The 72,089-nt window shown below is 40.8% G+C and overlaps 1 protein-coding gene across 1 annotated transcript; it reads left to right on the forward strand.

Moving 5' to 3' along the window:
* Nucleotides 1-13,586: 13,586 nt before the first annotated feature.
* Nucleotides 13,587-34,984, forward strand: phb (prohibitin). The gene is made up of 6 exons (XM_072561735.1): nucleotides 13,587-13,814; nucleotides 19,291-19,452; nucleotides 19,629-19,771; nucleotides 22,222-22,338; nucleotides 26,974-27,069; nucleotides 34,110-34,984. The coding sequence occupies exons 1-6, from the start codon at nucleotides 13,727-13,729 to the stop codon at nucleotides 34,323-34,325; spliced, it is 822 nt and encodes a 273-aa protein (XP_072417836.1). The 5' UTR covers nucleotides 13,587-13,726; the 3' UTR covers nucleotides 34,326-34,984.
* The last annotated feature ends 37,105 nt before the right edge of the window (nucleotides 34,985-72,089 follow it).

The raw sequence follows: 72,089 nt of genomic DNA on the forward strand, positions 1-72,089 counted from the left end.
TCAAAATGTGAATAACAAATGCAGATTCATGACTGATATATCACAACCTGTATTTTCCAAAGTAAAGAGTGATCCAGCTGACCCCACTTTCAATTTCTCTTGGTCTGTCAGAGTGAACAACCATTCTAGCTTTGTAAGTTTATCCTCGAATATGACTTTCATTCCTGAGTCCCAGATTTTTCTAGGAAGTAAAAACGAAGAAGACTCAAGTTCTCTGCTTTGCACTATTTTATGGATCAGATCCAAACCCCCTGAAATCATATTAATGAAATGGCCTAGACACTTTCTTTTCTTATTTTCGAGGCAAGTGCCAGGCATTGCATTCCAGATGCAATTTGATTGGTCAAACTACCAGATCTGAAGCAAAACATACTTTATTCATATACCATAGTTAAAATACAACAAAAGAAAGAAGAAATTGGAATAATTAACTCTACTGGAAAACTTAACCAAATTATAGATTATTTAACTACGAAACAGTAACTGTTATAAATATGGTAACATCCCATAAACACACCCTTGGCAAAAGGCAAAAATCAGTAAAACAGATTATCTCTGAGGCAATTCTGCAGCCCAGGAGGAAAAACATCTGACAGGGAGCGAGAGTAGCAGGGAGAGATGTACTGCAATTTCCAACCCAGCTTCAAGACCCCAGCAACTGCTACTGAGACACTAAAACTAAAAGTCCTGATTCTGTGGGAGCTTGACCCCACCCATTCAGGCTGCTTCTAATACAGTCATAGAGATATACAGCACAGAAACAGACCCTTCAGTCCAACTCGTCCATGCCGACCAGATATTGTAATCTAATGTTCCAACCTTAGAGAAAAAAATCCCAAGGTCTCACAAGCTATTTACTTTGAAGAAGATGACCCAGCACCTCTGATCTCAATTTTTTTCCGATAAATAAACCAATATTCCTCTTAAAGCCATAGTATTGTCACACTGCCTAAACATCTTTGACACCTGCACATGTGCAATTAGCCTGAAGGGACTGACAGCAGCAATCAGCCCTCCCATCCCTGAGAGCCCAGCCTGTCTGGTTATGGAGAATCCCGAGATGTTTGAGGAAGTGAGGTTAGGCAGGCAGGGGCAAACAGGTCTGAACTAGCCAATTCCCTGGCCGCCAGTGACTCCTTGCCCACAGCCATCTCTAACCCACTCCTCCGGTGAAGTGTCCCTCATTTATTTCCCTCCAAGATGGTCACACCATGGTCTGTAGCCTTGCAAGTTATAGTGCTTCAAGTGGGGAAATCCAAAACTAGAGGGCAAAGGTTTAGGGTGAGAGGGGAAAAATTTGAAAAGGACCGAAGGGACAAAGTTTTCAATTACAGGGTGGTCGTGTATGGAATGAGGTGCCAGAAGAAGTGGTGGAGGCTGGTGCAACTCCAACATTTAAAAGGCATCTGGATGTGTATATGAACAGGGAGGGTTTGGAGGGATATAGGCTGGGTGCTGGCAAGTGGGACTAGATTAGGTTGGGATATCTGGTCGGCATGGTTCTGTTTCCGTGCTGTACATCTCTATGACTTTCTGACTCTACATTGTTACAACTGAGATGGGTGGAATGCATTGTACCTCTCCTTAGCCTTACTACTCCCGTAACCACAACATGAGAAAGCAGCAGCAGCAGCTACATTTGTGGCACCACAGTTGGCTCGAGCACACATTAGAGGAGGCGGAGGGTGGGGGAAGGCTGGGAGAGCTTTCATGATGGGGGACTCAATTGTGAGGGGGAACTGACAAGGGGTTCTGTGGCAGCAGAAGAGACGCTGTACCAGGGTCAGGGATGTCTCAGAATGGCTGCAGAGCACTCTGAAAGAGGAGGGTGAAGGCCAGCAGTTGTGGTACATGTTGGTACCAACAACATGGATTCAAAAAGAAATGGGGTCCTGCGGCAGAAATTGCAAGTAGATTAAACAGGAGGACTGCCAAGGTCGTAAACTCCAGATTACTTCAGCACACTACTGAGTATAGGAATAAGAAGATAAGTCAGATGAATACATAGCTAAATGGATAGTGTAGGAGGGAGGGCTTTAGATTTTTGGATCATTGGGGTAGTTTCTGGGGTAGCTGGTATCTGTACAAGCTGGACAAATTGCACCTGAACCAGAATGGGTCCAATATTCTTGTTGGAAGGTTTGCCCAGGTGTGATTTGGCAAGGGATGGGGCACAGAGTAAACATAAAGTTAAGGACAAGGCCCAATCAGATGTAGAAGGATTGCCAGTAGAGTCCTGTAGGTGAAGAAAACATGAATGGGAAAAGGCCCATGGGAAGTCTGGAAAGCTAAATTCTATCTGTTTTAATGCAGGGAGCTTGACTGGTAAGGCGAATGAACTTACAGCATTGATCAGCACATGGGAACATTATATTGCTGCAATCTCTGAGACATGGGTGAAGGAAGAACAGGACTGGCCGCTCAACATTGCAGGGTATAGATGTTTCAGGAACAAAACAGAAGTTGCTGGAAAAGCTCAGCAGATCTGGGAGCATCTGTGAAGAGAAATCAGAGTTAGTGTTTTGTGTCTAGTGAGCTTCCTCAATTCTAAGGAACAGTCACCAGACCCGAAACGTTAACTCTGATTTTTCTTCACAGGCGCTCCCAGATCTGCTGAGCTTTTCCAGCAATTTCTGTTTCTGTTTCTGATTTACAGCATCCGCAGTTCTTTTTGTTTTTATATTAAAGTTTCAAGGGTGCTAGGCGGTAAGTAAGCGTGCTGGGGGTGGGGGGGAGGGTGACATTGCTTTCTTAATAAAGGAAACCAATCCTGCAATAATGCAGGAGGATGTCTTAAAAAGGTCTGCAAATGAGACCATCTGGTAGAGCTTAGAAATAAAAAAAGGGTGATTAGCTTTCTGGCATTATACTACATGCTCAACAGTCAGCAGAAGATAGAGGTACATATACATAACCAAATCACAGTAAGGTGTGAGAGAAACAAGGTTATATTTCCAAGGATTTCAATTTTCCTAACATTAACTGGGATCAACTTAAATGTGCAAAAATCAGATGCGGTTTTCGTGCAGTATATAGATAACCTTACTAGAGATAGGGCAGCGCTAGACCTAATCCTAGGGAATGAAGCTGGTCAAATGGTTGAAATTTCAATTGGTGAGTATTTTGGGGAAAGGGACCATAACTCGGTAAATTTCAAAGTCGTTACGGAAAGGGATAAGGATACTGCTGAAGTTAAATGTCTAAACTGAGGGAAGGCCAATTTCGAAATCATTACAGAAGATCTGGCAAACATAAAATGAGAGCAGTTACTTGCAGGTAAGTCTACACTTAAAAAGTGGCAATCTTTTAAAAATAGTACAGTGGGAATTCGGAGCCAGTGTAAGAGGGAAGAGCAAGGGCAGCAGGTTCGGGGAACCCTGGATGTCAAGGGATTTTGACAGTTTGATAAAGAAAAAGAAGGAGACATATTTTAGGTACACTGCAGTTAAAAACAGGAGAATCTCTTCAAATGTATACAGAGCGTAGGGGATTGCTTAAAAAAGGAAATTAGGAGGGCAAGAAGGGGCAGATGGGATCAAGAAAAACCCCAAGGCTTTTTATAACCATATTAACAGTAAGAGGACAACCTGGGAAAGGGTGCAACCTATTAGAGACCAAAGGAGCATTTAGAGCGTGGAACCGGTGGACGTGGGTGAGGTTTTAAATGAATATTTCTCTTTCGTATTCACAAAGGACAAAGATATTGTTGCCAGGGATATCAGTTGTGCTAGTGAGGTTCTACAGCAGGTTAAAAATAATAAGGAGGTACTAGACAGTTTAAAAGACGTACAGGTGCATAAATCCCCTGGGCCTGATGAGATGTATCCTAGGCTGCTATGGGAGGCATGGAAGGACATTGCTCTCAGAAATATTTCAAACTTCACTGGCCACAGATGAAGTACCAGATGACTGGAGAATAGTTAATGTGGTTCCTTTGTCCAAGAAGTGTAGCACAGACAAGCCAGATAATTACAGACCAATTAGTATCATGTCAGTAGTGGAGAAAGTATTGGAAAAAATTCTGAGAGACAGGATTAATCAATATTTGGAATGGCAGAGAATGATTAGTGATAGACAGCACAGATTTGTTAGAGGAAGCTCCTGTTTGAATAATTTGAGTTTTTTGAAAAGGTGACTAAATATATTGATGAGCGTAGTGTGGTTAATATGGCTTACAGGGACTTTAGTAAGGCCTTTGACAAGGTCCCACATGGAAGGTTGGTCCAGTAGATAAGAGCCCATCAGATTCAAGGCAAGTTGACAAACTGGATCCAAACTGGCTTACAATTAGGAGGCAAACAGTAATGGTGAAGTGTTTTTGTGATTGGAAGCCTGTGACCAGTAGTGTACCACATGATGCAGTGCTGGGACTGTTGCCATTTAATGTTATTTACATTAACAACTTGAATTTTAATGTATATAGCATAATTCATAAATTTACAGAAAACCCAAAAATTGGTTGTGTTGTTGATACTGAGGAGAATAGTCTCAGGCCACAATCTGATATTGTTCAACTGGTAAATTGGGCACAGCGATGGCAGATAGAATTTAATCCTGATAAATACAAGGTGATGCATTTTGGGAGGTCTAATAAGGGAAGGACACACACAATGTACAGTAGGCTCTAGGGAGCACTGAGGACCTGTAGTGTCCAGGTCCATAGGTCCATGAAAATGCCAGCACAGGTAGGCAGGATAGTGAAGAAAGCAAACAGGATGATTGTCTTCATAAGGGCTTAGAATATAGGAGCAAGGAAGTCTTGGTACAATTTTATTAAACATTGATTAGGCCACAGATGAAATATTGTACGCAGTTCTCATCACCACATTATCTGAAGGATGTGATTACACTTGAGAGGATGCAGAAGAAATGCACCATAATGGTGCCTGGAATGAAAAGTCTCAGTTATGAGAGGACACTTGATAGGCTTTGTTTGTTTTCCTTGGAGCAGAGGCGGCTGAGGGAGCAGTCTGATTGAGCTACACAAAATTATGAGAGGCATGGACAGAATAAAGTTAAAAATCACACAACACCAGGTTATGGTCCAACAAATGTATTTGGAAGCACTAGCCTTTTGAACTATAACCTGGTGTTGTGTGATTTTTAACTTTGTACACACCAGTCCAACACCGGCGTCTCCAAAGCATGGACAGAATAGATTGTGAGACTCTCTCCCCCATTGCAGATGTGTCTAAGTTCAGAATGCTAAGTTAAGGTGAGGAGCAAGTGGTTTAGAGGAGACCTGAGGAAAAATTATTTTATCCAGACGATGGCAGAAATATGAAATGTGCTGCCTCTGAGGGTGGTGGAGGTTGGTACTATCCAACATTTAAGAAGCATTTCGAGGAGTACTTAAAATACCAGGATGTAGTAGGCTATGAGCAAAGTGCAGGTAAATGGGATTGGTGCAGTTTGGTGTTTATTGGTCAGCATAGACATGATGGGCCAAAGGTTCTGTTTCTATGCTACATGACTATAAAGGTAAATGTTTTACCTACTTCAAAAAAACAAAAGCTATGTCTTTAGATATTAAAGACGTCAAGGGGTATGAGGAGAAAGTGGGATTATGGCATTAAGATAGAGGATTAGCCATGATCATTTTGAATGATGGAGCAGGCTTCAGGGATTGCCCCTCGTTTCTATGTTTCTATCAATTCCTTGATCTCTTTTCTGCAACACTTTTCATTATTGGACATTGCTCTGGGACAATCAGTTATTGACTACAATGACTATTGATTACGAGTAAGTAGATTCTGACCACAGATAAACAATTATGAACCACTGACACGTAACTCTAATAGTATAAACTCCCCTGTAAACACGCACAGGCAGACAGACAGGGGAAAACCGTGGTGTGTTATGGGTAAAAGGAAAGACTGAGAAGGTAGTTCAGTCATCACTTCACAGGGTTAGTGGAGACAATTATTGCGCCAATCAGAATGCTGCTTCTTGATCTTCTTTCTCCAGATATTTTCACTAGTTTGCAAGAGGCACAGAGTGGTTGTTTCATACGAATCAAGGTCCTTGACTTATCAAATAAAAGTTCAGCTTACAGCAACTGGAAAGGGAAAATGAACTGACTATTTTCAGGGTTGAGATGGTTTTTCTGCAGAGCAAAAGCAGCTCATTCTCCTCCAGAGATATCTGTCCTACTGTAAAGGCGATTGTAGACTACTCTTCCTAGTGTCTTCTTCCCCTTATTATTTCTTGTCTCCACTCATGGATTCTACATCTTCCTATCCAAGATCATTTCTTGGTGTTGTACTTAATCCATTCCATCCTAACAAAGCTAACTCTCCACCTTTTTTTCATGGCTGTCCTTTCAAAAATTCATATACTCCCTTCAAAGCACTGATTTCCTTGTGACTCTGTCTCTGTAGTGACCACAAGATCAAACCCGTTATCTTCTCCTTATGCCATTAATCCATTTTGTTTGTTCAGAAAACTACATGAATAAATGTAACTAGCCACTAATTTTGACCTTTTACTATATTCCCTACCTTTGACCCTATTTACTGCTGTTTTTCTGATTGTAGACTCCAGCCCTTCCTGTCTCACTCTCGGTATCATCCAAATAGATCCCTTGTAATTCTGATATACCCTTTGGATTTGTAAACCTACATTTTCCCCTCACCCAAAACCTCACACCTCTAATTAAACTTAAAACCATCTCTACAGCGCTAATTATTTACTTTACCAGGATATTGGTCCCAATGCAGTTCCAGTGAAGCATGTTCCACTGAAGCAGCTACATTCTATCCTAGCCATTGTACCAGTGTCCCATGAACTGAAACACACTCCACCAACACCAGTCTTTGAGCCACATATTCAACTTCTTGAGTTTATTTACCCTATGCCAGTTTGTCTGTGGCTCAGGCAGTATTTCAGGGATTATTACTTTGGTGATTCAGCTTTTTAATTGATCACCTAATTGTTTTCATTTTCAGCAGAACCACCTTTCCAGTCCCATCAATGTCATTGGTAGTGACATGGTTGACAACGATTAGATCCTTCCTCTCCCACTCCAATTTCTGGGGTGGTTCACTGGCTAGCACTGCTGCCTCACAGCGTCAGCGACCCTGATTCGATTCCAGCCTCAGGTGACTTTGTACATTCTCCCTGACACTACATGGGTTTGCTCTGGTTTCCTCCCACAATCCAAAGATGTGCATGTTAGGTGAAATGGCCAAGCTAAATTGCCCATAGTGTTCAGGAATGTGTAGGTTAGGTGCATTAGTCATGTAGGATAATGTAGGATAATATGGGAATGGGTCTGGGTGAGATACTCTTTGGAGGATTGGTGTGGACTTGCTGGGCTGAAGGGCCTGTTTCCACACTGTAGGGATTCTATGACTTCTTTTTCAATCCCAAGGACATTTCCTTTTACCTGGCACTGGACAGCAACACAGCCCTAAGGAATCTCACTCATGGCTGCAAAGAACTGTATCTATGTCCCTAATTATACCCCTCGCTACCACTAAGTTATTGTTATTTTCTCTCCCACTTGAATGGCTTCCTATACCACGGTGCCATTGTTGGTTCGCTCATCCTCCTTGAAATTCCCAACCTCATGCACTCAGCTTGCAAGAACCTCGTAACTTAGACAATTGTAGGGCAAAAGACAAGAAATAATCCGACTCACCAATCAGCTACTGTCTTATCATGTAATGGTGAGCCACAGTCCTGCTAGTCTCACTGCATGTCGCCGCTCGATCCATGCCTTTTGTCCTTTTCCAGTACATCTCTTGTTCTGGATCATTTATTGCAGTAAATATTAGTAAAAGCATCTCTCTCCCACCATTGCATTGAACACCCACTTGATCTAAATTTCCAGTTCACTCATTTGGCTTTGTTGCACTCAGCTAAGTCTAATAGTCACGGAGCCATGGTGATTTCTTTTAAAACACAGTATAAGAAAAAGACATAATACTGGATTAGTGGTGCTGGAAGAGCACAGCAGTTCAGGCAGCATCCAACGAGCAGCGAAATCGACGTTTCGGGCAAAAGCCCTTCATCAGGAATAAAGGCAGTGAGCCTGAAGCGTGGAGAGATAAGCTAGAGGAGGGTGGGGGTGGGGAGAGAGTAGCATAGAGTACAATGGGTGAGTGGGGGAGGGGATGAAGGTGATAGGTCAAGGAGGAGAGGGTGGAGTGGATAGGTGGAAAAGAAGATAGGCAGGTCGGACAAGTCAAGGAGACAGTAACTGAGCTGGAAGTTTGAAACTAGGATGAGGTGGGGGAAGGGGAAATGAGGAAGCTGTTGAAGTCCACATTGATGCCCTGGAGTTGAAGTGTTCCGAGGCGGAAGATGAGGCGTTCTTCCTCCAAGCGTCTGGTGGTGAGGGAGCGGCGGTGAAGGAGGCCCAGGACCTCCATGTCCTCGGCAGAGTGGGAGGGGGAGTTGAAATGTTGGGCCACGAGGCGGTTTGGTTGATTGGTGCGGGTGTCTCGGAGATGTTCCCTAAAGCGCTCTGCTAGGAGGCGCCCAGTCTCCCCAATGTAGAGGAGGCCACATCGGGAGCAACGGATACAATAAATGATATTGGTGGATGTGCAGGTGAAACTTTGATGGATGTGGAAGGCTCCTTTAGGGCCTTGGATAGAGGTGAGGGAGGAGGTGTGGGCACAGGTTTTATAGTTCCTGCGGTGGCAGGGGAAAGTGCCAGAATGGGAGGGTGCGTCGTAGGGGGGTGTGGACCTGACCAGGTAGTCACGGAGGGAACGGTCTTTGCGGAAGGCGGAAAGGGGTGGGGAGGGAAATATATCCCTGGTGGTGGGGTCTTTTTGGAGGTGGCGGAAATGTCACCTCGTGCTCCCGCGAGGAGGTTGAGCAATTCATCAACTTCACCAACACATTCCACCCTGACCTTAAATTTACCTGGACTATCTCTGACACCTCGCTCCCCTTCCTGGACCTCTCCATCTCCATTAGTGACGACCGACTTGACACTGACATTTTTTACAAACCCACTGACTCCCATAGCTACCTGGATTACAACTCTTCCCACCCTATCTCTTGCAAAAATGCCATCCCGTATTCCCAATTTCTCCGCCTCCGCCGTATCTGCTCCCAGGAGGACCAGTTCCACCATAGGACACACCAGATGGCCTCCTTCTTTAGAGACCGCAATTTCCCTTCCCACGTGGTTAAAGATGCCCTCCAACGCATCTCGTCCACATCCCGCACCTCCGCCCTCAGACCCCACCCCTCCAACCGTAACAAGGACAGAACGCCCCTGGTGCTCACCTTCCACCCTACAAACCTTCGCATCAACCAAATCATCCACCGACATTTCCACCACCTCCAAAAAGACCCCACCACCAGGGATATATTTCCCTCCCCACCCCTTTCCGCCTTCCGCAAAGACCGTTCCCTCCGTGACTACCTGGTCAGGTCCACACCCCCCTACGACCCACCCTCCCATTCTGGCACTTTCCCCTGCCACCGCAGGAACTATAAAACCTGTGCCCACACCTCCTCCCTCACCTCTATCCAAGGCCCTAAAGGAGCCTTCCACATCCATCAAAGTTTCACCTGCACATCCACCAATATCATTTATTGTATCCGTTGCTCCCGATGTGGCCTCCTCTACATTGGGGAGACTGGGCGCCTCCTAGCAGAGCGCTTTAGGGAACATCTCCGAGACACCCGCACCAATCAACCAAACCGCCTCGTGGCCCAACATTTCAACTCCCCCTCCAACTCTGCCGAGGACATGGAGATCCTGGGCCTCCTTCACCGCCGCTCCCTCACCACCAGACGCCTGGAGGAAGAACGCCTCATCTTCCGCCTCGGAACACTTCAACCCCAGGGCCTCAATGTGGACTTCAACAGCTTCCTCATTTCCCCTTCCCCCACCTCATCCTAGTTTCAAACTTCCAGCTCAGTTACTGTCTCCTTGACTTGTCCGACCTGCCTATCTTCTTTTCCACCTATCCACTCCACCCTCTCCTCCTTGACCTATCACCTTCATCTCCTCCCCCACTCACCCATTGTACTCTATGCTACTCTCTCCCCATCCCCACCCTCCTCTAGCTTATCTCTCCACGCTTCAGGCTCACTGCCTTTATTCCTGATGAAGGGCTTTTGCCGAAACGTCGATTTCGCTGCTCGTTGGATGCTGCCTGAACTGCTGTGCTCTTCCAGCACCACTAATCCAGTATTTGGTTTTCAGCATCTGCAGTCATTGTTTTTACTTATAAGAAAAAGACATCCTGGAAGGTAACTTTATTTTTTATTCACATTAGAAGAGTTTAGGAGCAAGCATAATAAACAGTCAAGTGCATTAAGAGAAGGTCCTGGAATTTTATTTTGGGGAGGGGAGCTTAAAGGAAGAACTCATAGCTTGAAACAAATGGTTTTTAGTTAAGTTTCAGTTTAGACAGCTCAGCTGGGTTCTTAGCTGAAGCAGGCACATAAACTAGTTGCTGCTGTGAAAGAGAAAGGAGAGTTAGAATTGTTAATATGTTACCTCAGTGTAAGGGGTCTGATTTAAAATCTCCAGACCAGAAACATTTGGTTAAAACTCTGACGGACTTATCTGCAGCTGAGAAAGTTTAAGTTTTGTAAGATGACAGCAAATGAGTTTTCTCCTGGTAAAACGGGATGGGTCATTGGACCGAGGAGTGGCAGATGGAGTTTAATATAGACAACTGTGATGTATTGCATTTTGGTAAGTCAAATTAGGGCAGGACTTATACAGTAATGGTTGGGCCCGAGTGGAGTGAGTTGCCAAACAAAGAGAACATCAAGGGCAGATGCACTGTGGAGTCGCAAGTAGATAGGGCAGTGAAGGCAGTGTTTGGAATGCTTTCCTTTATTGGTCAGGACGTTGAGTATAGGATTAGTGGTGCTGGAAGAGCACAGCAGTTCAGGCAGCATCCAACGAGCAGCGAAATCGACATTTCGGGCAAAAGCCCTTCATCAGGAATAAAGGTAGTGAGCCTGAAGCGTGGAGAGTTAAGCTAGAGGAGGGTGGGGGTGGGGAGTGAGTAGCATAGAATACAATGGGTGAGTGGGGGAGGAGATGAAGGTGATAGGTCAAGGAGGAGAGGGTGGAGTCGATAGGTGGAAAAGAAGATAGGCAGGTCGAACAAGTCCGGACAAGTCAAGGAGACAGTTACTGAGCTGGAAGTTAACATTGAGTATAGGAGTTGGTACATCATGTTGTGCTATAGAGGGCACTGGTGAGGTCATTTTTGGAACACTGCGTTCACTTCTGGACTCCCTACTATAGGAAAAATTGTTCAACTTGAAAAGGTTCTGAAAGGATTTACAAGGATATTGCCAGGATTTTTCCCCTGAGGCATTGAAAGCTGAGGGGAGACCTTACAGAAATTTATAAAATTATGAGAGGCATGGATAAGTTGAATAGCCAAGATTTGTTGTTTGCAGGGTAGAGGAGTCCAGAACTAGAGGACATAGGCTTAGGCTGGGAGGGGCAAGATTTAAAAAGGACCTCAGGGGCAATCTTTTCATCAGAGACTGGTGTGTTTGCAGAACGAGCTGCCAGAGATGGTGGAGGTGGGTAAAATTACAATATTTAAAAGGTCTCTGGATAGATACATGAGTAGGAAGTGTTTACAGGGATATGGGCGAAATGCTGCCTTTTGGGACTAGATCAGTTTAGAATATCTGGTGGACGTGGAAGAATTGGACTGTAGAGTCTGTATCTGTGCTGTCTAACTCTAAGACTTGGCCAATTAGATATCTTATCTATATTAGGTTTAAAATATGAAGATCAATCAACCAGGTTTCTTTAATAAACAACAAAATTATTGATCTATTGTGAAACAAGACTTATTTGGCAAAGATGTAAAGATAACTATTCCACACTGTTATCCCACATTACCTTCATTACCACATTACCCTGTTCTAAATAACCTGAAGCTCACACTTGCACTCACAGCAGGAAAAGAGATATTTTCCCTGCAGTGACCACTTTCAAGGAAAAACATTTTGGACCAGTAATAGTCTTGAAAACAAAAAAAGATAAAATGGGGCATCTTCAGATAGCTGTCAGTCTTGCATTCTGCCATGTGTTACCAAGCATAGGCAGTTGCCTCCAGGATACTTGCAACCCACAGCTTGTTCCGAAACACAGTATCCATAAGTCTTCCCATCATTCCTGAAAAGTACAATCCCATTCACAATGAATGCACAACAAGTTTATTTCTGGAACAGGAAAACTAATCTGGGAACTCCTTCCCTTCAGACTGGTCAGCAACTGCTCCAAACAAAATCCAAAGCACAAACTGCAACCTGACCTTTGAAAATCCAGCCGCAACTCTTCAGTAAAGCATCACAATACATGTGACAATGAAGAACTATTTGTTTTAAAATAAGTTCCAATTCCTTTCATTGACCTCATAACAAAGTACAATCCAGTTATCATCGATATTTCAAGTCACAAAAAAAGTATTAAATATAAACCCTTTATAACAACATCTACAAGTACTTAGAAATATGATGAGCAATTCTAGCTCCACCACCCTGAAACATTCCTGTTCATTTTAAGCATAATTCTAAGATTCTGGTCTGACATAATCCTGTCCCAAACTCTGACCTTATTGAATGTTCCAATGAAGGTCAAAGTTCAAAACAGCATCTCTATAACGGTCTTCATTATCAAATTCGAGTCCATAATTTCAGACAACAGCTGAATTTCTTTCAATTTCTTCAGTCAGGTATTTCACTAGCTATGTTGCTATTTATATATCTTTTCTGTGTTTTTTTTTGTTTCTTCACTTTTTCTATTCCCATCTCTCTCTCCTGAATGCACTATCCATGACGTGGAGGAGCTGATGTTGGACTGGAGTGGACAAAGGTAAAAAAAAATCACACAACAGCAGGTTATAGTCCAAAAAAACCTGTTGAACTACAACCTGGTGCTGAACGATTTTTAACTTTGTGTCAGCAGTATCATGCTTTACATTCTATTGAACTATTGTATTTTTCTCTCCTCACCCATCCTTTGCTTAATAACTATGGAGTTCTGACAAAAGGTCAATCTTTATGGTTTTATAATCCACCTGCAATTCTGTCTCCATACATGATTTGGAGATGCCGGTGGTGGACTGGGGTGTATAAAGTTAAAAATCACACAGCACCAGGTTATAGTCCAACAGGTTTAATTGGAAACACACTAGCTTTCGGAGCGACACAATCACCTGATGAAGCAGCGTCGCTCCTGGTGTTGTGTGATTTTTAACTCCGTCTCTATACTTATTACCAAACTTGCACTTTCTGTTTTTACACCAATGTGAAATGTGTGTGTCCCTTTCTACCAGGACTGCTCCCAGTTTCCATCATTTTTCAACAATGCGTACAAGCTACAATTAATGAAAATATTTCATTACAATAAAAGGTCAATGTAACCATTTAAATGATACATTTCGAAACTCAACTCCATTGCATTGAGGATGAGGTCCACGTGGATCAGCCGGAGCGCGAGGCACACTGGGAGTTGTAGTGTCCCGCTCCATTTCAGACCAACCGCTTCCGGGATAGAGGACTACATCACCCATAATGCATCATCACGCATTCACCAGCCAATGGAGTGCGGTTTTACTGTGGGAGTGAACGGGGCACTGAACATGCGTAGCTGCCCCGTGGAGGTGACCGTGCGGCCTGGCTGACGGGCGTTTGGTTGATTCTGTCCTTCAGGCCCGGCGATCGGTGCACCCCCTCCGCGGCCCTCGGCCCTTCACCTTTCCCCACGTCGGAAATGGCCACGAAAGTGTTGGAAACCATTGGCAAGTTTGGCCTCGGCCTGGCCGTTGTTGGAGGAGTCGTCAACTCGGCGCTTTATAACGGTGAGCCTCCCCTCCCCCACTCCCCTCTCCACATCCCCCCGCCCCCACCCCCCATAACACCCCACACCACACCCACACACCCCATACCCCACCCCCCGACACACACCCCATAACCCCCCCCATACACCCCACCCCACACACCCCATACTTCTGCCTGATGGACCAGTTGTAGGAGAGCATGACCAGTTTTGGAGGGATCTTTGATGATGGTGATGGCAGCCTTTCTGTGGCAATGAGAATGTAAATGGAGTCCATGGATGGAAGGTTGGCTGTGCTCACATTCTACTTTAGTTTCTTACAGCCCTAGTCAAAATAGTTGCCATACCAGGCCATCATACACCTGGAGTACATGCTTTCTGTAATGCATCTGTAGAAGTTGGTGAGGGACTTTATGGACATGCTGAATTTCCTAAGCTGCCTGAGGAAGAGGAGGTGTTGTTATGTCTCCTTGGCCTTTGGGCTTCTGATAGGATGAAAGGAAAGAGCAGTTTAGAACTTGCCATCTTTGCATTGAAAACATCTGGGCCTGATGATAAACCTTTTGGCTGGGACTGGAAGTTGTATTACAAACCAGACAAACACTCAAGCAATTATAAAAGATAAATTGTGGAAGAAGTAAAGGTAAAACCTTTTTGATAGTTATACCATCACAACGGCCTGTTACATACAGTAACTAAACCAAATGTGCTCTTTTCCAGGCCAAATTGACTGAATGTGAATAATGCAGTTTATCACCACTGTTTATGATGGCATCAAAGTCTAGTGGCACACTTTTTCCCTCTCTGCAATGCTACCTCACCAACTGAGTAGTTCCAACATATTACATTTCTATTTCGAATTTCCAGCATCTGTGGTATCTTTGCTACTTTACTGTGATGCACAATCTGATGCTGCAAGAACCACCTAGAGAAAAGGAGTAAAGAAAAAAGAATATGTGTAGAGAACAGAAGGCATTTCTCACTGCATTTTTGTGGGATGTATTCTTTCTCTATCTCTGTCCTAAAACTGAGATTTAATATCCTCCCATTTCATTTTAAATGAACTGCTTTCAAGTGCATCTATGATCTGACCTACACCTCTTTTCTTATCAATTTTCTCAAAATGCAACCCAAAACTAAAATCTCTCATTCTTCATAGAGGGAGTCGGTTAGCTCGGTTGGCTGTTCAGATGGCGAGTGATGTAAAGACCAAAAGTTCCAATCCTGTACCAGCTAAGGTCACCATGAGGTTCCTACCTTCTCAACCTTATTCCTCACCTTAGGTGTGGTGACTGTCAGGTTAAACATGCCACTAGTCGCTTGTCTCTATTGAATGAGCAGTCCCAAGGGTCTCTGGGACAATGGCTACTTGACCTATAACATTCATCATCCTTCTAAAAATTTAAAATGCAGCTGCACTTCTGACAGCAATGGAAAATGCTTTTTCAACCCATTTTCAGAAGTGAATAAACAATGAATCATTGAAATACCCATCTCCAGATATTAAGATGAGATTGTCTATCTGAAGGTCTCCATGAACAATGTTGTACTTCAATCTTTTTCCATGAGAATGATAAATAAAGTTTTTAATTGGGTTTACAAATCTGCTACCTCCTGTCAAGGACCTTAAAACTGTACTCTCTGGTTATTGGTCCTCCTGAAACCAGACTAATTTCTTTTTTTAATCGAAAAATGTTCTTGTTTTCGAGTGGCTCCATTAAATATACACTGAACTTCCTCTGCTTTCAGGAGGACAGCCCCAGCTTTTCTTAGTTTTCTACTAAACTGAAGTTCTACATTCCTGGTAGTTACAATGTGAAACTATAGCAGGACATATGCTGAGATGCAATTTGTTTTAATGTATTTGTAGTACAGAATTAAGTAAAGGCATGCTTTAGTGCATTATTATATCAAGTAAGATCAAGGTTCAAATCCTGAATAGTCACCACCATAGCACCAAACCTCAGCAAGAATCTAACCTTCCAATGAGTAAAAAGGAAATTTAACAAATAATGTTAAATGTAGACTTGTAATACATTTGTACTGCTGCGTGTGCGCACGCACTCCCTTTTAAGCATGGTTTCACGCTGTAAGATCTTTGATTGCTGGTCAACTCCAGCTTACTTTGGAAAATATGAGAAGATTGTTATGTCCATTGAACAGCTGTTTTTCTTTCCCCTTTAAGCATACAAGCTTCAGATTAACTCTTGCTGGACCATCTCTAGTGAATTGCATATGTGTGGATAAATTTAAGGTTATTTGTATTATTGTGGCTTTAATTCCCAGGAAAGGCTATAAAATACATGGCACCTACCTGCTTGAATTTCACTTCCAGTCTTTCAGGCAGATTTAGCAAGAATGACTAAAGCTGTGTCTCAGAATTGTCTTGCATTAATTTACTCTTTGGTCTTCTGTATTGTGTTCTCATTGCTAAAGTTGCTGCATGGTAGTCCCCTTTTTCAGCCTTTGTTGCATAATCTGCTATTGATTCAGACATTAAAGCTGAAAAGGTCATTTCTTTCCTAATGTAAACTTAAAGTTTAGTTAATGACAAACTCTTAAACTGTAGCTAAACTAGCTGATTGTATAATTATTTTTTAAAGTACCAGTCCCATTTATAGGGTTATTGGTGTGCATTGGGGGGGTAGATATAGGACTGATGTTAGGGGTAGGTTCTTCACTCAGCGAGTCGTAAGTTCATGGAATGCCCTGCCAGTAGCAGTGGTGGACTCTCCCTCTTTATGGGTATTTAAGCGGGCATTGGATAGGTATATGGAGGATAGTGAGTTAGTGTAGGTTAGGTGGGCTTTGATCGGCGCAACATCGAGGGCCGAAGGGCCTGTACTGCGCTGTATTCTTCTATGTTCTATGTTCTATGTTCTAATTTGTTTCCCTTCACCCTACCATGAGGTCTTACTCCTTAATGCAGTTGTAATGAGGTAACTGAGGCCAAGTGACACCCTCATATGGTGCTTGTGGCATAGTGGTCTTGTTAGAGCGTTAGATCCAGGCGATTGAGAAGTTCGAAGGTTCTGTTTGCTTTTCAGTATAACTATTATTTTAATCCTATTAAGTTTTTTTTAGAACACTGCCTTTAACCCCCCTCCTGCAAGCAGCTCTAAGGTTTCTGCAAACAGTTTGCTGCTGCTGTTCTCCTGGTGTGGGTATGTATTGAACCATAGGATCTGAAAGGAAGGGAATCCCACCAGCTTTGTTTTCTACCTGGTAGGCTGCATAATGGAGGCAAGCCCTCAGTTCAGTATGTGCTCCATTGGCTAATGCTCTGTGCTGGGAGAAAACGTTAAACAGGCTGGCCTCCTTTAAAATTGGGCCCCGTCCCACTAAAATCCTTTCTCATACAGTAATGCCTTTACTGTAGTGTTATATGGAGTGTCACTCCATACTGCCCTGATGATAGGGAGAGGAGTATTTGTCTGGTACTTTCACAAGGTGAACCCCAATCTGATGAAGCGGTCACATAGGTTCAATTAAATCTGCATGTCGTTTGCAGGCTTTTATAATGAATAACTGACATGATGGTGAGCATTTTAATTTGCATTCATATTAACTGTACATAAATACAGTGGTTACGAGAGCAGGTCAGAGGTTGAGTATTCTAACTCTTCAAAATCTCTGCACCATTTGTAAGGCCTGTATTGCGTATATAATGGGAAGCTATCCACTTGCTTGGATGAGTGCAACTGCCAAAAGCATTTGAGCTCAAGACCATCTAGGCCAAGCAGCCCACTTGCTTAGCATCGTAAGTACTTGTTCCCACCACCACTAACTTTATGATGTATTTGTAAGGTACGTTACAGAAATTTTTGAAGGTTGCTTTGAGAGCACTTTTCCAAGCTTGCAACCCCTGCTACCTCGAAGGATTAGGGTGCAGTCTCATTTTGCACACCACGTCCTCCAATATCATATCCAATTTTCTTTGCGTCCTGTCTTGGAATCATAATGGCTGTTCCTTCAATGTTATCGGGTTTAAATTCTTGAATACATAAGTAAGTGTAGATACACCACACAGCAGTTCAAAGTTGTTCATCTTTCTTAAAGGTATTGGGGGATGGTGTTGAGATAGTGTTCAAATAACGAATGAAATTGGTGAGAGGCAAAAATAGCCTTTATTCCGCAAGAAGCACAAGTTCAAGGTGGCAATAGAATCCCGAAATACAGTTTTTACAATAGCCTACTTATACACGGTTCTTACATATATTAAAATTCCATTACTCTGATGTTACATTGTTTTATCTATAGTACACAAAGGTTTGAGGGGCTTCTTGCCTGGGCGACAGGAGGTGTGTCAAAACATGTGCTAAGTACTGGCTGCTATTCCTGATAGGATTAAGAGTCTGTCCGGTCTGCTTACATAATTTAAGAGCTGTTAGTCCTTTTGTCTTTTAAGTTATGATTTGAGGGTGCCAGTATTGGACTGGGGTGCACAAAGTTAAAAATCACACAACACCAGGTTATAGTGCAACAGGTTTATTTGGAAGCACTAGCTTTCTTCCAAGAAGTTAAGTTCTTTTAAGTTAGTAAATGTTAGTAAAAAATGCTAGGCCTAGAAGCTGTAAATAAGTAGAAATTGTACCTGCACTTAATAAAAGAATAAAGGATGTTAAACTGATTACTGCAGCTGGGTTGTGAGATTTGTTTGTTATTTGCGGGTGTGAGTTTCTTTCTTTAATGCATTTTCACTTAAGTGCTGTTTTGACAGATTCTTAAAGGGATAACGGCCCAGTTAAAAGGTATTTAACAAGTACATACTAACTGGGGAACTGTTTGGTGTTCTGTGATCAGCATAAATGTGTGTCTAATCAGAAACAAACCCTGAGACAGGGGGAGGGAGCAAGGCAGGCAGAGCGAGGAAAAAGGAAATTTCAGAAAACTCAGAGCCCCAGAGGAGAGGCATTGAATCAATTATCCGAACAAAATACGGCCCATCCATCTCATTCGGATTATCGAGATCCTACTGTAATGGGTTTGAAAGGGTTGTTTTAAATTTGATCCATCTTAGGATAGTAAAATACACTACAGAACTACTGAAACCATGTTACAGTAAATAACAGGTTAGTAAAGGGTTATGAATGAGGAAACAGGAACCCAGTATTAATGAATATAATGAGCTAGTGAGTGAGTTAATAAGGATGACCTATAAACACAATATCGCACAGATGGCTATTAGATGCAGACATTACACGAAATGCTCCTGGCCCATGAATACAGTGAGGCAAACATTGGCCTCTTTATAGGAGCAGTAGAAAAATGGGGCAATTAGTGGAAAGTGATGAGGTACAGAATTGTCTTTGGCTGATATTATAAATTTCCTTTCAAGGTAATTGCTGGTGGTCACTTGTTTTCCATTGGTTTGTGAATAAACCTGCCTTTTAATAAGCATTTAATTGCCTAATGATTAACTGCTGCTAAATGACTCCACAGATTAATCATCAATATATATAATGCTGGTACAGTAACACCCAATTTTATTTCGCTAGTTGATGCTGGACACAGAGCAGTGATATTTGATCGATTTCGTGGTGTTCAAGATGTTGTTACTGGAGAAGGCACGCACTTTCTAATTCCATGGGTACAGAGACCAATTATCTTTGATTGCCGATCACGACCACGAAACGTTCCCGTCATCACAGGTAGCAAAGGTGAGTTCATAAAGAGAAGTGGTTTGGTGTCCATGTAATAAAGGTAAACCTGCGACACTCCACGAATAAACTTGAAATGCTGTGTGCTAAGGAAAGTTTTCTACTTTTACGTATTTTAAGAAGTATCCACGGAAACTTTGCATAAAAATCAGACGCTGAACTTCATTGTTTTACAGATTTACAGAATGTAAACATCACACTGCGTATCCTATTCAGGCCAGTGACAGACCAACTACCGAGGATTTACACCAGCATCGGTGAAGATTACGATGAGAGAGTACTGCCATCCATCACAACAGAAATTCTGAAGTCTGTCGTTGTAAGTGTCTCACAGTTATGTAGGAGCGGATTCTGGATGAATACTAGAAGTAAAAATACTTTTACTCTTAGTACATTGACCAGCACTTGTCTGGACTCATCTACATGTGCATATTTTCCAGCACCAGTCAATGCATATTGCCTGCCTTGCAACCATTTTTCTGCTATTTACTCCACTATTTACTTGCAATTTAGTGAGGATTAAATTTGGAAGAAAGTTTTGTAGAGAAGAATGTGGCCAGTTGTTAATATTTGTGTGTAACATTCTAAATCACTACGATTTTTGTGAAGATTTGTAGCTCAAGTTGTGGTTTAGGTTGTAATTTTGCTCGCTGAGCTGGAAGATTTGTTTTCAGACGTTTCGTCACCATGCTAGTAACATCATCAGTGAGCCTCCATTGAAACGCTGGTGTTCTGTCTGCTTGCTACTTGTGTCGTGGACTATGTGGCATGTGATCACACTTCTGGTTCTTTTTCTGAGATTTTAGTAAATGGGGTCCAAATTGAAGCGTTTGTTGACAGAGTTCCAGTTTGAATGCCAGGCCTCTAGGAATTTCTGTGCGTGCCTTTGTTCTAGCCTGTCCCAAGATAGATGTATTGTCCGAGTCGAACTGGTGTCCCTCGTTGCCTGTGAGTAAGAATACTAGGGAGAGTTGGTCATGCCTTTTGGTGGCTAGCTGGTGATTATGTATCCTGGTGGCTAGATTCCTGCCTGCCTGTCCGATGTAGTGTTTGTTGCAGTCTTTATATATTGTATATTGTATTTTGGTATATGAAGTTCGTTCCGCTGGTTGGCTCAGGGTCCTGTAGATTCAAGAGCTGTTTCAGTGTGTTGGTAGGTTTGTGGGCTACCATGATGCCAAGGGGCCAGAGTATCTGGTCATCATCTCTGGGGTGTCTTTAATGTATGGTAATGTGGCTAGAGTCTGTAGGCGGGTTGTGTCCTCTTGTTTAGGTTTGTTGTCGAATCGGCAGACTGTGCTTATCAGGTATGCATTGTTCTTGAAAATGTTGTAAAGGACCCGACCAACAACCAGCAGAATGAATGTCATGTACAAAATACCCTGCAAGTACTGTAACAAACACTACGTCGGACAGACAGGTAGGAAACTAACCACCAGGGTACATGATCACCAACTAGCCACCAAAAGACGTGACCAATTATCACTAGCATCCGTGCAGACAACGAGGGACACCAGTTCAACTGGGACAATACATCTATCCTGGGACAAGCTAAACAAAGACACGCACGGGAATTCCTAGAGATTTGGCATTCAGACCGGAACTCCATCAACAAACACGTCGATTTGGACCCCATTGACCAATCTCTGAGAAAAGGGACCGTAAATTAGATCACTCCCCACAACAGACCACGACACACAAAGAGGAAGCGGGACAGAATGCCAGCGCTTCACCGGAGGGTGACTGATATTGTTACCGAGCATGGTGATGATACGTTGGAGAGCAAATCTTCCAGCTCAGCAAGCAAACTTACAACCTGAGTTCTAATCTACTTTACAGGCAGGTTTATGCCCAAAATAGAATTGTCATTAAAAAAATTGCTTATATGTAATGCATTTGTACTTTTATGACTTGGGTTCTGTTTCTTCAAGTAGATAAGGAGGGTTGTGAATTTTCTGTCTCATTGATTTGAATATTAACAAATCAGAATAAATCAGGCATGGATTCATAGCCAATAACTGTGCAAGTGTGGATTATTATTTTCTTTGGTAATGCTGTCACCTCGAATGTTAACATTTAGCCTGGGTTTCCTTAATTTAAATTTTTAAAATTAAGCTTTTTAAATAGCAAGGGACAGAGATCCTCTCAATGCAGTAAATAGTTCACACAAAGGAATGTCACCGCCACCTGCAAGTTTCCCTTCCAAGCCACACTCCATGCTGACTTGGAAATATCTTTGTTCTGTCAGTGTTGCTGGGTCATAACCGTGAAATTTCCTGATAGCATTGTGGGTGCACCTACACCAAATTGGCTGCAGTTAAAGGAAACAACTCACCATTACTTTGTCAACAGTAACGGGGGATAGGCAATAATTGCAGTCCGAGCAAGCAAAGGCCATATTCACTGAATTAAAAGAAATCTCTGAGCCTGATGTTTTGCAGACAAGTTATATAATATTGCAGTGGAGTAGATATTTGTATACAGACAGCTTAAAGTGTCGGAGTAATCCTTCACCATTTAAACAAAGTTTGTGTCTGTGTCTTGAATGTGACTACGCCCATTCACTTTAAATTGTCATATTTCAAAATGGAATTATAATATAATTTTTTGCCACATTTCTGCCCGGATTTGACTTAAACTTGCATCCAATGAAATCATTTCACACTGTTATAAACACTTGTGTTAATTTGAAGTGTAAATTATGCTGATTTCGTCTGATTCTTTTCGTGAAGGAGTTGACTTGTTAATTAAGAATTGGATGTTTTCTAGGCCCGATTTGATGCTGGTGAACTCATCACACAGAGAGAACTTGTGTCCAGACAGGTTAGCGAGGATCTGACTGAGAGAGCTTCCACTTTTGGACTCATCCTGGATGATGTGTCTCTGGTATTGATATTCAAATTTCTACCTTCTTTCTTTGCTGCCTTTTGTTTGTAGTAAACTGCTTTATTCTTGTAATTCAACATTAAAAAAAAGTATGTTTTCTTTAGGGGGAAGTTTTGTGTAACTCTTGACAATATAAAACAAAAATTCCCTTTTTAAATGACCCCATAATTATTGTTGAAGACAAATACTGCAGTACATTATATACAGCAAACACCAATCAACAGCCAATTAATTAAGTGACTGGATGATCAGGTTTTGTTGACATTAGCTGACTTGAAAAATGTTGGAAGAACTCCTTGTTTGATGCCAATAGACCTTTAACTTCTAACTGAACAGACAAACAGCAGCTTTCATTTAATGTCTGATCTGAAAGATGTCGGAATCCAAAGCTGCTGCAGTAAAGTGTCTACGATAGAAGTCTGCAGTGCTGAAGGGGGTCATTCATCCTATTATGGCTTGTTGCTATGTTAAAGCAGTCCCAAGCATGCCCAGCTCACATTTCTGTCTTCATCTATTCATAATATTTATCCAGATTTCCTTAAGATCATTAAAAATGTTTGTCTTTTCCCTCATAGCAAATCTCTAATGGGATGTATTCCATACTCCCACAGCCTTTACAAAAGACATTTTTGGTGGTCTCTTTCTGAGAATTTACAATAGTTAATAACAGAGTAATCTCATTGTTCCTGAATCCCGATCAGCAGAACAGATTGTCCTGCTCACTTCCAATCCTATTGTCCTTGTCTGGATTCTAGTGGCCATAGAGTCGCAGACATGAATCACGTAGAAACAGACCCTTCGGTCCAACTTGTCCATGCCGACCAGATATCCCAGTACAGACCATGTCCCTCTAAACCTTTTCCTATTCATACACCCATCCAAATGCTTTTTAAATGTTGCACTTGTATCAGCCTCCAACACTTCCTCTGGCAGCTCATTCCATACACGTACCACTGTCTACGTGAAAATGTTGCCCCTTGGGTCTTTTTTTTATATCTTTCCCCTCTTACCCTAAACCTATGCTCCCTAGTTCTGGATTCCCCCACGCCAGGGAAGAGACTCTGTCTATTTATCCATGCCCCTCGTGATTTTCTAAACCGCTATAAGGTCACCCGTCAGCCTCTGACGCGCCAGAGAAAACAGCCCCAGCCTATTCAACCTCTCCCAATAGCTCAAATCCTCCAACCCTGGCAACATCCTTGTAAATCATTCTGAAACCTTTCAAGTTTCACAACATCTTTCCGATAGGAAGGAGACCAGAATTGCATGCGATATTCCAACAGTGGCCTAACCAATGTCCTGTACATCTGCAACATGACCTCCTAACTCCTCTACTCGATACTCTGACCAATAAAGGAAAGCATACCAAATGCCTCCTTCTATCCTATCTACCTGTGACTCCACTTTCAAGGGTATGAACCTGCACTCCAAGGTCTCTTTGTTCAGCAACACTCCCTAGGACCTTACTATTAAGTGTATAAGTCCTGCTAAGATTGCTTACCCAAAATGCAGCACCTCTCATTTATCTAAATTGAACTCCACCTGCCACTTCTCAGCCCATTGGCCCATCTGATCAAGATCCTGTTGTAATCTGAGGTAACCTTCTTCGCTGTCCGCTACATCTCCAATTTTGGTGTCATCACAAACTTACTAACTATAGCTCTTATGCTCACATCCAAATCATTTATAAAAGTGGTGAAAAGTAGAAGACCCAGCACTAATCCTTGTGGCACTCCAGGATTACTGGTTACAGGCCTCCAGCCTGAAAAACAACTCTCCACCACTACCCTCTGTCTTCTACCTTTGAGCCAGTTCTGTATCCAAATGCCAGTTCCCCTTGTATTCCATGAGATCTAACCTTGCTAACCAGTCTCCGTTGGGGAACCTTGTCAAACGCCTTACTGAAGTCCATATAGATTACATCCATCACTCTGCCCTCATCAATCCTCTTTGTTACTTCTTCAAAAACGCTCAATCAAGTTTGTGAGACATGATTTCCCACATGCAAAGCCATGTTGACTATCCCTAATCAGTCCTTGTCTTTCCAAATACATGTACATCCTGTCCCTCAGGATTCCCTCCAACAACTTGCCCACCACCAACATCAGGCTCACTGGTCTATAGTTCCCTGGCTTGTCCTTACTACCCTTCTTAACGAGTGGCACCACTTTAGCCAACCTCCAGTCTTCCGGCACCTCACCTGTGACTATCGGTGATACAAATGTCTCAGCAAGGGAGCCAGCAATCACTTCTCTAGCTTCCACAGAGGTCTAGGGTACATCTGATCAGGTCCTGGGGATTTATCCACTTTTATGTGTTTCGAGGCATCCGGCACCACCTCTTCTGTAATATGGACATTTTTCAAGATGTCACCATCTATTTCCCTACATTCTACATCTTCCATGTCCTTTTCCACAGTAAATACTGATGCAAATACTTGTTTAGTATCTTCCCCATCTCCTGCGGCTTCACACAAAGGCCGCCTTGCTAATATTTGAGGGGCCTTACTCTCTCCCTAGTTACTCTTTTATCTTTAATATATTTGTAAAAACCCTTTAGATTCTCCTTAACTCTATTTGCCAAAGCTACCTCATGTCCCATTTTTGCCCTCCTGATTTTCCTCTTAAGTATTGCCTACTGCCTTTATGTTCTTCTTGGGATTCACTCGATCTATCCTGTCTATACCTGACATATGCTTCCTTCTTTTTCTTAACCATAACCTCAATTTCTTTAGTCATCCAGCATTCCCTTTACCTCCCAGTCTTTCCTTTCATCCTAACAGGAACATACTGTCTCTGGACTCTTGCTCCTCATTTCTGAAGGCTGCCCATTTTCCAGCCGTCCCTGTGAGCATTTGCGTCTAATCAGCTTTTGAAAGTTCTTGCCTAATACCATCAAAATTGTCTTTTCTCACTATTTTAAAACTAATAGAATTATGGCCGCTAGCCCCAAAGTGCTCCCTCACTGATACCTCAGTCACCTGCCCTGCCTTGCTTCCCAAAAATAGTTTAGGTTTTTCACCTTCTCTAGTAGGTACATCCACATACTGAATCAAAAAAATTTCTTGTACACACTTAACAAATTCCTCTCCATCTAAACCCTTAACATTGTGGCAGTCCCAGACTATGTTTAGAAAGTTAAAATCTCAATGAACAATAGAGGTATCGTTTTTAGAATGTTAGAGTTTTCTGTCTTGATTTCAAGTTTATTTTATTTTAATTGTTATTTCAGTTGTCATGTGGAATTTAACCATTCAAAATAGAGATTGTACTGTTTCTAACTTTTATAGGTATAACGTTTTAATTTTTAAATAAGAATTGTGCTGAAAGAGGCCCAATGGAACCTGACTCCAGGTTTGAATTTGATTTCTATGGGAGTCAATAATTAGTTCTGATTTTTCAGAGCCTCTGATGTTTACATTAGATTCCTTAGATTCCCTACAGTGTGGAAACAGGCCCTTCGACCCAACCAGTTCACACCGCCCCTCTGAAGAGTAACCCACCTAGACCCATTTCCCTCTGACTAATGCACCTAACTTTATGGGCAATTTAGCATGGCCAATTCACCTGACCTGCACATCTTTGGATTGTGGGAGGAGACCCACGCAGACACAGGGAGAATGTGCAAACTCTATACAGACAGTTGCCCTCTGCTGGAATTGAACCTGGGACCCTGGTGTTGTGAGGCAGCAGTGCTAACCACTGAGCCACCGTGCCGCCCCAAAGTGGTTACGTTGTTTCTCAGTAAACTGAAATACACAGAATAACACTTTTATCTGGTCCCTGCTAATACAGGCTCAGTCTCATCAAGCACAGAACAATCAATCAGCCAGTGGGATTGTAAGAGGTTTTCACTGTGGTCCTTTCCCATATCATCATGATTGGCAACTCCAATTTAAAAACACTCAGCAATAATTTAATTTTGAAAAATTAACAGCATTTGAAAAGAATGTTGGGCAGCTTGTGCACACTCAATGTTGGAATATGGATGGTGGTACACGTTGATTACTCATGGACAGTAATTCTCCTAAAATTAGTGGGATATAGTGTAAATAATACAACAGACTTGTGTCTGGAAGAACTGGTGCGAGTTACATCTGGAAGTTTGAATTGCTGTGTATATTTTGATTTAACTGTCGTAGTGTATGTCTTATTAAGGGAGAGATTTGTCAGGGGCATTCTTGGACAGCATGTACTATGTGCATTTACTACCTTGAGAATCTGATTATCAATAAGTTGGAAAATAATTTAGTGTTTTCCATGTTTCTCTCAAGCTTTTTAATTACAGATTCCATTGTCAAAGGGGATAAATCTGAAAGCAGGTTAGGTTCTGTCAGTGTCTTTATGCCACCCAAAACTCTTTGCTGCAGTGAATTTAACAAAACAAGCATCTTGTTACCATTTGAGACCGTGAACTTGCAAGATCTGCAAGAATTTATCGACTTCAAACTGCAGTATGGGAAATGCAGAAAACAAATCCTGCTTCCCTGTTCATTGATCAGTGACTTAAATTACAGCAGTCATGTATTTTAAACTGTAATGCCCCAGTCCTCGGTGTGTATTATTTGAGTAGCCGGATGTATTTTTGATTATTCACTTAGTATCACTCATCTTGAAATGTATCTTTTTGTTACAGACACATTTGACCTTTGGCAAAGAGTTCACGGAAGCTGTAGAGCTTAAGCAAGTTGCACAACAGGAAGCTGAGCGAGCTAGATTTGTTGTTGAAAAGGTTAGTGTAATTGCAATAGGTTATATACTTGAGTGGTTGGCACAAAAGATGACAATTTGTGACCTGTTTTTTTTTTAAATCTAGCATTTATATTGTTTAGTATTTAAGTAGGGTGCAGAGAATCACCAATGTCACTGAATTGTTACAGTGCAGAAGGTTGGCCATTTGGACTATCGTGTCTGCACTGGTGTTCTGAGCATTTTAACTTAGTGCCAATCTTCTGTCTCTTTCTGACATGTTGTTTCTAAGTAAATAACCGTTCTCTGTCCTCTTGAATGCTTTGATTGAACCTGCTACCACCATCATACTTCCAGACAGTGCATTCTGGACTGTCACCAATTTTTTCTCACCTCATATTTGCAAAATATTTAAAACTGTCCCTCTAGTTCTTGATCCTTTAATGTGTGGAATAGGTTCTCCCTATCTACTCTCTCCGGGCTCCTCACAATGATGTAACCTATCAAATCTCCTAGCTTTCTGTCCAAAGAAAATAGTCCGAGCTTTCTTCATGAAATCCCTGGAACTCATAAACATCTTCACCCCATTGCATGCACATTCTTCCTATAATGTGGTGCCTAGAACTGAATACCGAGCTGAAGTCTAATCTGTATCTGAGACAAATTCTTCACACCTCCCTGCTCTTGTATTTTCTTGTTAATGAAAACTAGAATATTGTATGCTTTATTTGTATTGCTACACCTTTATTGACTTCTGTATATCTTTACTTGAATATCTCTGTTTCTGCACATACTTTGGAATAGTGCCTTTTGTTTTTACAGTCTCTCCATGTTCTTTATTCCAAGTGGTAGCACCTCACACTTCTCAATTTCATCTGCAATCTGTCTACCCATTCCATCAGTTGTCAAGAGCCTTTCTAAGTTGTAGACTACCTTCCTTGTTGTTTACAATTTTCTCGGGTTGTGTAGTCTGCACATTTTGAAATTGTCTCATGCACACTAATACCTAATTGTTTATATGTATATGTCAGGAAAATGCCCCAATGCCAGTCCCTGGGGAACTCCACAATACACCAGTTTAGCAATCACGTTCCTACTTAGTGTCATTTTCACTCACATCACCTATGGCTTTCCTTATTAATCTGTGGCACTGTATTGAATAATTGTTCTACAGGTTCCACCCCCTTGGCCAAAAACGATTGTAATGTTTGCCATTCTCTAGTGCTGTGGTGCCGCAGTCATGTCCTCCAATTTGTTGGTGGATTTGTTCTACAATTAATTGATTGTGTGGACAATCACCTGACTTTATTGCCTTGCATAGAAATGAGGTGAACACCTTTAACAGGTGGTTAAGGAATGAAACTTTGCACAAAAGCTCAAGTAGCTGTCCAGTCCCTTTAGGATGAAGCAGTTGAATGTTTTCTAAGCAGCCACCTGTGCAAATGCCAGGAACATTGCTTTGAGACGTTGAGTCTCTTCCAAAAGGCATGAGTGAAAAATCTGACTTGAATATGCCGTTGTTCGTTGTGGACCCTTGGAAATGTCACATGTTAAGTCGCCTTTTATGGAAGCAACACCAGTACATGAGGTTGAAGGATAGATGAAGGAAATCCTGACAATGCACAGGAGCAGAGAGCAGTTAGGAATTGTTTAAGACTCCTCAGAGAGGAGAACGAGACAGGCACATTCCAGACTACAGCGCTCTGATTGTTGATGATACAGGTGCCTGTAGTAGAGGAAATACCATGCAATGAAGTAATGAATGCACAAGCTAGAATGAAAAATACCACAAAGATTTGTGAATGAAGATGATTTTTAACACCATGAGGATGGTGTTTGGGAATTATTTGAGTAGTTAGCCTAAGGCATTAGTTTACAACACGGGAAAAGAGGAAAGCTACATGAATTATAATAGGCAGTTTATAGAGCTTTGAAGCTAAACTGGAGTAGAGTGTGTGGTGCTGGAAAAGCACGGCAGGTCCAGCAGCATCCAAGGAGCAGGAGAATCAACGTTTCGGGCATAAGCCCTTCATCAAGATGCTGCCTGACCTGCTGTGCTTTTCCAACACTATACTCTCAACTCTGAGCGCTAGCATCTGCAGTCCCCACTTTCTCCAAGCTAATCTGGAGGTCAGATACAACACTGAGGTTGAACGTTTTTCTAGTTTGTGACAAACCAAGTGAATTGAAGACTGCTTTAAAATGTTTTTGAGGGAACTGAACAGAAATGGTTTTCATATTGTCATTGCAAAATGGAAGCATGTAATTAATCGAGCTTTTGTCCATGAATGAACCCATATTAGGTTTAAAGGATCTGGCCCTGATATGAATGCTACACAATAACCTAGATACTATTCCACAGTGTGGCACACCTTTTATAGCAAATGGTTGTTCGACAGTATGTACTCTCACTGACACTGAATGGTTAGAATTCCTGTGAGCTCAGACCGGTTTTAGGTGGTCAGTTCATCAGCAGACCTCCCAGTGAATCTTTGGAGCAACTAACCAAACTGGTGCTTGTTGTAGCCATGGTTTGTTTGGGAGGTCTTTCTTTATACCTTGTCATTATATGACAGTGTGGCAAATAATAGCTGTTAATGCTTGCCCATTTAATTGCTTTTTAATGTCGTCCCTTCTCTGTTCAAAGACATTGCTGATATATTTTTCAGGCTGTTTATTTGAAAAAGGCCGAGGCAGTTGTCTGGACTGTTTTGCCTAATACTGTTATCGATTTCCAGTGCTACAGTGCAGGAGGAGGTATTTTATAATCTCAAACAATAGGGCCACCATTCTCTCAGCTCTAGCACTATTTAAAAAATTTGTTTGCAGACTTTAGAAAATATATCTTGACCAAATGTCCCACCCTGTCTGAAAACAACAAATGCTGGAGATCACAGTGGGTCATACAGCATCCATGGAGAGTGAGCAAGCTAAAATTTTGAATCTAAGTGACTCTTCATCAGAGCTCTGATGCTGAGTTCATCTAGACTCAGCGTTAGCTTGCTCTCTCTCCATGAATGCTGTCTGATCTGCTGTGATCTCCAGCTTTGATTGTTTTCAGTACAGATTTCAGCATTTGCAGTCATTTTCACCTTCTCATCTTACCTCCTTGTCCTCATACCCACAGTGCAGTTCTTCAGTCAGGGTCTTTCTCTATCAATTCCGCCTCCTGAGGCAAACTTACCACAGAGCGTTCTTCCATGGCCTGTTCATTGTCATTATCTAAAACAAAAGAGCAATTGTATAATTCAAAGTGGTTAATATAATGCAGGAGAGGGGAAGGCAGCGGCATAACAGTAACGCCACGAGACTAATAAGTCAGAACCTCATGCAGTGGAAGTACTCTAGATTTCATCGAATTGCAGTAGCAATTTAAATGTTCACCTCATTTTTGTCCAATACTGAACAGTCACCTGATTATCCGCACAATCAATCAATTGTGGTGCCAGTGGACTGGTGTATTGAAACCTTCATAGTTTTTTATTTTGAACAGTGTGAGAAAAATAAGCCCAGAACTTACAGATCAGTCAGTTTAACGTTGGGGAAACTTGTAGAAACAATTATTCACTACAGTGCCACACAGATGTATGAGAAAAGTCTTAGGGCCAGTAGCAATGTGGTTAGCATTATAACAACTTCAATTCCATTCACTTCTCACATGCAACTTCCACCTGCAGTGTTTTGGATTTGGAATTGTTTTGAAAATTAGGTTTCTTTTACACAGGTACAAATGCCAGTGTGCACTGAAATTCTTTACAACCCAAAAGTACAATAGCAATTCAGAATTTTAAATATTTTCCCATTGTTTTCTCAACTGTATTCCACTTGGAGTGGGAGGGCAAAGATCCAGTGGACGTGGTCCACATAGGTACCAGCGCAATCGATAAAACTAGGGCAGAGGTTCAGCTAAAGGAGTTGAACAGCTCGAGGCTAAATTAAAAAGAACCAACAAGGTGGTAATCTCTGGATTACTCCCTGATCCACGAGCTAATTGGCACAGGGTCAATAAAATTAGGAAGGTAAATGGGTGGCTCAAAAGATTGGTGTGGGACAAACGGGTTTGAATTCATGGGACATTGGCGCCAGTACTGGGGAAGAAGGGACCTGTTCCGATGGGACAGTCTTCATCTGAACCGTGCTGGACCTAGAGTCCAAGTGAATCGTCTAATTAGGACTGTAGACGGGTGGAGGGGGCTCAGTTATAGGGAAATTAGAAAACCCAAATTAGAGGAGGCAGAACTCAGGAGAGGTTATTAAAATCTCTAACACAGACACAAATAGAATAGAGTGTATAACAATCAAACTTCAAGCACGCTGGACAAACAAATGACAATGAGAAGAGAGACAGTTAATATAGGACTGAAGGTGTTATATCTGAATGAACGTAGAATAAGGTAAATGAGCTTGTGGCGCAGATTGAAATTGGCAGGTGTGACACAGTGGGCATCACGGAGATGTGGCTGCAAGGGGATCAGACCTTGGTGCTGATATACATCCTAATGAAAAGATAGAGGGAGCGTATTAGTAAATGAAATTAAGTCAGTTGTAAGAAATGAAGTAGGGTCAGATGGTGTAGAATCTATGTGCAATTCAGGAACTGCAAAGGTTTAAAAAACAATCATAGTTGGAGTCAAATACAGAGGAACCTCGATTATCCGAATGAGATGAGCGAGCAGTATTTCATTCAGATAATTGATTATTCGGTTAATTGATTGAATGCCTTTCCTCTGGGGCTTGGAGTTCCTGAAATTTCCTTTTTCCTCGCTCTGCCTGCCTTGCTCCCCCTCTCTGTCTCAGGGCTTATTTCTGAGCGGGCACACTTGTGTGTAAGGGACCTGCAGCTTTGTGGAGCGCCCCACCCTGACACCCCCCCCCCCCCCCTAATTTCAGATCAATGGGATTGACACAGTGAGCACTTAGTTCGCTGCCCATTCAGAAGACTAGGCAGCAGCACACCACACACGAGCCCCCGCACAGAGAGTGGACATTGGGAGCTGGGCAATGACGCTGGTGAGATAGTAGTGGGAAACAAGGAAATGACTGAGGAGCTGAATAATGTCTTTGAAGACATGAGTAATATCCCAAAGATTCGAGAGAGTGAGGGGGCATAGCTGAGTATGGTGGCCAACTCCAAGGAGAAGGTGCCAGAAAATTGAATGATCTGAAAGTAGTTAAATTATCTGGACCAGATGGACTACACCTCAGAGTTCTAAGGGAGATAGCTGAAGGGATAGTGGAGGCGTTAGTGGTGATCTTTCAGGAATTACGAGAGTCAGAGAACGTCCCAGAAGACTGCAAAATCACTGCTTGATATCCCCGTTTAAGAAGGGAGTAAGACAATACGGAAAATTACAAAACGATTAGACTAACCACTGTGAAGAATGAGATTTCTGAATACTTGGAAGTGTATAGTAAAAAAGGGCAAAGTCAGCAAGGTTTCATCATGGAGAGTTCGTGCCTAACAAATCTGCTGGAATTTTTTGAGGAAGAAATGTGCAGGTTAGACCAAGGAGAGCCAATGGATGTTATCTACCTGGACTTCAAGAAAGCTTTTGACAAGGTGCCACACGGGAGGCTGCTGTGTAAGATAAGGGCCCATGGTGTTAGAGGTAATGTGCTAGCATGGATAGAAGCTTGGCTGTCTGGCAGAAAGTAGAGAGTGGGGATAAAAGGGTCCTTCTCAGGATGGCAGCCGTGACAAGTGGTGTTCTGCAAGGTTCCGCGTTGGGACCACAACTTTTCACTTTGTGCATTAATGACCTAGATGTAGGAACTGAGGGCATTCGAGCTAAGTTTGTAGACGATACAAAGATGGGTAGAGCAACAGGTGGCATTGTGGAGGCAGGGAGCCTGCAGAAGGATTTGGACATGTTAGGAGAGTGGACAGATGGGGTACAACATGGGAAAGTGTGAGGTCATGCACTTTGGTAGGAAGAATAGAGGTATGGACTATTTTCTAAATGGGGAGAAAATTCAGAAATTTGAAGTACAAAGACTTAGGATTCTCTCAAGGTAAACTTGCATGTTGAGTCAGTAGTTAGGAAGCCAAATGCAATGAGCGCATTTTATTTTGAGAGGACTTGAATATAAAAGCAAGGATGTACATCTGAGGCAGTATAAGGCTCTGATCAGGCCACATTTGGAGTATTGTGCGCAATTTTGGGCCCCATATCTCAGGAAGGATGTTACTGGCCCTGGAGCGGCTTCAGAGGAGGTTCATGAGAATGGTCCCAGGAATGAAAAGCTTCACATACGAGGAACATTTGAGGACTCTAGGTTTATACTTGCTGGGGTTTAGAAGGATGAGGGGCAATCTAATTGAAACGAACACAATATTGATTGGCCTGGACAGAGTAGATGTTGGGAAGATGTTTCCATTGGTAGGAGAGACTAGGACCTGAGGGCACAGCCTTAGAGTAAAGAGAAGACCCTTTAGAATGGAAATATGGAGAAACTTTCTTCAGCCAGAGAATGGTGAATTTATGGAATTCATTGCCCCAGAAGGCTGTGAAGGCCAGGTCATTGAGTATATTTAAGACTGAGATCAATAGGTTCTTGAGTATTAAGGGATCAAGGGTTACAGGGAGAAAGCAGGAGAATGGGGTTGAGAAACTTATCAGCCATGATTGAATGATGGAGCAGACTCTATAGGCTGAATGGTCTAATTTCTATTCCTCTTTCTTATGGTCTTTGTTGAAAACAGTAAGTTGTGTTGCAGACTGGTTCTGGGTGGGCTCTGCTGGCTTAATGAAAAGCAGGGAAGTGAGTTCATTCTACTTGTATTCTCTCAGTATTCACAGTTCAGAATGATTACAGGCATGCCTTCTAAAACTAAAATATTCATACATTTCATTTTAAATATACTTTATTTACCAAAACTGATGAAGAGCAATGTCTTAAATAATATCCTGAAAATTGCTGTTGCCCAACTATTGCAACTTTTTTCCAATCTGTTTGAAATTTTAAAGGCATAGTGAGACTGGCACTTAACAATTAACGATTCACTGTTTAACATCCCCAAATATGCCTGCTCATACTGTAAAATCTATTTAATTAACACAACACTTGCATCTGGTTTGCTAGGCTGAGCAACAGAAAAAGGCAGCCGTGATTTCTGCCGAAGGAGACTCCAAAGCTGCAGAGCTGATAGCTAACTCTCTCTCAAAAGTTGGCGATGGCTTGATTGAACTAAGGCGGCTTGAAGCAGCAGAAGACATTGCCTTCCAACTCTCAAGATCCCGTAATGTAACCTATTTACCGTCTGGGCAGTCAACACTACTCCAGCTACCCCCACATTAACAGAGAACTTTGTCATATTGTATTGTGTGTCCAAGATGGCTAACTTCTTTTCTATATACTTAATGTCCATTCTCTCAATATAACCTTTCATACAGAAAATTGCATTGACAGATGAGGATTAGAAAGAATGATGTTAAGAAATATCAATCAATAATTGGTTCTACATTTGATTTTCTTTCTATTGTCTTTACTGAGTGCTGCACTTGGCTTTTTGCCAGTTGTGGCTGATGTCATTTATACTGTTGTCTGTAGTAATCCTCCTGGATAACAATAGAATTTGCTAGCTAATAAGAGGCCACAAACAGCAGGAGATGACAAAATTCATTTTTAAATTACTGAAAACTTCTGCATTTCATCAGAATGTGGAGCAGATTATTACTCAAATTCTGCAATTTACAGTGTGCAGTAAAAAAGACATGCATTTTGCGACAAAAGCATAATGTAGTGCTGGAAATTTGGGATTAAAATCAGTGGAAGTGTGACTACTGTCGTGACTGCTGTTTCAATACAAAACTGAAGAATGCTTCAGAGCCTTATTATGTTTCTGTATCCATTCTGTACTTTGCATAGCCAGTGTGTAAAGGTATATTTAATGATTTGTAATGGATACACAAATTTAATTTCTTTTTAAATCAAAATAAATGCACTGATGCCACTGATTTTTTTTTTTGTGTTGTAGTCATTCATTTTGAACTGCAACTGATGTGTTTTGTTACATATGCTGACTTGCCTAGATGGCATGATGCTGTTGTACAACATGGAATGACACTGGTGAAATACGTTTAGTTCTATATTCGTTACTCCCAATGTTTCTTTTATGTTGGGTGGGTCAGTGTTCATTCTTCATGAAGAACATGAAGGAACCAGAAAACACCCACAAGGTTCTCTTGTGGAGGCCCTAGCTGTTGGTTTGAGATAGTTTCTTTAAAGACCTGAAAGACTCATCTATGCTCGCAGTTCACTGACCAAGGGGCTGGGTGGTATGGGGCTCACAAACGTTTGACCAACAGGAGCGGTTTCTCCCACTTAACAGTTTTGAACACTTTTATATAAAATTTATTTCTGCAAGAAGGCTCTTCTAACTGTTGTTTATCTCTGAACAATGTTAAAAATCACACAACACCAGGTTAGAGTCCCAACAGGTTTATTTGGAAGCACCAGCTTTCACGGCGCTGCCTCTTCATCAGGTGGTTGGGGAACAGGACTATAAGAGACAGAGTTTATTGCAAAAGGGTTACAGTATTATGGAGCTATAATGGTATATTAAACAAACTTAGATTGAGTCTTTCATCTTTTAGAATGGGATATGCTAGTTTTGGTTCTTTAATATGTAAATCCCAGAACTCATTTTGTTACATTCTCAAGATAGCTTCAGCTCCATGACACTGTAACCCTTTTACGAGAAATTGTCTTTTAGATCTATTCCACAACTGCCTGATGAAGAGGCAGTGCCTCAAAAGCCTGTGCTTCCAAATAAACCTGTCAGATTATAACCTGGTGGTGTGATTTTTAATTTTGTCCACCCCAATCCAACATTGGCACCTCCAAATCTTTATCTCTGGAGTCATTCTTATTCATCTTTTCTGCATGTTGTTTATTGCCTTCACATTCTTCCTAAAATTGGGGACAATTCTCCAGTTAAGGTAGAACCATTACTTTTCAAATAAGCAGTTAGTAAAGTATGTGGAATCCTATGCTATATAAATAGGCAATATACTGTGCCTATTTATATAGCATAAGATTCAGTGTACTTTACTAGCTGCTTATAAGTCTAATTGTTTTATGAAAACATACTCTGGTGTAAAGGCAATAAATATTTCATGTAATGTGATGGTGTTTACATTTGAGTAGTGAAAAATATTTTGCCTCCCCAATACTCTAATTGAGGGGACTGACAAAACGAGGATATGCAATATTGCAATGCTGGAAATATTCAAACTGTGATTTTAAAGGTATTTTGCATTTAAATGGAAAAAGATTGCAGAAAACTAAAGCAGAGTGGAATTGGAAGTCATTGTCAGAATCGTAAAGGTGTACTGCACGGAAACACTCTTCAGTCCAACTCATCCATATCAACTCGATTTGAACCTAGTCCCATTTGCTAGCACTTGGCGCATATCCTAAGCCCTTCCTATTCATGTACTCATCTAGATGTCTTTTAAAAGTTGTGATTGTACCAGTCTCCGCCACTACCTGTGGCAGCTCTTTGCATACACGTACCACAAAAAACACCTGCCCCTTCGGTCCCTTTTAAACCTGCCATCTCACGTTAAACCTATGCCCTCTAGTTTTGGATTCCCCCCACCCTGTGGAGCAGACCTTGTCAATTTACCCTATCCATGCCCCTCATAATTTTAAAAACCTCCAAGGTCACCCCTCAGCCTCTGACACTCCAGGGAAAATGGCCCCAGCCTAGTCAGCCTCTCCCTATAGTTAAACCCTAGCAACATTCTTGTAAATCTTTTCTGAATCATTTTAAGATTCACAAAATCCTTTCTTTTGCAGGGAAACCAGAATTGCACGCCGTATTCCAAAAGTAGCCTCGAGCCATAACATGAATACTCAACTGCTATACTCAGTGCTCTGCCCAATAAAGGAGAGTATGCCAAACACTGCCCTCACTATCCTATCTACATGCAACTCTACTTTCAAGGAACTATAAACCTGCACTCCAAGATCTTACCATGAAGTGTAGAGTCCTGGCCTGACTTGTCTTTCTAAGCTGCAGTACATCACATTTATTTAAACTGAATTCCATCTGCCACACCTCGGCCTATTGGCCCATCTGATCAAGGTCCCATTGTACTCTGTTTGCTGTCCAGTACACCTCCAATTTTGGTGTCATCTGCAAGCTTACTAACCATTCCTCCTATATTCACATTCAAATCTTTTATATAAATGACAAAAAGCAGTGGACCCAGCAGCGATCCTTGAGGCACACCGCTAGTCTCAAGCCTCCAGTCTGAAAAATAACTCTCCACCACCACCCTCTCTCTTCTATCTTTGAACATAGATCACAACAACCTAACATACAGGTTCAGGTGATGAGGAAGCCAAATGGAATGTTGACCTTTTTTTCAAAGATAGTGGAGTATGAAAAGAGGGCAGTCTAACTAAAACCATTCAGGGCACCAGCTGGAATACTGTGAACAGTTTTGTGCCCCTTTAACTAAGGAAAGATATTACTGACATTAGAGGTGGTCCAGAGAATGTTTTGATGGTTAATCGTAGGAATTGGGGAGCTATCTGAGGTCAGGTGGAATACGTTGGATTTGTACCTCATTGGAGTCTAGAAGGAGAGGCAACCTTACTGACCTTTAAGAAACTTTGGTACTCAACAGGGTAAATATGGAGGTGTACCTTGTGGGAAAGTCTAGGCCAAGAGGGCACACCTCAGTAAAAGATTTCATGTTTAAGGTGAGGAATTTCTTGAGGGTGGGGAATCTAGAATTGTTTACCACAATATTGTGGAGGTGAGGGAACTATTAAGTGTATTCAAGGCTGAGACAGGCAGATTTTTATTCATTAAGGGAATAAAGGATAATGGGAAAAGGATAAAGTGGAGTAGTGTTATCAGATCCAACCTGTCCATCCTATCTGCCCCACCCTCCACTCCAACCTACCACCATCACCCTCCACCTGCATCTCCTTATTGCTTTCTCAGCTACCTACCCCCAACCCCACGCACCCCTGCCTGACCCCCCCCCCCCCCAGCTTCCCACCCTTTACATTCCTAATGAAAGGCTTCTGCCCAAAAAGTTGATTCACCTGTTTGGACACTGTCTCATATACTGTGCTTTTCCAACACTGCACTTTTTGACTCTGATCTCCAGCATCTGTAGTCCTTACTTTCTCCTGATTATCAGATCAGCCATGATCTCTGCTACTCAATAGGATTTGATGGGCTGAATGACCTACTTCTACTCCTAGGTTTTATGGTCTCAGTGTAGATTTGCTCACTTCAGATTTGCAAAATCGAAGAGCAATCTTGCTCATTCGCACCCATTAAGTTCCAAAGTCTAAAGTTAGAAATAGGCAAAGGCATAAAAGTCAGTTCTTCCAAAGAAGAGTCTTTGGACAATGTTAACTTTTCCTTTCTCCCCATAGATGCTGCCAGACCTGTGGAGTTTCTCCAATATTTTGTTTTTTTTACAAACAACACACTGAATGTTTTGTTTCAAAACATATTTATGTAGTCAATGACAAAGGAGCAGCGCTCCGAAAGCTTGCACTTCCAAATAAATCTGTTGGACTATAACCTGGTGTGTGATTTTTAACTTCAAATGGTAAAGTATATTATCCCAACATGAAATGTGCAATATATTGGCTAGAATTGCTTGAAGAACATTCATAATTTATTCAGAAAGCATTGTAGAGTAGAAGTTACAAATTCTGGGAGTCGTCTGAATTATTTAAAACTATTTTGCGCAGTACTTGCATCTTGCCACATAGTGGCGCTGAAGCATCTTAGCTGAAAAATATGCATTGTCATTTTAAAAGAATGTTTTAATTGAATGTTTGCTGTTTCAATAATGCTTTTAAAAGAAAAAAACGTTTGCAAGAGCTAATCCCTTGTATATACCATTTAAATTTCAGACATTTAGGTCAAGGGTATGCCAGAAATAAGTGAAGGAGAGGAAGTTATATCAGGATCTCAAGTCCTGCCTATGTGGACTCTGGTCCTGAGTACTGTTAGTGCCTAGTCTTTTAAGACAATGGCTAACTGGACAGAGCTACATCAATGCACAGTGCTGAAGGGAATAGTTGCAACAGCTTATGAACCTGCGTTGATTTATGCTTATACAACATTTATACATTCCTGCCTCAGGCGACTGACTGTGTGGAGTTTGCACGTTCTCCCCGTGTCTGCGTGGGTTTCCTCCGGGTGCTCCGGTTTCCTCCCACAGTCCAAAGATGTGCAGGTCAGGTGAATTGGCCATGCTAAATTGCCCGTAGTGTTAGGTAAGGGGTAGATGTAGATGTAGATGTAGGGGTAAGGGTGGCTTACGCTTCGGCGGGGCGGTGTGGACTTGTTGGGCCGAAGGGCCTGTTTCCACACTGTAAGTAATCTAATCTAATCTAATCTAATATTCTTCAGTTGTCTGTTATGTGACCAAACATGAATACAAAAAGCAAAGGTTTTCTCTCTTGTGATTTAAAGCTTGCTTCAGTCTGACTACTGCAGCCATTGTAAGGTACTTTGGATCCTTGGCCAGTCGCTGTACTTGTCATCCAGTGTCTGGAGCTAGTCTCAAAACAAGGGGCGCAAATGGCTGACTCCTCCGGTGGAAGGTAAATCCTGACCATTCAAATGATGAAGCAGGATCCAATTAGATACAGAGACAGCAGGGACTATCCCAAATGGGAAGACTCATAGGTTAGACAGAAATAGAGAGTGGAGAATATTTGCAAATTTGTAAATCTGATACAATTAAGCTTCACTTTGTTTCGACTCTCTGAATCTGAAAAGTCTTGTTCCACCTTTGATCTCTGGCCTAGCATTAGGACCGATCCAGAGACCAGTGTGTTCTTGGTCTTGACTTGTTAAGCCCTCTGGTTCATTCCTCTCAATGTTAATTTATTCTATATTCATATCTATATTCACCTGACAAGTTTGAGGCCCACAATATAAACACCAGACTGTTTCAGTGTAGTTTGTGGGAACTTGCTGCATGCATATCATTTCACCTGCTTTTGCCAAGAATACTGCAGTGCAGTACTTCACTGCTTATGAAATACTTTGAGATGTTCTGAGGACTGAACGGTGCTATATAAATTTGCTTGATTTGTCTATAAAATTTCACAATCAAATAATCACATCAGTTAGACAAACCATCTGGCATAGCACTGTCTGAGGTTTCTTCAAATTCCACTAGGACTGGCTCTCAAATTTATGATAACATTGAACAACTAACTACTAAGTTTACAACTACCAGATGAAAAATAAATGTCCTCTCATAACCCATTTCATCTCATGCTAGATTATGTTCTGCATGATGTTGTGGGTAAACCACCACAAGCTCCCTTTAAGTCAGCTACTTATTAATAAATCACAGACAATCAAGCACTGAAACAATTAGGTACACTTTTTTGTACATCGTAACCAATATAAGACTCCTTAAATAGGCAAGTTTAGCTTCACAATTCAACTCAGCTATATCTGATTGGAATTTAGCTACAATTCCAACCATCAGGATCTGTGTCTGGTGTCCAGAGTTTGATCATTGTACAGTATTGTTCTTTGAGGTTCTGCTGAAGAAGAATTATGTATTGGATTCTTATACAGATACTTAATCCTTCAGGTCTATGGTGTGACATTATTGATGATCTTTTAGATTCTTTCCTCCAAATTATTGACTACTCTGGAACCATTGAGTCTGCAGCTTGCCTTCTTATCAGAAGTAGCTTCCCTGTTCCTTGTTACATTTGGCATTTACTGTTGTTTGAAAACACAGTTTTTCTGTGATTGACTCCCTGAATTCCTCTGCTGAGTAATCATTTGTCTTTGTGGCATAAAGCAGCCAGTTATCAAGTAGGTGTCATAACAATTTTGTTCTTGTAGTTTCGACTTCTTTTCCCAGACATGGCTAATTGCTTTCAATTCCTGTCAAGTTTGGCCTTGTCTTTTAACAGCTTATTCTAGACAGAGTTATTGTTGCTTCTTCCAATCTGCGAACAGTTATTAAAGTTCTGAAGTTTATACCACCACAATGCATTCTACATTGTTTTGGACAATTGAAGGAAATAAAATTGATTCATTTTTAGATAAAATGTCATATATCTGTTGTTGCTCTCATTGAATTCTTTTTAATTTTGAGTATTTTTCTTATATCACTGCGATTCTGTTGCTATATGGTATGCCTTTTTATAACTGGAGTTCTACTCTGCACCACCAGCACAACTAATCGATTTGAAATTTAACCAATAGTGCAGCATTCTGACCCACTGCAATTATCATATATACTCATGTAGAAGTCGATCTCATATAAAAGTTGACTCCATATTTTTGGCCAAAATATATTTTCCATATATCTCATGTAAAACCCGATCTCACTATATCACATTATAAACCTCTTACAAAAGAAACTACATGTTCCCATTAACCCACTGAAATAAAATCGCATTCATTCATTCATACCAGTAACTCCACTCATAGCTTTTTGTTTACTATATTGCGTCTCCACTCACTCATTCATACCTCTACTTAGCCCACCTGGTTTACTACAGCACGTTTTGATTCGTTCATTCATTCAGACCGGGACTAAGTCTATCCGTACTTATCACACGTTGTTCGCTACACATTCAAAATCAATATCGTTAAAAAGTTAATCATTTTAATTGTACCATTATATCTGAATAAAAGTGAGACATATTAACTCCATATATCTTTAATTCTTTAACAAATTTGTTAATATTGCTGAGGTTCATAACATACGAGAGTAAATGGGAGGGAAACGGAAGAATTTGGCAGGAAAGTTCAAGACACGTACACATTCAGAATTTAATAAATGTTTTATTTTAAGTGTGCCATTATACCAGGCCATGACGATGTTGAACAGTGTGATTTTACAGGATTTCAATGAATTTTTAACATGTTAAATTTTCGTACCAGTATGTATAAATAATATGTCCTACCAGTAATCCATTCTTGCTTCTCTTGCTTTTCCCAGTAATTACCTTTCCTGTAATTCATTGTGCTTTTCTTCTTTACCCGGGATTAGTTGTACAATCAAATCGACTTCTGCTGATAATACAGTATTTCGAACTGCAGCATGAATTTCAGCCCCTCAAAACTAGTGCCCATTTATTAGTCGACCCCATAAATTGAACATTTAAAAATAGTCTAAAATATTTGACTTTTACACGAATATATATGCTATTTCCCTATATTTCCCTATTAGACCCAACCCAGTAATTATTTGTAGATGAAGTTCTGGTGCAAGAAAACAAATTATATTAAAATAATGCCATAACAGAGAATTCTACACTTTCATTCTGATTAACTGGCATGAAAAAACATTAGCAGCTAATAGAACCTGACAATTTGCTATTTCTTCACAGATCTTCAAAGGTCAGGCAGCCTGCCACAAGCTGATCAACTGAATGTATTGAAATTCATTTTGGTGGCTACCCAAAGTGAAAACTAACAGCTTTCACCAAATACTTGGCACTCATGAGATACCACATTTTGGCATCTGATTGCTACCCATCATACATGAGTCTGAGTGTAATGTAGGAGTCAAACATTTGATTCCGCATTACACTCATACACAGAAAACAAAAAAGGCAGCAATCCAGCCAATGAAAATCTGCATTTGGCCTAAATCCTTCACAAATTGTTAAATCAAAGTTGGACAAATATATCCATTTTTTACTTACCTTTGCTTCCCCCATCAAAAAGTTTGCCCATTCCTGTCATCAGCTTTACTGAATTAGATAGCCAGAAAAGGAAACCACATTGGTAATAAGTAACGTTAAAAAGCTTTGTTGGATATTAAACCACATAGAAGTTCTCTTTGTGTATATCAAATCTATCAAATTGTTACACCTGCCTAAGTCACAAACAGTGATAATATTTTTACATGTTTCCTCAGGTGTGCTGCATTTTAAGACACTTGAGATAATGACGGGCCTATTAAATATACTTTAAATATATTTATGAGGCCTACATTTGTTTTTAAATTCAAGTTCTTTCTTTCAACTGTCTCCCATATATCAAGAGACGGATTTACAATACATTCTAAGCTTTCACTTACTGAAGTAGTAATACTAGAGATCAAAGAAGCAGTAAAAATATATTTTACCAACACTAAAGATGGGTAGTTGAGTCCAGTCAGAACAAAACAAGATCACCTAACATAATTAAATTATGAAGTAAAGTTAGAGAAACATGGACTCTTTTAGCCTTGAAAGGGGCACCTAACAGGAAAGCTTTGTGTCAGAAAGTAAATGGAATAGAAAAGCTAAACTTTGACATTTATTTCAAAGTGTGCAATTTAACTAGGCCAAAGGGTTCCAACAGGATATACTTCACTAATATATTCAGCATGCAAGGGGATTAAATCCCTTTCCATTCATTCATACATATTTACAATCAATTTGTTATGATACAGGTAGAGGTAGGGACACTACCATGTGTCACAAGACTCTAGACTGGGATTGATGCTCATGGAATAATGCTCATTAATGCTTTTGCAGTGAGATTAGTACTCAAAATGGCCTTCCAAGTAATTAGTGGAAGCAAGATTTGTTAAACTGAGCTAAATTACATTTGTGTGTCGTGGCAGGTTTGTGGGATACAGTGGATTCATAGTATTTTAATATATAAATATCTTGTAAATATTTTGTAGAGCATCCTAATCATAAGTGAGTTCTGCAAATGAGACAAAATCTGTTTTCTTAGTTTACCTTCAAAATAGACTCCATTAGTTCACAGCAATGAATCAACTGGTAGATACAAAATCCTTGTATTTGTTTTTCTCCAAATGCTCAAGTCTCAAAGGCTTGAGATTTGAAGATATGAGGTGAACTGAAAATAACTTTGTTTTTTGCAAACCATTTCATTTCATAGATGAAGCATCCCTATGAAAAATCGAAATCAATAGATAAAGTTTGAAAGCCCAATATCGATTTTGAAAAACATTTTGCAATAATTCCTTTCCTGAAAAATGTCCTTCTATTTTTCCCTTTCTAGTCATAACCCTCAATCTAAGCCCCAAAGTTACTGGTTTATCATTCAGTGAAACAATCACTGACGTGTCTTGACAGCTTTTTTTCATATTTTGATGTTTTCATTAGATCCACTGCAGGTGAAGGAAAAACGAGTGAAGTGTTTTCTCATAACCATTATCTCTCATCCTCAGCATATTTTATGAACCTTCATTGAGCCTGGTCTTGTTATTGATAACATTTCTGCGATGGACTATCCAGGACAGTGTAGAATGTTCCTTCAAAAATGTCTCAATGCAGTGGTACTGTCCCTAAGTCTAGGCCCAAAGGTTCAGGTTCAACTGCTACCTGCCTCAAAGGTGTGTCATTACTGGTTCACACAGGTTGCTTAAAAATAACTTGTTAAATTCCATCTCTGAGTGTAACTTGGGCCTTGCAGTCATTACACATCACTTTGTTGTCTTTATGTTCAATGTGACTTGCAGAAAACCCAAAATCTCTTTGTGCTTATGAGATATTTTCTCTCTCTCCACTCACAACTTTGAAGATCCATTTTCATGTAACGCTCCCTGTTCAATAGTTCTGGTAATTTTAGTTTCCTTTCATTTCCATATTAAACTTTTTATAGTTCTCCGTCCTGACTTTCCTCTGTTATTTCTCTGGTATAATTTGTTTGCTGTCCGGTAATTTCCTGTAATCTGCATTTCAGTTGCTCATGTACACTACTTTGACATCAGCAACAAACACCAATGTCATTCCTCTTATGTCTATGCATGAAATAATTTGACTTGGTTACAAACATGTCTATGTAAGTACAGCCTACAAATTATGATCATTATGGGCCTGATCTAATGGTTAAAATTATTTTTGTCACATGGAAATTATGCCATAATTGTATTTTTTCAAGAATTATAATTTATTGAGAGGATGGATGGTGCAATGTTGCACACTGTTCTTTTATCCACGTCACTGACATGAACACCATCCAAACTGTCACAGCACAAGTCTCTGACTCTAACAGTCCTAAGTGATATAAGTTTGGACAGTCTCAATATAGTTTCTAGTGGCCTGAGTTTGCAGATGTAAATGGAACTCAGTCAGAGGGTTCATAGATATAGTTGGAACAACATTGAATAGTTCTCTGAAGTTGGTAATTAAAGTGCAGTATTACGGTGCAGAAATGCTCCGGAGGCAACTTTCCCCTGGAATACAACACTCAATTCAGTTCCTGATTAAATGGAAACTTTGGATCAGTAACTTGGATAAAATAATTCTCTGGGTGCGGCTAACTTAATAAGTAGTACAAGATGAGAGAATTATGTAAGTCACAGCACAAATTAGTTCATGCCAGCAACCTACCAATCTGCAAATGCTAAGGAATAAAGAATTTGCATTTCTGTAGCTCCTTTTACATTCTGAGGACATCTTGAAGTTTTACATTTGAATTGGAGTTTCTATTGTTCTGTAGGAAACATAGCAGTCAGCAAACAATAAGCTAATGACCAGTTGAAAGTATTCATATACCAAGTACAATATACATTACTGAATGTGTTTATTTGTCTTATCACCATCTCAGAGTGATATGTGGCATGTTTCTGCCTGCTCTATACCCTGCCAAATTTCACTTTCCCAGTTTGATGATGAAAACTTAGCTGGTCTTATTTTGTTGTTACATATCGTCTATGATATTTTAAGGCTTAATTGATTTATTGATCTGAAATTCACTGTGGTAGGTCTGTGTAGAAACACAGGACAGTTACAACATATTAAGATTACGGCAAGTGTCACTTAGGGCATAGTTTCCTGCACCATAATAACATTGATGCACCAATACTGTGGTGCTTATTTTTAACGAATTTGAACCACATCAGCTCACATTTTGAGATTGCAATGCTGGCAGAACACTCCGCATTTGTTGTACTAAACTTTGAAACAAAGCAAACTCTGGCGCCTGTGCATGTGCAATCAAACATAGAAATCTGGATAATACATAGAACATAGAATATAGAAAAGTACAGCACAGAACAGGCCCTTTGGCCCATGATATTGTGCCACGATTTAATCCTAATGTAAAATATAGTAACAACCTACACATCCCTCAACTCACTGCTATCCATGTGCATGTCCAGAAGTCGCTTAAATGTCCCCAGTGACTCTGCTTCCACCACCGCTGGTAACGCATTCCATGCATTCACAACTCTCTGTGTAAAAAACCTACCTCTGACGTCTCCTTTAAACCTTCCTCCTAATATCTTCAAACCATGACTTCTCGTACTAGTCAATCCTGCTGTGGGGAAAAGTCTCTGGCTATTGACTCTATCTATTCCTCTCATTATTTTGTACACCTCTATCAGGTCTCCTCTCTTCCTCCTTCTCTCCAGAGAGAAAAGTCAGAGCCTATTCAACCTTTCTTCATAAGGCAAGCCCTCCAGTCCAGGCAGCATCCTGGTCAACCTTCTTTGCACCCTCTCCAAAGCCTCTGTATCTTTCCTATAGTAGGGCGACCAGAACTGGACACAATACCGTCAGTGATTCCATTGTAACTCCACAGGTTGTGTTAAATCCCTACAGTTGATACCCTTTAGAAATCACTGAACTAATGAGAACTTCCTCTTGTCTATTGCATCTTGCTGTTAAAATTCCTTCAGAAGCCTCAACTTATTAATTGGCTGTAGCTTGGTTTGTAGCACTGTGCAAAATCAGAAAAATTGTTTGGCAACCTGTCTAACCCAAGATAAATAATTTTATATTTGACTATCATGTTTTCTTGAATTTTGATTAAAAATCTATATTTACAGTGTAAGACTTTTTTAAATGTTGTTTCTTGTATTTCAGCTTCTATGCTTACCACAAGAACGAGTATCAATTTTGAATTTCTGAAAAGTGGTGATGCTGGAACTAAAGTATCAGTTAAGCCGCAGCTAGAATATTGTGCGCAATTCTGGAATCCACATTATAGGAGGGATGTGATTGCACTGGAGAGGGTGCATAGGAGATTTGCTAGGCTGTTGCCTGGGCTGGAGAGTTTCCATCAGAAAGAGAGGCTGTCTTCCCTGGGGCAAAGGAGACTGAAGGGGGAAGATGTATAAACTTATGAGAGATACAGCTGAGGTAGACAGGAAGGAGCCTCAATCCTTGGTGGAGGAGGTCCATGACCAGGGGACATAGAGTCAGAGAGATGTACAGCACAGAAACATACCTTTTGATCTGACTCGTCCATGTTGACCAGATATCCCAACCCAATCTAGTCCCACCTGCCAGAACCCGGCCCATATCCCTCCAAAGATTTAAATTAAGGAACAAGAGGGAATGCAAAGAAAGCTTTTTTTCTCCAGAAGGTGCTGGGAATCTGGAATTCACTGCCCATAAGAATGGTAGAGACAGAAATCGACATCACATTTAAGAAATATTTAGGTGTACAGTTACAAAGCGTAGCTATGGGCCAAGTGCTGGAAAAATTGGATTTGGACATTTAGGTAATTATTTTTGACTGGCACAGACTCAATGGGCTGAAGGGCCTATTTCTGTGCTGCAATCCGCTATGACTGAATTATAATGGGCATTTTACTCCCTGATTTGTTGTCTATGGAAGTCTTCAATGTGATTGGTTGCTCACCCAGCTAGATAACAAGCATATCACTAGGAGTGGGATCGCCTCAAGTTGACATTAGATTTAAATAATGGTGGGAAAGGTGAAACCCACATCACAGAGAATGCTAGATCTTTGTCAGCATTTTTCTTCAAGGTCTGCGGCAAATACCATCACTTTATTTCAGTCCACAAAATACACAGCATCATATCTGACATCACGAAAAATTGTACTTCGGTGAGTGTGCAACTCAGACACATCTACTTGTAAAGGGACAAGAAAATGGTGCAACATGTTCAAGGATGGGATGTTGGGCAGACATTTACAAATCTTCCACTGATCCTTTAAGTCACTGGGGCTTTGTTTGAGATTGATTCCAAGCTATCTGAGGAATTCTCACCAATCTCAATGACATTTACACTAGCTGAGAGCTGGAGCCCCAACTGAAAACCCCAACATGAAAAGGCAGAATGATGTCTCTTCAAGTTCACCTTTCAATCTGGAAGACCGAAGGGAAATATTAGACAGAATGATGATGAGCCAACTCAATGATTTTTTTTTTCATTGTTTCATTATCAGCATTACGGGCTAGGTCAGTATTTATTGCCCCTCCCTAACTGTGCAAAGAGAGCAGCTAAGACAACTACATTGTCGAAAGATGAGTAGGTTAGGTGAATTGGCCATGCTAAGTTGCCAATAGTGTTCAGGGGTGTGACAGTTCTGTGCATTATTCAGGGGAAATGTAGAGTAATAGGGGTGGGGAACAGGTCTGGGAGGGTTACTCTTCGGAGGGTCAGTATGTAGGAATTCTATGAAGTGGGTTTGGAGTCACATTTAGGCTTGACCAGATAAGGATGGCAGATTTGCTTCCCTGAATTACATTAGTGGACTGGAAGGGTTTTTAGAACAATCACAATTGTTATGTGGGTGACCAATAGACTAGCTTTAATTCCAGATTTTTATTGAGTTCAAATTTAGCCATCTGCTATGTTGGAATTCAAACCCATGATCCCTGATCATCATCCTATGGTTCTGAAATACTACTCCTTTGACATTATCACCATAGCACTGCTTTGTTGAGGAATTGAGTGGAATGCCCTTTCAAGGATCAGTGGCTCAACCCCCTGTAAGGCTGACTTTGTCACAATGATTTATGATAATGTCAAGGACTATGCAACTTTATTGACCATTTGCCATTGAGTTTTAGTCCCAATGTGCTTTGAAATCATCTTAATAATAATATTGATTTTAGAGTTGAATTTATTTCATTATCTCCACTCCTTCCTCAGCAGTATAAACACTGGCTTATAACTAATGCCAATCAGCATAATGTAGGCTTGCGTGCCAGAGGATTTTTTTTTAGATCAACCTGCTCAGAGGTTGGATTAGATTACTTACAGTGTGGAAACAGGCCCTTCGGCCCAACAAGTCCACGCTGACCCGCCGAAGCGTAACCCACCCAGACCCATTCCCCTACATTTACCCCTTCATCTAACACTACGGGCAATTTAGCATGGCCAATTCACCTAACCTGCACATTTTTGGACTGTGGGAGGAAACTGGAGCACCCCCACGCAGACACGGGGAGAATGTGCAAACTCCACACAGAGAGGCGGGAATTGAACCCGGGGCTCTGGCACTGTGAGGCAGCAGTGCTAACCACTGTGTCACCGTGCCGCCCACACGGTGTTACTACACACATCTGGAGCAAATGGAACTTGAAGCTAGGCCTTCAGGATGAGAGGTGGGAACACTATCACTGCATAAGAGCCATTATAAGTCGAGATATTTTCCTAATCAATCTGTTCACATATGTTATTACACAGGTAGGGTTTGACCCCAGCCTCTTGGCCCAGGGGTAGGGACACTACCACCAGAGTCCTCAAATGCCAGGAGACAACTCAACTGTGAACACTCTACAGCTGACCACAAATGTTGTAATTACACAGTATCAATACACAAACACATAAGAACCCATAGCACACATGCTTCTATTCCTGCAGAGATCATTGCATGGCAATCAAGACTAGTTTTGTTTTACTAGCCCAGTGGTATTGAGATTAAAAATACCCTCACACAGAGCCAGAATCAGTAACCCAGTAAGGACTGTGGATCTTTGTAATCTGTATGACTGAGCGTGATTCACTTTTCCAGTAAATCATCATTTCATTATTTATTTAATCAGATATTCAAAAGCAGTTTCAGATGTTGCTTATGAAGGAGAGACTAGTCGATCTACACTGCACATCTGTATTGCACAGTTTATATACTATTACTTGTGTGCTATCATTGTTCACTAATAAGCTCTCTATTCCATTGCTCCCATTAAGGACTGTCTGTCCCATAGTCACAGTAAAATGCAGCAGGTCTGCGAACGATGGAGTGATTGTCTAATGCTTTTATTTGCTTTATGATCTACGATATGGTTTGTACTTGGGTATCACTTTGCTTTTCCACTCAAATGCTGCGGTTTCTAAGTGTTGAAACCAATAAAAAGCTCTTATCGTAACTCAAGCCTCGTAGCTATGCAGAATTTTCCAGTTCTGTGTAGCCACTTCCTGCACAAGCAAACGCTGAAAGCTGGTGAAAGGAAGTTTTAACTTTTTTCATCAAGGTAGAGAGGGCAGCACTTTGCCACAAGACAGGTTAGTGTAGTGCAGGTTTCACCAAACTTGGGGACTTATCTTTCAAATTTAGAAATCACTTCAATAACATGATACCAAAGGCTGATTGTCCTTTTAAAATGATTATTTTTGATCCAGTGGTATAATATCTAATTTAATTCTATTTTATCTTATTTATTATCTAATTCTCAACAGATTGACATTTTGAAACATTAACCAAAACATTCTGTATAATCCCAAACTCCCTTTATTGCTAACAGAGAGAAGCTGCTCAATATTCTGTCTCCAGCTGGATGCTTGAAAACCCATTTTTCTCTAGGACCTCAAAACCATGCGAGTTCCTTCAATCTCTCCAATCTTCTGTTTCTTCAAACCTTGTCAGGTTTTTAAACCTACTAGCTTTGTATCATCTTGGTCCACTGCATTCTCTCTCCTCGAAAATTGGCTGTGATCTGTACTTCCAGGTCTTTATCTGGGCTTTCGCAGTATTTCTATTGGGAGATTTCAAGAGGAAAATATGTACAGTTGTTTTATAATGAGAATTTGACCGAGATTGAATACAATATACAACTTAACACCATTTGTGGAGAAGACATGTGCAAACCACTAGTGAGTCATGGTTTTGTGGAACAGAAAGAGATATCAGCAGTATTTTATTGTTGATGCTCCAGAACCTCCAATAATTTAATTTGACACAGAACAAAAGTACAATATACTCATAAAGTTCGTCACAGCGTTGGTGGATTGGCCAAGTGCTTCCTGCAATCTATGATTCTGATTTTCAGCAATATATGCCTGTTTTACTTCTCATTCAACATGCATTTGATTCAGGCTCACACAATCTCAACTGTTTAAGACATTCAATAGATCCAATGTTTAATTACTCACAAAAAGGTGATAACAGTACATTAATGCCAGGATGCACAGTGGGGTCAGCTTGAATGGAGCCAGTTTCACAAAAGGTGTTGGGGCATACCCAAGGAAGACAGCAAAAGATGACTATACAGCTGGCAAAGGCTCAAAAAAATAGAACTTAGTAAAGACCCTCATCACAAGTCTAAGGCAATAGACATGTAAAGAAGTTGCTTACACAGACTTTGCACCTTAAACTGTAGGGGAACAGCACCAGGGTCCCAGGTTCAATTCTAGCCCTGGGTGACTGTCTCTGTGGAGTTTGCACATTCTCCCCGTGTCTGCGTGGGTTTCTTCCCACAGTCCAAAGATGTGCAGGTAAGGTGAATTGGCCATGCTAAATTGCCCATTGCATTAGGTGCATTAGTCAGAGGGAAATGGGTCTGGGTGGGTTACTCTTCGGAGAGTCGGTGTGGACTGGTTGGGCCGAAGGGCCTGTTTCCACACTGTAGGGAATCGTCATCTGTGAGTGTGCCTCAAATTCTTTTACTGGTAGCAGAAGTAGCAAGAAACATAAGTACACAAAGGTCTGACAGGGTAGTAGACAATCTTTATTCTCTAGTGAACCCTCGATCATAAGACTAGACAAATGTGATTTGTGACATTGTATTTGATGCAACTTATACGTACTTTGAATTCTACAAGGAAGGTCAGCACCATATTCATGTTATGAAGGCTTCATGTTTCTTATTTTCCTGAGGACGTTATTTTGAAGGATTGCAAAAAAATAGATTCATGTTAGGTTCTGTGCAGGTGTCTGGATTAGTGTTCCTTAAAGAGCAATCAAAAAACGCATCAGAACTTTAACAAAGTATTTCTTGGAAACATCACGTTAATTACTGGAATTGTTTATTGAGAGTTACCTGACTTTTTTTTTAAACTGTCTGTTTTAAAATGGTTTTAAGGCTGTTCTGTTTGAACTGTGTTTTGTGGGCAGTTGGAGGTTTTGGTTTGCAGTTGGGGGAAGCTTGCTAAAGAATAGGCTGCTCAAATGATCTCACCTGCTCCTGAATCCAATGTGAAACGTGACTGCTGTCTGGAAGAGAGAAAGATGATCTGCCAAGACCCCAGAGACAGCTGCCATGTTTTGGGACTTCTTTACATGAGCCAGAACATCAGGTCAACAGCCATCTGAACATTCCACACCTTATTTTTTTCTTTTCTTCAACACTTACAGTCATGAGGGGAAACGGGTTCAAGGTAAGGGGCAGGGAGTATGGGGGGTGTGAGGAAGAACATTTTTACCCAGAGGGTGGTGACGGTGTGAGGGTGCTGGAAGCGAGTTACCTCACACTCTTTAAAAAGTACCTGGATGAGCACTTCGCACATCATAACATTCAAAGCTATGGGCCAAGTGCTGGGAAATGGGATTAGTTTGAAGGTCAGGTGTTTTTCACTTATCGATGCAGGACTCAATGAGCTAAAGGGCCTTTTCTGTGCTCAAGATTCTATGATTCAATGACTAACATTTATTGATCAAAAATCTGTTCTTTCATCCCTTTACCAAGTGTGAGAATGCTTTGGGATATATGAAGGGGTAAACATTTTATATTACCATGGAGGAAGTTTTATTTTACAATCAATCAAGAATTTTGTGCTTATTAAAGAAACCTGGTTGATGGATCTCTTTACTTGATGTCTAATTTAGAGAATGATTTGGAGATGCCGGTGTTGGACTGGGGTGTACAAAGTGAAAAATCACACAACACCGGCTTATAGCCCAACAGGTTTAATTGGAAGCACTAGCTTTCGGAGTGTTGCTCCTTCATCAGGTCATCAACCATCTGATGAAGGAGTGGCGCTGCAAAAGCTAGTGCTTCCAATGAAACCTGTTGGACTATAACCTGGTGTTGTGTGATTTTTAATTTAGAGAAAGCAAACAATTAACCATTTCAGGAATTGGGTAAAACAATTACATTTGTATTGCCACCAATGAATTAATGAAACTAGAAAAAGACAGGGAACATCTCAGTCATAGCAGTTTGTTTTATTGGATAATGATTATTTTATCTGCCAATTGTCGATTAACTATTTTCTTTTATGTTTTAAATCATTCTTCCAATAGTAGCAATAATCTCATGCAGAAATTAAAATATTGAATTGATTTGCCTTTTAAAAACAAAAATGCAACAGCAAGGAAAACTTTGATCTCCCTTCTTGTTAAATCTATGTCCTGGGCTTTGGCACCAAAAATGTACCTTCTTACAAAGGCATGTATCTCCTATAATCATTCAATAATTTGTGGTATCTTTCTACTCAAGAGAATACAACAACGTATTCTCTCCGAAGATGAATGGCCCATTCTTGTTCATTTAACCACATTTCTGTTTCACAAATGGTATGATTTTAAATCAAATATCAAGCAAAAGGAAGATTGTTTTGGTTGTCAAAACAAATCATCTTAACCCTGGATTATCACTATAGGATCTCCTCAGGGTAGACACAACCAGTTTCTGCTGGCCCATCAATGGCCTTCCCTCCATCATTAGGTTAGAAGCGGAAACATCCTTTAGCGATCGCTTAGCGTTCAGTACCATTCACAACGCCTCACATACTGAAGTAGTGAAGCAGTCTGTGCCTGCATTCAGCAAAATCTGGACATAATCAGTTTGGACTGATAAGTATCAAAACGTGTGGCGCTGGAAAAGCACAGCAGGTCAGGTAGCATCTGAGGAGCAGGAGAATCAATGTTTTGCACATAAGTCCTTCATCAGGAATCAATCACACTTTTCAGCTCTGATCTCCAGCATCTGCAGTCCTCACTTTCTCCTTGGACTGATTAGTTTCAAGTAAAATGTGTACAAAGTTAAAAACCACATAAGATCAGGTTATAGTCCAACAGGTTTATTTGGAAGCACTGGCTTTCACAGCACTGCTCCCTCATCAGGTGGTTGTGAAGTATAAGATCGTAAGACACAGAATTTATAGTAAATATTTACAGTGTGATACAACAAAAATTATATATTGAAAAAGATCTGGATTGTTTGCAAAGTCTCTCATCATTTAGAATGACCATGTTGGTTTCAGTTCTTTCATATGTAAATCCCAGAACATTTTTTAAAAGTTACTCTCTCAAGTGAACTTTAACCATAGGTGCCATGTCGTCTCAGATAATGCATTGAAGGTGTGAGGCTGTCTGTGCCCCAATGTTCCGACTGATTCTATTTCTAAGAAGGGGATTTACAGAATCTTAATTTACAGAATGAATCCATGCCGTTTTTGAGCAAACTAAAATATAATTCTGCAAGTACAATTTCCTTCCCAGTTGGAGAACACTTCGACAGTCTGGGATATTCAACCTCGGACCTTCGGGCGACCATCCTCCAAGGCAGACTTTGGAACAGGCAACAACGCAAAGTGACCGAGCAGAGGCAGATAGTCAAGTTCGGTACCCATGGGGATGGCCTCAACCAGGACCCTGAGTTCATGTCACACTACAGGTGACCCCACTGCACTACACACACACAGACACAGACACAGACACAGACACACACACAGACACACACGCACACACACACTCATGCAGACCCTCTCTCATATACAAGTTCACTCTCATAGGCTGCCACATGCGCACACAGACCCTCTCACAGATTTATACCCCTTTACACTCACACACATACACATACACAAACTCTCTCACAGACACTCAAAGTCCCCCCCCCACCACATACACATTCACATCACAACACACATATATATATAAGTTTGTGGGGTGAATTTATACTTGCAGAATTATATTTTAGTTTGCTCAAAATCTGCATGAATCCATATAAGATTCTGTAAATCACTTTTGGAGCACAGCTAGTTCTGGAGCACAAGTCGTCAATGGTGTTACTGAGTTGTTATCTAAGCCCATGACCTTTACAGTAACCAGTATCTTCAGCCATTTCTGGATCTCGTGTAGAGTGAATCTAATTGGCTATAGGTTATCAACTGTAATGCTAAGAACCTCAGGAGGAGGCAGAAATAGATCATCTGCCCAAAAATTGTTGCACCAGAGGTTGTGAATTCCTTGACCTTTGCATGGATGTTCTGGTCTCTCCCATCATTGGAGATGGAGATATTTGTGAAACTTCTCCTCTGGTTGGTTACTTAAGGTTCCATCACTTTCATAAGTAGGTGACACAGGACTGCAGAGCTTTGATCTGATCCATTTCTAATGGAATCACTTAACTCCCTGTCCATTCTATCCTGCTCCTGCAGTTTAGCACGCATTACATTCTGTTAAGTAGCTACATCAGTTTGCAACCTTATTTTTAAATATGCCTAATTATACTTCTGCCACATTTTCCTGCTGTCTTTGCTGAACCAGAGTCGATCTCCTGACTTGACAGTAATGGTAAGAGAGGCTTGGATCATGACTTTGATTTACTGTTGTCACATGTACCTAAGTACAGTGAAAAGTTTTGTTTTGCATGCAGTACAAGCAGGTCATGCATTAAAAAGTGCATAAGGGAAGTAGAACAGAGCAAAGAGTATAACGTTATGGCCACAGAGAAGGTGAATAAAGAGTGAGATCAACATTTGCATTTAAAAAGTAAGAGTTCCACTCAGAAGTCCAATAACAGTGGGGAAGAAGCTGTGTTTGAATCTGTCGGTAAATGTGTTTAAGCTTTTGTTTCTTCTGCCTGACGGAAGACGTTGGAAGAGATGTGATTGAATACAATGCTGCTGGTTTGAAGGTTACAGAGGATCTATGGTCATGGATTCGCACCCAATTTGGAGCTTCTAGATCTGTTCTCAATGTTTTAGTACCAACTTCTCTCTTTACTCACCTCTTCCATCCACTCTCCTCCCCAATTCATTCCCTATCCATGTAATCAATCTTGACTTCCACCTTTCCAAATTGCAGTTGGTGGATTAATTCCCCATATACATGCACAGCATCAATTCTAGTAGATTCATTCCCCATTTACATACACAGTGTCACTTCTAGCTCACACTCCCCTCTCCCTTCAACATTGCTGCTACTCAGGGCCTGCTGCTTCTTAAGTGATTCTGGCTGTCACATACTGCAGTTAAGAGTTCTCATGAAAACTGGAGTTTCCACCTACAGTAGACAGCAGCAGGAATAGTTTCAAATAGCAGCGCTTAGTTAGATAAGATACTGAGATGATAGGAGGTCAGTCTAGCTGATTATTGCCCTTGAAAGTGGATACCTGTGCTAGGTGTCAAACCTTGTTGTGTACTATCATCCTTGCTTCCATCAGCAAAGACAATCCAAACAAAACATTCTTATAGGAGCGTGTGTTTACTAGTCAAATACACATGTAAATTTAAAAACAAGTTTGGAAATTCTCACCGACTAGATCATAAATCTGTGTAAGGAGTAGAGGACATGCCTGGAGGGGGTTGTGATTGAAACATAGTGATTAAAGGAATTAAAGGTATAGTTAGAAACACTAAATGTCTGGGCTGTATTGTCAAAAGAAGCCAGGTTTTTGTATCTAGCATGTAACTGGTGAACAACAATTCTTTCTGTATATTGTGAAATGGAGCTCCAGTGTAACCAAGGTGTGCTTATTCCCAGTATTATTGGTTTCTTAAAAGTTCTGTCCCTCTGCTGTGTGTTGTTTAAACAAAGAAGATGTTCTGTGAAATGGTGTGAAAACTCTACTTAAATGGACATTCCTGGAGTTAAGCTGAAAGGGGACTACTAACTCCAAAGAACAGACAGATTGGAGGTTGGTGATGATCTAAACTAAGCTCATTTAAATTTTGAAAGTTGAAAGCTGTGCTCCATTGTGATGACCATTCTTCCTGAAAACAGACCCTTGGAGTTGTTGCCCTGTCAATCCAATAGAGTTGAAGTTGGGTCTCCTCCATCATGGTTCAGTGGTTAACACTGCTGCCTCACAGTGCCAGGGACCCAGGTTTAATTCCAGCCTTGGGTGGAGTTTGCACATTCTCCCCATGTCTGTGTGGGTGTGCTCCGGTTTCATCCCATAGTCCAAAGATGTGCAGGTCAGGTGAATTGGCCATACTAAGTTGCCCATAGTGTTAGGTGCATTAGTTTGAGGGAAATGGATTTGGGTAGGTTACTCTTTGGAGGGTCCATCATGCTGTTAGAGAGTAATATCCAGCATTTTGCTCAGCAGCAGTGAAGGAGCAGTGATATGGCATTGGATATATATCACCATTCCTTCAGTGTCACGGGGTCAAAATCCTGGAATTCTTTCCCTCACGCCATTATAGGTCTCCCTACAGCATCTGGACTGTAACGGTTCAAGAAGGCAGCTCACCACCACCTTCTCAAGGGCAACTGGGGATGAGCAATAAATGTTCGCCAGCCAGTGACACTCACATCCCACGAGTGAATAAATGAAATTGAAAAATCAACAAACTATCTTGGTTCACCCACTGAACATCAGTGCTTGCCTTATATATGGATTCGTGACATGTGGCAGTTCACCCACAAAAGGAATGAGGTTCTCAGATGAATTGTTCTCTCCTATTTTCAGTGACACTTGCTGGACAGAAAGAGAAAGGACACAGTCCCACAGTCATCACACTCAGTCTCCTCAAAGAGCAGCCTTCAGTGAAATGCAGTCAGCATATGTGTGTCAGAGCTATTTGTAATTCTCTCACTAGCAGTTCATTTCCTGTCTCTTGATTTTTGTATAAGAGAGAAATAGATGTGCTACTTATCTCCTAAGCCTCCTCCTCTGCAGTATTGAGCTGGACTACTTGTGGCAGCCTCCTCCAGTCCCTTTCCTCTCCTTCGTGATTTGCACTCTCTATTTCTAGAAAAAACAAAAGAGAAACTGATTGATGAAGGATGAAGGTCACTCAACTGATGCATATATTCACTAAGGGTGTCTCATTGCCTAAGTATTGGGGTGATTGAAAATGGCAGGTAGATAAATAGAAAAGAGGATGAAGTGTTTAATGTGTGAAGGCTGGTAACTACTGATAGCCGAGTGGGTGTCTGGAGTGATGTGATGGAGCCCGATTCGCAAGTCAGAGTTAAAGGACGGGGGTGGCACCAGAAACCACAGGATGTAGTTGATTCAGCAAATGAACTCATTTTTCCTGACGTGGTTAGGCTATTCAACTAGGAGAAAGTGAGGACTGCAGATGCTGGAGACCAGAGTTGGAAAATGTGGTGCTGGAAAAACACAGCAGGCCAGGCAGCATCCGAGGAGCAGGAGAATTGACGTTTCAGGCATAAGCCCTTCTTCAGGAATGAGGCTGGTGTGCCAAGTGGGCTAGTGAATTGCAGCCCTTTGGCTGGTTAGGCTATTAAATCACTTCCTGCTCTGTATCAAGATTATTGCAGCTCACTACCTTTTCAGCTACTTCAATCAAAATATCTTGGAAAACACAATAAGTTCCTTTATATATTTGTTGGGGAACCCTCAACCCCTCCTCATCCTGGCTGCATCCAGTAGTCTTTCCAGAGAACCAGCATGAAATCTGGGTGCTGTCCTTGCTGCATATGACACATCCAACATGAAAATCTCCTGCTATTTCTATTCATCCATTCTCCATTTGAATACAGTCAAGATCCCAGCACCCAGCTGTAATTATGCCGATCATATAGCGTGAAGTGGTGATAGATGGAAGCCAAAGGGCTGCAATTCACTTGCGATCGCAAATTCTGACCCACTGACTTAACTTCTGTGTTTCATAATTCCATCTCCTGCTCACATGCACAGAAGCAGTTAAGACAGGGACCAATGGGTTGGTGAGTCACAAACAGAAGCAGCTGTCACTGAGTGTTATGACAAGATGAGGAGAGTGAATCGGAGAGTGAATCGGCTCCCCTCTTTACAATCTTGCCAGTTGGGTGCAACAAAGGTTTAGAATCTCTTGCACCAGGAGGTTATGCATTTTTCCAATTATAATTGTTCACTCCTTTTTAATGTAGCAGTAAGGAGCCAATCACAGGGTTTCTAAGTTAACAGAAAGAAAAAGAACCTGTTAAACCTGAGAAAAATTGATAAAGGCACAATATTAAGTATGCATTAACTGGGTAACCACCTCGGCCATCACACAATCGAACGTAGAGATAAGGTAAAACCCAAATAGAATATAATATAAAGAAGTGTAAAATAATATTTTTTAAAAACCCAATGATAGTTATTTATTTACATGTTTAAACCTGAGACCAGGATTGATTAGTTGGATTCTTGGCAAAAATGAATTTTGCAGTTATCTTTTAAGTTCTTGGTTTCCTGATGTTTCTTTCAGTTTTGGCACCAAATTCTCCTTATTACGGGACAGAAGGAAGTAGTGAGCTTTCTTCAGCCTATACAAGGTCATCAGTCAAAAATACATCTCCTATGTTTCTGCTGCACAGAGAACTTCTTGAAATAGCAGCTTGTTTGCATATTTCACCTGCTGAGTCCATTATGTGCCAATTTGATCATTGTAATTGATGTTTCATCTCCAACATATGAAGATTCTCATGATGGTGCATGATGGAAGATTATCACCTTTATCATACTCCCTGGATGGTAAATTATGGGAGTAGTTTTGTGGTGGTGTTGGTTAACTGGTTTCCTTTCCTGAAGGAAAAATGTTAATTCTTGTATTATCCATGTTTATGGAATTTGGAAAACCTGTGCTGTCAAGTGATGCCTGTGGCCATTTTACGTCAGTGTTTTTGATTCATTTATAAAACTACTTCAATCCATTAAAATGCCCCAGGTATTAACTTTGATAATGAAATTGAAAAAACAATAGTCTATATTTTACATTAACATGACAAGCATCAATCCCCATTCTGTACCTGGTCTCAGCCGGAACAGTAGTTGAGCTATTGCAATGGTTGCCAGTACTAATCACAATCTTGTAGGACGTGAATGTGCTTAGGTATCAAATAAAGACAGGATTGGTCTTAGCTGCAAACAGCACTTGATTAGCACCTTACCTGGGCTCAGTACAAACCTCAGGATATGGCATGAGGAACAAAGATACATGGGAAATACAGGAGGAGGGCCTAACTAAATCATAGATTGGAGACGAATAAAGGAAGAAAACTAGAAGATTCAGCAAATGGAACATATCTGTATATTGACTCGGCTTTCCCTGTTTGCTATTTGCAAAGGAAGGAGAACAACAGCAGTCGTGGTTAGTTGGGCGACTGAGGTGCCATCAGACAACATGACACTAACGGAGTTAAAGTCTCCATTGTAGGATAACACTTCAGAATTCTAACTCAGATTTCCAGCATCTGCAGTATTTTGCTTTTATTTCAGCTTTGTTGCAGAAAGATTGAGATCAGAGTGTTTGTTACAGCTGATCCTCAATCAAATAACCTGGCTCCCTGCAGCTGATCTAATTGTCTTTTGAGGAAGAGAGATCCAAAGTCTTGTGACCTTCTGTGAAATAAATTCTTCTCATCTCTGGTTTAAATTAATGATCCTTTAAAATAGAGACTTGTTTTCAAAAAGTCGCCACTCCTTGTGTCGCTTCAGCACAGGCCAGGCTTTTGATTGAGGATTAGCTGCAAGAAACACTTTGATCTCAATCTTTCTGCAACAAATCTGGAATTAAAACAAAATACTGCAGATGCAGGAAATCTGAATTAGAATTCTGAAGAGTCATCATGCAACAGAAACATTAACTCTGTTTCTGTCTCCACAGATGCTGCTGTACCCACCTAGTTTCTCCAGCATTCTCTGTGTTTGTTTCTGACAAAGCTGGCTTGGGAATTCTGTACATTACCTTGGAGGAGTTCACTTGTTAACCATGTAAAAAAGGACCATCTGAAAAAGTCTGAGAAATTATGTTGTACAAAGCTGAGATTGCCACAACATTATTTTCATAAATAATTGGGATGAATTAGGGCTGTGTCTGTCATATTAGTTTTGCTAATTCTGAAAATGTCCCATTTCTGTTCAGTGTAGTTAAAGCTGTTGACCTGTTCTCAATCTCTCTCTGTTCCTATGTATTTATTTATTTATTGCAATCCTCTCACTTCCTTTTCTCACCCAGCATTATCCATCAAGATCAGAGCTCAGCACAGGCAGACTTCAGTCACAAACTAATGGGAATGAGGGGTTGGATAGGAAACATTGGGAAACAGATACTGATTCTAGCAGGCACATGGAAAAAGGCAGAACACATATACAAACTGGTCTTCTAAATCCATCTATCATTTCTTTTCCAGTTTTGATGCTTTGTTGCCTCTAAATGGAATCCGAGGTTTTATATCATTGAGTCATACAGCACAGAAACACACCCCCTGATCCAACCAGTCCATGCCGAATATAATCTCAAACCAAACTAGTCCCACCTGCCTGCTCCTGGCCCATATCCCTCCAAACCTTTCTGATTCATGTACTTATCTAAGTGTCTTTTAAACATTGCAATTGTGCCCATATTTACACTTTCTCAGGAAGTTCATTCCACACGCGAACCACCCTCTGTATAAAAAATTTGATTACATTACTTACAGTGTGGAAACAGGCCCTTCGGCCCAACAAGTCCACACCGCCCTGCCACCCATACCCCTACATTTATTCCTTACCTAACACTATGGGCAATTTAGCATGGCCAATTCACCTGACCTGCACATCTTTGGACTTAGGAGGAAACCGGAGCACTCGGAGGAAACCCACGCAGACACGGGGAGGACATGCAAACTCCACACAGTTAGTCGCCTGAGGCGGGATTGAACCCGGGTCTCTGGAGCTGTGAGGCAGCAGTGCTAACCACTGTGCCACTGTGCCGCCCATTTGCCCCCATGTCTTTTTAGAATCACTATCCTTTCACCTTAAAAATGTGCCCCATACTCTTGACCCATCCCAGGGTAAAGACATCTATCATTAACTCTATCCATGCCACTCATGATTTTATAAATCTCTATAATAATGAAACATATTTTCTCCCAAAAAATGTATTTAATCTTTCAGAGAAGGTGACCGTTGTCAGCAAGGCCACCATGTGCTGTCCATCCCTGATTGTCTTTAAGTGGTTTATGTGGTCATTTCAGAGGCCTGTTAAGAATCAATTACATTGCTGTTGGTCTATAGGCCATATCAGGTAAAGATGGCAGATTTTCTTCCCTGAAGAATGAGTGGCCAGACCTGTTGATTTTTTAGGACGATCTGCAATGGCTTCCTGATCACTAGAATTCAATTCTAGATTTACTAATTGAATCCAAATTCTGACAGTTGTCATGATGCGATTTGGACCCGTGTCACAAGAGATTTTACCTCAGGCCTTTAAATTGATTAGTCCAGTGACAGTACCATTACATAATCATCAAAAGGATATTTTATTCATTCATTGTGAAAGCACATTATGGAACATTTGGCATTACATAAAGTGCAACATAGATTGCAAGATGAGGAGCCTCCTTGCTATTATGGTTTATTTACACCATGTATTTACGTTACATGGCAAACATTCTTTGTTGCATGCAGCCTGAGAAATTTCACATCATTTCCAGCTACTCCATGTACTGTGACAGGACAGCCTTGAATGAGTACCCTTCACATACTGAGCTTTGTGGTGGGCTGACCCTGTGTATAATGCACCTCTCAACATGGAGTGCTGAAATTCAAAATGTGCCAATTGAAAAAATTGAAACACCTACATAGATAAATGTAATCTTTTTGGAACAGAGTTTATTCTGATCGTTAGTATGAGAAGTTAGTCCTGGACTGGAGCTCTTCACACTTTTTACAACTCCCTTCTGCACCAAGTTCCCTCAAGTAGAACAGTGCACTGATGCAATGTGAAATTCTTTCAATGGTACTCAAGTAAACATCCTTCTCCATTTCACAAGAACATCATTTCATTTCTTACACCAGCTATTCTCATGCTCTTTTAGAGTATGTTTACAAATCCTGTAGTCCCAGAGGTTTGTCTAGCATAGTTTCACAACAATTGTACTATAACCAGTTAACTATAAGTGGGTGCCTATTTGAATTGCATAAAATACTCAGGCGAGTATCCACCAAAAAGCATAAAATGAAACTGAAAACACAACTGTTTTATTTTGATTCTTAATGCCTGTGGGCCAGGTAGGTTGAGCTGACACCAAATCTGGACCATTTGGTTTGACACGTCTTTATATTCTTTGACAAAATGGTGAACAATAATTGAAAAGCCAAACTTATTTCAGTTCTTGCGATGGGATTGGAAATGTTCAAGTTTGAGACATCTTAAAATGGAGGTTCATTTCTGCATTCATCATACCATATATATTTTCATTTTCCTTTTTAGCTGTAGAATTAAAATAAAGTTGTGGCATGTGCCAAGCTGTGATGAAGTTGACATTCAAATAATCTATACGGTGCCTATATTTAAAAAGTTAAAAATCACACAACACCAGGTTATAGTCCAACAGATTTAAATGGAAGCACTAGCTTTCGGAGTGCCACTCCTTCATCAGGTGGTTGTCTGATGAAGGAGCAGCGCTCCGAAAGCTAGTGCTTCTGATTAAACTGGTTGGACTATAACCTGATGTTGTGTGATTTTTAACTTTGTACACAGCAGTCCAACACTGGCATCTCCAAATTATATTTAAAAACACTGGGAGCCATTAATCCTGCTTTCATTCCACATAAAATAGAGCAATCCACTATCAAAAATAAATTCGAGGATTACCTGCACAATAATAACTTAGTGAATTATTGGCAATATAGATTCAAAAGGATACAATCCTTGTTCACGAAATTGAACCCTCAGTGGTCTATGGAAAACCAGGGAACAAAATACAGCATACAGTACTTAGAATTCCAATAAGCTCTACAAAAAACTCTACAAAGTTCTACAAGAATGACTATTAGTTAGCCCAGGATTTTGCAAATTCAGATTCTGGAAGTGGCAAAAAAATTGGCTGTTTGGCAAAACATTCTGAGTTCATGTCGATTATTGGCAGGATGAGAGGAAGTAACAAGGAGTGTGCCTTAGGGGCTGCTACTGATTCTGATCTACATAAATTACACAGACTCAAAAATTCAAAGTAATTTAGAGAGATTTGCTCATGATACCAAATTAGAGGAGTTACAGAAATCAGAAGAGATAACTCAGAAATCATAGAATGAGCTGGACAAAGACATCTGTTACCAGTTACCAGTTGAAAATTACCAGTTGAGAACAACGTAATAAGAAGGAAAAATAAACACCACACCCACTTCCTGAATGGTCATAAATAGGTAATACTGAAAGAGCCTCACAAGCCCTTATGAGACTCATTGTTATACGTCCTAAGCTAGAACAAGAATCTACAATGTCAATGAAATGTTAAATGATATTGTCAAAACAGTACTCAGGGGAAGTGGTAATCAAACTATACAGGGCTCTTTACTTTTGTGTCAGTTGTGGTCAGTGAAACAGAAGGGAGATATTCAAGTGCTGGAACTGTTACATAAAACATTACAGCACAGTACAGGCCCTTTGGTCCTTGATGTTGTGCCAACCTGTGGAACCAATCTGAAGCGCATCTATCCTACACTATTCCATTCTCGTCCATATGCCTAGCAATGACCATTTAAGTGCCCTTAAAGTTGGTGAGTCTACTACTGTTGCAGGCAGTGCATTCCACACTATTACTACCATACAAGAAGATACACAATCTTGAATCTTAGTATTAAATAACCGAGTGTGAGGAAAAGCTGGAGGAATTCTAGCTCGTCAGCCTAGAACAAGGTGTCTTTGGATTGTATAAGAAGCAAATTGATGCACCAATTGCGATATGCTTCTGATTAGCTAAGATGCCTTCCTTACCCCCAACTATTTTATATTCTTGTTCATCATGTTTCAAAATGTCACAATTATTAAATGTATGTAAATTTCTATTGGATGGCAGTGATGGCGATAGTGAAATGTGTCTAAATTACTGTATAAAATCCCAGAACAAGTTTAGGTAACTGTAGTATATTTCTGACATTAGTTTGGCAATGGGCTTAAATTGCACATCAGAAGGGCTTCCCCTAATATATCAAGACAACTTTTCCATGCCCTATAGACTTCAGGTTGTAGCCTTAAGACAAGATTTCTCCATCTCTTGCTAATCGAACCATATAGGTTACACTGATGGGAACTACCCACATAGTGGGAAACAGTGACAGAGTTTTAATTCGTGTGTACCTGAAATCAGGTGCTTAAGATAGTGGCAAACCCAGCAACAATACTGTGGCGGAACTTGTAGTTCCATTCACCCACTCTTCTGGCCTGACTGCTTCAGTAGCAGAAGTGGCATATTGATGTGAGGGGGCGAACTTCATAAAAGGGGAAAAGATGAAGTAAAATTCTCAACAATTTTCTCCAAGCCATGGAACATATTATCCATCAAACTACTAAGCAAGAAATTATTTAAAATAACAGAATGACGCCATTGTGCTGTACTAGAGCTCTCCTGGGTAAAATGGAGTCAACTTAATACCAGGACCCTTTTCTGACTGATGTGTGGAGTGATGAGAGAAAACTGAAACTCCCATTCCTTTCCTAATTAACCTTAGTGAACATGCTTTGAAAAGGAAGATGTATGTGTTTCTTAACCCCTGAGTATGTGGTCTGTTGGAACAACCAAAGAAGGATGTTGCCAGAGTTGGAGGGTAGGAAGAGGTTGAATATTCCAGGACTATCTTCCCTGGAGCAGAGTAGGTTGAGAGATAGACATATAGAGGTTTATAAAATCAAAGATTTTAAAGAGACTTAAGGAGCAACATTTTCTTGTAGAGGGTTGTACATATATGGAATGAATTGCCAGAGGAAGTGGTGGAAGCTGGTACAATTGCAGCATTTAAAAGGCATCTGGATGGGGGCATGAATCGGAAGGTTTTAGAGAGATTTGGGCCAAATGTTGGCGATGGGACTAGATGAATTTCAGATATCTGATCAGCGTTGGACTGTTCCCATGCTGTACAAACCTGACTCAATTACTCCATAACCGGCAGCAAGCTTTTGCGGATTTAAATAAAGAGTGTTACTTATTCACACATTCAACTGAATATCCTAAATACCGACACTACGTCACTCACTCATTATCAAATACGTCCTCAAAGAAAATATAGTTAAAGAGGATAACACTCTTTTATTATCAAAGGAATCATTTTTAACCTACGTTATTTGGCTTACCTCGGCAAAAAATATTCATTCTGTGGCCTAGTGAGTAAATTGTTTCCATTCCTAAGGGTAGTATCTGTAGTTTCAATGGCTGGAGTTGTATATCCAGGTGATTGCATAATTGCCTTGAAGAAAACAGCTTTCAGCCAATTATAATGTTATTAGTTTGGGTGTCAAGAGGGCAGCTTTCTGGTGGATCTGAAAGGAAACATGCCTGGAGACCTTACATGTGGAGGTGCACAGTTTTAAGGCACAGATATTGTTACTTTAGCTGCCGCTGCGTCTTGCTATGCTTCCCAATTTATTGGTTTCTCATCACTATTTGGGGTGATAAGATTCCTTATCAATCACTAACATCAAGTGACCACCTGATCAATATTCCCATTGTCCACTCAGTACAATTCAAAGTTCAAGACTATTACTACATAGTGGGAATCAGATGGAGGCCATTCATGCCTATTTATACAGTCATAGAGATGTACAGCAGGTAAACAGACTGTTCAGTCCAACCCATCCATGCCGACCAGATATCCCAACCAAATCTAGTCCCACCTGCCAGCACCTGGTCCATATTTCTCCAAGCCCTTCTTATTCATATACCCATCCAGATGCCTTTTAAATGTTGCAATCGTACTCGCCTCCACCACATCCTCTGGCAGCTCATTCCATCCTCTGCATGAAAAAAATTGCCCCCCATGTCTCTTTTATATCTTTCCCCTCTCACCCTAAACCTATGCCCTCTAGTTCTGGACTTCCAGAGAAGAGACTTTGTCTAGTTATCCTATCCATGCCCCTCATGATTTTACAAACCTCGATAAAGTCAGCCCTCAGCCTCCAATGCTTCAGGGAAAACAGCCCAAGCCTGTTCAGCCTCTCCCTATAGCTCAAATCCTCTAACCCTGGCAGCATCCTTGTTAATCTTTTCTGAACCCTTTCAGGTTTCACAACATCTTTCCAATAGGAAGGAGACCAGAATTGCACACAATATTCCAAATGTTGTGCAACCATTGTCCTGTACAGCTGCAACATGATCTCCCAACTCCTGTAATCAATACTCTGACCAATAAAGGAAAGCATACCAAATGCCTTCTTCACTATCCTATCTACCTGTGACTCCACTTTCAAGGAGCTATGAACCTGCACTCCAAGGTCTCTTTGTTCAGCAACACTTCCTAGGACTTTACCATTAAGTGTATAAGTCCTGCTAAGATTTGCTTTCCCAAAATACTGCACCTCACATTTATCTGAATTAAACTTCATTGGCCACTTCTCAGCCCATTGGCCCATCTTGTCAAGATCCTGTTGTAATCTGAGGTAACCCTCTTCTCTGTCCACTACACCCCCAATTTTGGTGTCACCTGCAAACTTACTAACTGTACCTCTTATGTTCGCATACAAATTATTTATATAAATGATGAAAAGTCATGGTCACAGGCCTCCAGTCTAAAAAACAACACTCCACCACCATCCTGTATCTTCTACCTTTGAGCCAGTTCTGTATCCAAATGGCTGGCTCTCCCTGTATTCCGTGAGATCTAACATTGTTAACCAGTCTCCCATGGGGAACCTTGTCAGTCAAATGTCTTATTGAAGTCCATATAGATCTGCCCTCATCAATCCTCATTGTTACTTCTTCAAGAAACTCAACCAAGTTTGTAAGACATGATTTCCCACGCATAAAGCCATGTTCACTATCCCTAACCAGTCCTTGCCTTTCCAAATACATGTACATCCTGTTCCTAAGAATTCCTTCCAACAACTTGCCCACCACTGATATCAGGCTCATTGGTCTATAGTTCCCTGACCTGTCCTTACCACCCTTCTTAAATAGTGACACCACGTTAGCCAAACTCCAGTCTTCCAGCACCTCACCTGTGACTATCAATGATACAAGTATCTTAGCAAGGGGCCCAACAATCACTTCCCTAGCTTCTCACAGAGTTCTCGGGTACACCTGATCAGATCCTGGGGATGTATCCACTTTTATGCGTTTCAAGACATCCAGCACTTCCTCATCTGTAATAAGGACATTTTTCAAGATGTCACCATCTATTTCCCTAAATTCTATACTTTCCATGTCCTTTTTCACAGTAAATACTGATGCAAAATATTCGGTTAGTATCTCTCCCATCTCCCGTGGTTCCACACAAAAGCCACCTTGCTGATCTTTGAGGGGCTCTATTCTCTCCCTAGTTATTCTTTTGTCCTTATTGTATTTGTAAAAACCCTTTGGCCTATTTAACTGAATTGTTACACCCTTTCAATCCACAAGAACAGGATGTGCAAATTCCACAAATGGTTTTATCAAGTTGTCCATTGAAAGAGGCACTCCACACAAAGAAGAAACAAAGAACAAAACCTGAGCCAATCCAAATGTACTGTCTAAACCTGTCGGTCAATCCCTAAGCATCTGTATCCCTCTGCTCCCCACCTACTCATGCATTTGTCCAGACGCATCTTAAATGAATTTACCGTGCCTGCATCTCCCACCTCTGCTGGCAACACGTTCCAAACGCCCACCACACTCTGTGTGAAGTACTTACCGCATGTATCCCCTTTAAACTTTCCACCTCTCACCTTGAAAGTGTGGCCTCTTGTTATTGAATCCTTCACCCTAGGAAAAATCTTGTCTCTATCCATCTTGTCTATACCCTTCATGATTTTGTAAACCTCAATCAGGTCCCCCTTCAATCTCCTTTTTTCTAATGAAAATAAACCTAACCTACTCAACCTCTCTTCATAGCTAGCACCTTCCATACCAGGCAACATCCTTGTCAACTTTCTCTGCACCCTCTCCAAAGCATCCATTTCCTTTTGGTAATGTGGCGACCAGAACTGCACACAATATTCTAAATGCGGCCAAACAAATGTCTTGTACAATTTTAACATGACTTGCCAGCTCTTATACTCAATACCCTGTCCAATGAAGGCAAGCATACTATATGCCTTCTTCACCACTCTATCCACCTGTGCAGCAACCTTCAGGTACAATGGACCTGCACTCCCAGATCTCTCTGCCCATCAACTTTTCCCAAGGCTCTTCCGTTCATTGTATAATTTGCTCTATTAGAATTAGTCTTGCCTCAATGCATCACCTCACATTTTTTTGAATTGAAAACCATCTGCCACTTTTCTGCCCAACTCTCCAGTCTATCTATATCCTCCTGTTTTCTCTGACAGTTCCTTATGCTTTCTGCTACTCCACCAATCTTTGTGTCATCTTCAAACTTGCTGACCATACCAACAGTGCCCTTTTCCAGATCATTTATGTATATTGCAAACAACAATGGCCCCAACACTGACCCCTGCGGAACACCTTTTTCCATTTTGAGAAACTCCCTTCAACTACCACTCTCTATCTCCTGTTTCTCAACCAGTTCTTTATCCACCTACCTAGAACACCCTGCACACCATGTGACTTCACTTTCACACATTATCATTCAACTCAGAACTGTTAGGATACTTGAGATATTTTACTGTCTCTACAGAAATGTCAAAGTTCAACTAATTCTTGGCAGCCTTCTTAGGAGCTTTCTAATGTCAGATTTTTTTAATAAAGACAGTTTCAAAACTTTCAATACTGAATATGTCCATGTTTAAAATTATGAATATGACATGCCTTTATGGGGCATGCATGGATAACTTGATCTGTAAATCCATCCTACTTACATGAGACAGATTGTTCTGCTAACAATATTTGTGATACTAAGGAGCAGGGTAAAGTGCTTCTGTTTCCATGCTGTACATCTCTATGACTCTAAGTGTCCCGGGGTCAGTATTCGGATCCCCTACTACTTCTAACTTGATTGATAAACTGGAATCAAAAGTAAAGTATGAACTGGACAGGTTCAGGGACATTTTATCAGAGAGAGAATTTTCAGAAATTACAAAGCAAGTTCAAAGAATATTTAGATAAATAAATCAATGCAGGTACAGTTGAATACAGATATAAAATGTATTATAATTAACTTTGTACTGTTAAGCCTCACAGGAAATCAAGTCCTACTATTTCTAGAATAGATAAGTCACAAAAGATTTTCGAAAAGTACATGGTATTCTGAATGTACTTGCATTTTACATCTAGGGTGACGGAAAACAAATTTCTGTTCTTAGCAGGAATGACTTTTCATTATAAGTAAATAGATTCTAGCATTCTAGCAACAGATAAACAATTATGAATCATCAACTATAACACTTAACAGCAAAAACAATAACTGTTTAAAACTCTAAATTCCTTACAAACTACCTCTCTACACATATGCAGACAGCAAATAAAATCGTGGATGTTTTTGTTGGAGGAAAAGATTGGGAAGGCAGTTCAGTGGCCCCTGCCCCAGGTTTGCCGAGATTATCCTTGTCTTGATCAAAACATTGTTCCACAATCTTCCTTCTCCAAATGCTTTCATTTGTTTGCAGGAAGTACAGGATTAATGGTTCCCATTTAGAAATGTCATTGGCACATCAAAAAAAAAGTCACAGCCAACTGCAAATGAAAAAAGAAAATAAACTGGCTGTCTTTAAGCTCAAGATATTCCTTTTAGTGCAGAGAAAAGATACGGCTCTTGCCTCTGTAGAGATCTAAGTGCTTCTCCCAAACATGCAAATTCCAAGCTATTCAGCTATCTGGGAGCCAATCACAGTGTGGTCATCAGGCAGAAGGCCTTCGTCAGCAGTAAATGGTTAGTAGTCACAGACCAATCAGCTACTTGTTGTCAGCCAAAGCTCCATTCGTACGCATCCCTTGGAGAAATGTCATGGGACTGTATTCGGACAAAATTTTGAGTGAAAACTGAAGAAAATGAGTTTCACACCCATGGGAGTAAATGCTGAAGTAAACGGTAAACAGAATAAAGAAAAGAGACCCAGAAATCTATTCCAAGCTAAACAACAAGCAAAGGAGCACAGCATATATTTTTGAAGAAAGAAAAACTTGGATTTATAAAGCGCATTTCACAATGACGGGATACCCCAAAATTCTTTACTGCCAATGAAGTAATCTTGAAGTGGAATCACTTGTGAAACAATATGGAGAACATGATTGTTAAATTGCATGCAGCAGGTCCCACAAACCTCAGTTGCTACTGACCAGATAATATAATGATGTTTGAATAATAAACATTGATTTAAACAATGAGGATAGCACCCTTGCTCACATTTGCTTGAGAAGGTAGAGGGGCCTTTGTTTAACACTTCATCTGAAAGATAGTCCCACCAACGATGTAGCACATCCTCAGTACTGCACCAGAGTGCCAGCTAAGATGTTTCTACTTAAGCCCTGGAGTGAGACTTGAAACCACAAACAAACAATAATACTACCAACTGGGATTTGACTGGCATAGTTACAAGTGGAAAATGGATTTAAGACTGAAGTTGTTTCTCATACAAAGGTTGATCACCCTCGAATGGGCTTCGTGTAGAGTGGTGACTTTTCTAAAGAATCAGTTGAATACCATGAGAGTTGGTGTTTATTAGTGACTACATAAACTGGAAAAATAGCCTGTCTCATTATTCACTTGAAAGAAAACATTTTCAAGAAGGAATATAATTTGCAATTTAGAACTTCCTTTAATACACTGGCTCTCTCCTATCATTTACAACTGGACTGAAGAAGTTTGGGCTGGGTGCCAACATCAGTTTAATGCCACTCACTGTTTGTATTGGTGTGGAGGTATGATGGGATCCAGTAACCAGCACAATAAATCTTTGTGCTACTTTCATTGCAGCCCTTTTATACGAGAAATTTTCAGGCAATCAGCTTCTTAGAAGAATGATCTCAAGGTGGTTCTCATGTAAAACTGGCAGTGGAAACATTGCATTTATGATGATTGAATTATTTTCAGAACATCTTGAAGTTTTTATATGAATGCTATGTGGTATTATTATTAGACAGAACATTTTAAAGCTTGTTGTTATAGTATCTATTAAGTTATATATAATACACAT

The sequence above is a fragment of the Chiloscyllium punctatum genome, chromosome 42, assembly GCF_047496795.1.
Source record: "Chiloscyllium punctatum isolate Juve2018m chromosome 42, sChiPun1.3, whole genome shotgun sequence".
In the NCBI taxonomy this organism is placed as follows: domain Eukaryota; kingdom Metazoa; phylum Chordata; class Chondrichthyes; order Orectolobiformes; family Hemiscylliidae; genus Chiloscyllium; species Chiloscyllium punctatum.

Coding starts and splice junctions, on each gene's coding strand:
- phb (XM_072561735.1), top strand. CDS start 13,727: ATGGCCACGAAAGTGTTGGAAACCATTGGCAAGTTTGGCCTCGGCCTG. Junction 19,772..22,221: donor AAATTCTGAAGTCTGTCGTT/GTAAGTGTCTCA, acceptor GATGTTTTCTAG/GCCCGATTTGATGCTGGTGA. Junction 22,339..26,973: donor TCCTGGATGATGTGTCTCTG/GTATTGATATTC, acceptor TTTTTGTTACAG/ACACATTTGACCTTTGGCAA.